The sequence below is a fragment of the Myotis lucifugus genome, unplaced genomic scaffold (genome assembly GCF_000147115.1).
Source record: "Myotis lucifugus unplaced genomic scaffold, Myoluc2.0 scaffold_93, whole genome shotgun sequence".
Taxonomy (NCBI): domain Eukaryota; kingdom Metazoa; phylum Chordata; class Mammalia; order Chiroptera; family Vespertilionidae; genus Myotis; species Myotis lucifugus.
The window spans coordinates 2,212,236-2,283,909 of NW_005871141.1; the positions used below are offsets into that span (position 1 = coordinate 2,212,236).

Below are 71,674 nucleotides of genomic sequence, written 5' to 3' on the forward strand. Positions count from 1 at the left end.
CCACCCACCCAAGCTCTAGTGGCAAAGGGGGCCAAAATTGAAAATAAAAGGCCCCCCCCCCCCCCCGCGCACCAGCTCCCGCGGTGCGGGTGGAGCAGTGAAGCCTGCAGGGCCTGGGATGCTGAGGCTGCCCGCCCTCCAGGGCCTGCGGTCTGGGCGCAGGGTGACCCGTGATGCATCACTTACCCTGGCGATGGGGTTCCGCTTGGAGTTGTCCTCTCCTTCTCGACATGCCGCCGCGAACTTGATCCATTCGCGCTTCTGTCTCCTGACAGTTTGCCACTTGGTCGTGCCCTTTTCCACGTCCAGTTCTTTCACCTGGAGCGGAAGCAGGCGCATCGCAGTGTCAGGGCAGTTTTCCTTCGCAAGGACATCCGCTCAGCACGGTGAGGAACACCCAGAAGAAGCCACGGCATTGAATTTGAGGAACAAAAAGTGTTTTTACCACCTTACCCCTCTAGGTGGGTGGAGCTTGGGCAGCCTCAGCAGCAACTTCTTTCTGGAATCGTCTCACTGCTAACTGTATGATTCTATGAAACACATTTTGTTGGCTAAGTGTGGAGCTCCTAATGTTCTACTGGATAATATGGCGTATGTGGTCTTTCTTCTTTCAATCTGTCCACTGATTAGCAGACATTGGTCCAAAGCATCCATGGAGACATTGGGCTTATGCCATAAGGGCCTTGATATTTGGCCTGGTCGGTCCAAAAGCATTCCTGGGGGGGTCTAAGCTGACCCATCTACCTTCCCCCACGTGCCAGTGCCAGCTGGGCTGCCAAGGCAAGAGGGTTATAATGGGCAATGCAGCCACAACATAGTAAATGGACTAATAAAACACGATAATACTTTATGTATTAATCCTGTAAACCAACAGCATAAATAAGTGTTAGGGGCTGTTGGAACCCAGGGGTGTTTCCTAAGCTTGGACAGGACCACATATCGAGATCCAGTTGGCATGGACCACATATGCTCAGGGATGTTCTGGGTAGGACCACATTGTAAGGACTGCTTGGTGTGGACAGATGTGTCCGTGGCTATGGTGGGCAGGACCAAATGTTTCAGTAGGTAGGGACCTTGCCCACCTCACCCTCCATGGAGCTCTGACCAGGCTGTCTGGTCTCCAGAGGTTAAGAACTTTCGGCTGCTCCAGGTGAGTGCAGCCCTGGGAGGTTGTGCTGGTGAGTGTACTTGACTCAAAGAGAGGAAGGGTGCTGCTTTTCTGTTGGTAAGGACGCCGCTCTGGCTATGTATCCAGATAGATTGTTGCAGATCAGAAGAATGTTTTAACTGAAATCATGGTAACCACCATAATCCCATGGACCCCTATATGGATTCTCAGTGCTGTCTGTGTGTTTTCATAGTCTCTGCTTGCTATGTGTTTTTATGGTCTTAATTGCTGTCATTGGAGGGTGTTTAAGAGTTTGATACTATTAAAGACTTTAGCAATGTTACTACATGCATGAACATTTTTGTGTATATGTATAAACATGTACACACACATATATATTTTTGTAACTCTTTATGTACTTGTTGAGACATAGATAATTGTATGTTTGTTTTAGCTAAGCCTTCATTTAATTACTACTTTGGGGGGAGGAGCTGCTCCATGCGAATGGAGCTTATACTTTCAGGAACCAAAGCACTTACATTTTTCTCCATTTTGGTGAACTTCCTAAAATGTACCACCTATTGTCTATTTTGTCAACAGAGATCACACAGTTATTATATTTTCTCCCATTATTTGATATTATCAGAATGAAAATGTAACCGCTATAATAAAGTCCTCCCAGAGAAGATAGCTTTACTTTCCCAGTCCCATTCTAAATGGTCCTGGGTTCTATGGTTTTATTTAGTTGTGGTTACAGATACTTTTGCTTTTGTATTTTTTCCTCATTGATGGACCATACAATTATGCTGATGTAATTGTCTAAAACTCCTCTTCCCATTCTAATGTGTTACTTTGCTTCTTTTGCTTTGCCTTAGGTTGGGAAACATAAATAAACTACTAGTATAGTTTGATCAGTAGGAGTTACTATGATGCTGACCTGTCACAAACCTTGCCTGAAAGCATGGACATTTAAAATTATGGCTTTCAAATATCGCTGTTTTCACATATTCTGATTTTTGATATATTATGCATTACATGACTCAGTTTCTCTTTCCATTATAAATTGAGTAGGTAGTTTTAATAATTATACATTACCTCAACAATAAATTCACTGTTTACTTCCAACACCACCTGTTATAGAAGATACAGCATTAGCATAAATTTGCATAGTTTAAAGGAAGTCAAGTCATGAAATTATTGACAATGTTCTCTGATTAATTCATTTCTTAAACACACATTTTGCTAGTGATATGGGATAAACATGGGTAATACAATATTAACAGTACAGGTTTTCCCCACAAAGGCTTTTAAACTTTTAAGGAAGCAAACACATAACTACAGGAAAGTTAGGGTATGTGCCTCAGCAGGGCACCCAGGGGCTCAGTGGAAGGAAAAGCAGACAACCCAGGTTACCCAGTGAGTTCCAGGGAGGCCGCAGAGGAGAGAGGGGGTGTGAAAGGAGTCTGCACGATGAAGCTACTTTGATGAGAGAAATTGATGGGGACAGTTTTTCAGCCAGAATAAAACACGAACACAGGTGTAAGGGGATCCTCTAAGTTTCCCAGGATGCTCCAGGAATGGGAAGTAATATCAGCTGGAAAGAAGAGGAAATAGCAAGGAGACGCGGGAGACAAGGTTAGGAATGTCAGGTTGGAGGCAGATCATGAAGTGCTTTATATACCAAACTAGGGAGTGTGGGCTTCATTGAATAAAATACGGGGTTTGACAATAACACCGTTTTAAAAACACATCATTGATATGAAGGGATGGTTACGAGGGAAAAGTACTTGAAGTCCAGACACTTAAGAATGAGCAGTTGCTGGGTAAGACACAGTTAGAACATGAACATAGCACTGACTGGAAAGGAGAGAGAATGGAGACATTGTCAAGGAGCCAATAGGACTTGTAGATTGTGGTACAAGGGGAGGATGTAAGTTAAGTTGGCTTATTGGGACAATGGGGTACTTTAATAATAACAGAGAATTCAACAGGAGAGGGTCACTGCAGGAAGATGATGCCGAAGTTTTCATTAATTAATTAGTTAATTTTATTGCTTCTAAAATTTGGGATAGACATAAAAGATGAAGAAGTGGAAATTTATCTAAACAGGAGTGCTATTTAAAGTTGCAGGAGGCGAGGGTATTCCATTAAAAAGTTTAAGAGGATCAATAAAGTAGGCAGAGAACAGACTCTTACAGGAAATGCTTATATTAGTGCAGGGGACAGAAGAAAGAAGTCTACAGCAGAGAATAGAGAGGTCGAGGGACCAGGTTTGTGGGTGCAGAGCAGATTTTGTCCACACAAAAAGGTCAGAAATGACAGTGGCGGTGGTTGTAGTGGCTGTGGTTGTGGTGGCTGTGGTTGTGGTTGTGGTTGTGGATATGGTGGAGGGTTGGTCAGCAGGCTGAATTCAGAAAGAAGAGATGCAGATGGCGAAGAAGTAGCCAGAAAAGAGGCAGGATAGTGGCAGGCAGGGATAAGAAGTTAGCTGAAGAGGAACTATTTAATGGTTCATGTCCCGTAGCAAGGTCAAGGAGATTGGGAACTGAGACGTCCTGGGAGTTTGCGCAGGCAGTCAGTGCAAACTTGTGCAAGTGGCATCAGTCAGATTGCAGGAGTCAAGGAACAAGCTATTGAGAAAGTGGAAATAGCAACGATACATGACATTTTCAAGTTAGGAGTTAAAAGACGTGAGAGAGATGATGCAATTTGAGGAGTTAATGAAATCAAGACATTTTTTAGGTTGGGGAACCATGACCAAATATACCAGTGATGGCGAACCTATGACACGCGTGTCAGAGGTGACACACGAACTCATTTTTTTGGTTGATTTTTCTTTGTTAAATGACATTTAAATATATAAAATAAATATCAAAAATATAAGTCTTTGTTTTACTATGGTTGCAAATATCAAAAAATTTCTCTATGTGACACGGCACCAGAGTTAAGTTAGGGTTTTTCAAAACGCTGACACGCTGAGCTCAAAAGGTTCGCCATCCCTGAAATATACAGTCCACAGGGAGAGGAAAAGGGGTTTGTGGAGAAAGAATGGTAGATGGAGTTGAGGGAAGGGGTGGGGAAGAGGAGGCGGAAATCAAGGAGCTACAAGTGTAATCTAAGAGCATGGGAGTGGTTAATCACAGTGCAGGGCAGCGGGTGGTGAGCACACAGTACAGGTAGTGCTTGTGGAGCTGGGCACCTGCAGCCCGTATGGTTTTGTTAACCGGTGTCATCCAATACAGTCAATAAAAAGGAAACAATAACAGTGCAAGGAGGAGCCCTGGTCATGAAGACAATCTCTTCCTCTGAAACAGAAGCCGGAAGGACACTATGAAGAGAGAAGAGCATTGTGAGGTGTAAGAGCAGGATAACTTTTACATGGCTTTTCCGAATCGGAGTGAGCAGGGATGGGGAAGGCGGGGGAGGGGGGGCGGGCAGAGGAGACTCTCAAAAGAGAAGTGACAGGAAACCAACAAAATGCCACGAATCAGAGAGGAGCAGTAGGCTCACCCAGCATTCCTGACTGAGGGAACACTTGGGCACAGAAAATTAGAAATAGAGAAAATAATCTATTATCCCGTAGCGGACGGCCAGTTTGAGGACCAGTTGGCTTGGGAAGTCTGTCCTGCTCCTTTTCTAGTGGAGCTCGGGGACCTGCTGTGCGAGGAGAGGAATGTGAGGGCTGTCCCGGGTTGGAGGTTGCTGTCAAGGTAGAGTGGGGACTGGGGAGGTGATGAGCTACTACTGCGAACTCCAGAGAGCCAGGGAGCAGAGTAAAACCAGGCAACTCCAGTGAACTGAGATGAGGGAGACCCTGGACCAGGTGGATTGGGTGCAAAGCAGATTTCACAGATGTGGGGGGGGGGGGATAAGAGAGGGTGAAGGTAATGGGTGGGGATTTGGAAGGACAGCTGAGCCCAGAACAAGGGGGAAAATCAGCGATGAGAAATGTGGCATTAGGGCCCAGTGTTTGAACTTCACTCTTTTTCTCCCTCATGTGTAAATTTATTAGACATTAGTAAAATAGCTACACCAGGAAAAGAAATTCAGTGTTTAATAGGAGATGGTCTTATTTGGTGGCATAAGGTGTTTTATTTCATAATAAATATTGCCTTTGGGGTTTAGATATTCTTTTGGTTAGAAAAGTAGATAATTCTGGAAAGTATAAGGAAAAGTAAAAATCACATAGAATCTGACCACTTGGAGATCATCATTGTTAATATTTGGAGAAATTTAGAATTTGTCCTTTTCAAAAACACATACTTAGACAAATTATAATTTTTTAACCCCAAATAAATGATATTATCCTCACAATTTAGTAATCTTTTCTACTCAGTTATTATCATGGTAAAATTTCATGTCAAGGAGTACATGTAGACATCATACATTTAAAAAATATTTTTGTTATCTTCTCCTGAGGACATGTTTTTCCATTGCTTTTCAGAGAGAGTGGAAGGGAGGGAGGGGGGTATAGATGGATAGACAGACAGACACATTTGGGAGAGGAGAACCCGCTCGATCCTTCACCAGAATGACTTATGCGAAGAATATACATGTGGAAGCTACGTATCTAGTAAGTGATTCCTTTAAAACTACTGTACACGTGTACCTTGGAAGTGCTTATGTATGTCAGGGCTATCTGTGCTCCAGTTTGAAGACTATTGTCGTAGTTCTTTTAAATTGGTGTATGTTTTAAAGTCAGATAATCTATATCTTAAAGTGGATATACAGCCCTAACTTATAGATTAGCTTTATTAAAAGCAACGAGCTATAGACATGACTACTTTAGACTTGGGAGCAGAAGAACTGAGTATGAGTCTTGACTCTGTTTGGCAGATGTGACCTTGGATCAGTCCCCTACCCGCTCTCTGATTCAGGTTCTGATCTAAGGAGAGTAAACATGTGAAAGTACTAGGTCTATAAAGAGGAAAGAAGAGACGGAAGAGTTTTCCTCCGTGCATCAGAGGGTGTACTCACAGCACACCCTAACATAGAAGAGTACCAGTCAGTCACTGGCCCAGCACTTCTAGAGGGAGGCCGGGGGCGGGGGGGGGGGGTGGTGGTGGCGGTGAATGGAGAAATGGGTGAGAAGGGCGCAGGGGAATATCGTCAATGATAGTGTGATAGCTGCCCGGTGACAGGCGGTTACTAGACTCAGTGTGGTGAGCACATCATCAATTACATAAACGCTAAATCACTACGTTGCACAATGAAACGAATATAATATTGTATGCCAACTAGACTTTAATAAAAATAATAATTAAATGCTTCTGCCTTGAAGGGAAAAAAAGAAAAAAGAAAGAAATTAACCACATCAAACAGATTAGTGCTCAGTTTGAAAGAATAAAGGAAGTGCTTTGAGTTCATTTGACCTTCCTCCTGTCCTCTCTACAGAACCCCTGTGAACAGAAGGATAGCAACATCCAGCCAGCCCTGAGATTCCGAGTCTAAGCTCTGTCCCCTCCATTGCTGTTCCTGGTGTTTCTCAGGGAGGTGGTGGGGGCAGGGGCGAGAAGGGGGGTGATTGCAGTGCTCTGCCAGGGTTTGCCTCGCAGACAGACGTGGTGCCTGAGGGAGCCGTGCGCTACATACGTTCTGGCATTTCTGCGTTCTGCTTAGCCGGCCCTACCGATGAGGGGCCAGCAGCCCAGCCCTCCACACCGCCTCCCTTTCTGGCAGGTCTCCCTGAAGAAACTGGGCTGGTTTTATTCTCGGGCCCATGAAACCAGGAGCCCTGTCAGGAGGCTCCACTCCCCGGGAACCGCTGGGAACGGGTGTGCGAAGAAACTTGGTGACATCATCTTCCGAAGTTGCACCGCATTAGCTGCACGAACCTCCGTGAAGCTGCAGAATAGCGACGGGTTCCTGGGTAAATGCAGGCATCCCTTGCCTTTCAAAGGCACCTTTTAGAGCTTCTGCCGGTCCGTACCATCCGAGGATGGGGCTTGGTCTGAGAGCTCGGCTACAACACAGCGCAGGACACGGGGCTGACCCCGTCACCGGGGTGGAGACAGGAAAGAGGCAGAGGCACTGCAGGGAGGGAGCAGATCAGCCCCGAGAGATGCTGGTACCCTGAGTGGTCACAGCCTCTGTGGCCTCGCTGGGGAGAGGGTTCCCTGTCTTCCTTTCCCTGTGGATGTCCTTACAATGAATTGCATGAACTAAAGTAACTGCAGTAGGACTTTTCCTGGCAAAGAAAAGTGCCCACAAAGCTAACGTGTATGTATCCGTGCTCATCTCCGAGAATATGATGAAGACTAGGACGGAGTACCTGCCCAGAAAGGAATCACACGGTAAAAGAGGGAGGACAGCAGATAAACAAGAAAAGATATGGGATGTCATAGACATTGCAGAAGAAGCGCGTGCAGGGCGCAGCGTTGGCCCAAAGTAGTCACCTCTGGGACCATGGAGAGCTCTGGACGTGCGGCCCTGGGCTGTCTGCATCAGCCAGGCTTTGAAAATGTCTTTGTTTGTAACACGGGGCTGCTTCTAAATACCTTCAGGAGTGTTACACGCGTGAAACAACCTTGCTAGCTATAAAACGCCTTGCGAGTGCGGGTGGTGAGATGGGAATGCGGTGGGAGGCCGGATCCAGAGGTGTTTCCACCGCCTGCAGGGAGGGAGGAGAACCAACTCTTTTGGCGTCTCAATTTCAAGCCCTCAAGCTCACTTGGAAGTTCACTACCCACATTGAGTTGCTATAAGCATGTAGGTGGGAAATGTGGTGAAGTGCCTTGGCAAGAAAGGTAAATTGGAAACAGAATCCATTCATTCACTCATTCATTCAAAAGATTTCATTGATAAAATGTTATGTGATGGGCACTGTCCTTTGTGTGCAAGATAATTTCTGACCTGTTATGGTGTATATACATTCTAGGGAGAATAATAGCCAATATGCTATAGCCATCCAACTTTTGGCAAATTGCTGAAGATTTTCTGGGCCTATCTTTTTTAATACCTCCTCCTAGAGCAGTGGTTCTCAACCTTCTGGCCCTTTAAATATGGTTCCTCATGTTGTGACCCAACCATAAAATTATTTTCGTTGCTACTTCATAACTGTAATGTTGCTACTGTTATGAATCGTCATGTAAATATCTGATATGCAGGATGGTTTTAGGTGACGCCTGTGAAAGGGTCGTTCGACCGCCAAAGGGGTCGCGACCCACAGGTTGAGAACCACTGTCCTAGAGAGAGATGATGATTTTATATGAGATATGTGGAATCTAAGTCATTACATGTGCTTATTGCAGTATTAGGAGACATACTATTCTCTTACCTCCTGAGTGTATCTCACGTAGCAGCTACTGAACAGGCCTATTTCCATCTCTGTGCCACCTTTTTGAAGTCAGTTTTCACCATCCTTTGCACACCCAGTACCTTATTAATAAGCAGTTTTCCCCTGAATAATACTTGTAAAAGTAATTGAGTAAAGCAATCACCATCCTCATGGGGCTCTGGTAGACATGCCAAGTTCAGGCCTAATTATACCACTTTTGTTTATAATGGAAGGTAGAGCCAGGAGTGGCATTTTAGTTGGTAAGTGTGTAATTTTCGGTGTGGAAGGGAGGGCAGACGTTTCCCAGGCCGGGGATCCTGGGAAGTTTCACCAGCCACTCCCTTCACACTCCCTGTCACAGCTGCTCTCCTGAGTGAGGGATCCCACCTCGGTCCCGCCTGGGGAAGGGAGGGGAACACAGCTGCAGCCCAGGCTCACTGCTTTGTAAGGAGCTCCTCCCTGGAGACTCAGGACTAGAAAGGAGTCGGGGACTATCTACTTATCAGCAAGAAGTCCTCTCAGAAAGCAACCCCCTAAAAAGAGGAAAGGAAGGACGCATCTAGAGTCTCAGAGCAGCATCTTCCTGCTACAGTTCTAGAAACATGTTATTGGCAACACTGCATTGAAGTTCTAGGGCCTGAGACGATAATAACTCTGAGTATCTCTTGGCATACAGAGCTTCTTTTAGTCCATCATGCACTCTGCAGAGACCTGAAGGCCACACTGTAAGTCTGTCCACTTGGTTCAGATATATGTTGTAATTCCTTAGTCACACCAACAAAGAAACACCAGAGGTGAGATTTGCTTCTATATAACCCTTGGTGCAATGAGGTCATCAGTAATGTCTGTAACCAGCAGTCTTGGAACCGGTCATTTCATGCTATCTAATGCATTCTGTTTCGTACAACCAAAAAACCACATCAGATAAGATTGTTTGTCATCAGCCTCCACTTCTAGAAATTTGACTGAAAGTAAAATAAATAAATACAAATTTCTGTTTCACCTGTCAGAATCACAGTGTTTTATCTGAGAACTAACCTGATAAGTGGCTAGGTTAGTTCTAAATATGTTGATCAATTTTGATGCCTGTTGTCAGCTTATAGAAGATAACATCTACTAGTATATATGTAGCCACCTACCTTCTTTACTTTCCAAGAATCAGAACATTTAATTGAAAGCTTAACATCTTATGCATAGCATGAATGATCACCATTTGTGCACAAAACATCTTATCTGATAAAAGCTACGTGGCTGTTTGTATGACCTTATCCACGCAATAAAATACAAGCCTCGCATAGCTAATAAGTGATTCCTCCCTAGTAAACTTACACACTCCATAGCGTTGCCTAAATCTTTAAGTTCTCCAATCAAAGTTATGAAAATAATGTTTGCGAGTCAGACCTGAACTTCTATCTACACAGCTATTCAATGGAGACCATTGGAGAGTCTCAGAGTTTCCGTCTGGGAAGAAACTTAGCGACAGGATGTCTGACCACACATTCTCCCCCGGGGCACAGGGAGGCCCCGAGGAGCTGGTGCCTTAGCCAAGGTTATGCAACCCCTTGAGGAGAATCCGTGGCTTCAATCTGGGCTTCTGCGTCTGGGTGTAGTGTTGACTGCACCTCACCATCCCAGTGTGTTACAGCCGACGGACATGAAGAGCGCCTTAGGAAGAAGGTGCTGAAGGGCTCAATGAGAGAATGAGATGCCTATTGTAGCTTAGAGATGGGGTAGCTTTTATAGGTGAAGTCAGTCAAAAGCTTGTTTAAAGTGCTCTCTGTGGTTCAGACACAGATGACACAGACCCGTCCGTCTCTGAGAGGCTGCCACACCCTCCCTGGGCTAAGCTGCAATGATGCCCCAGAGAACCTTTGATTTAGTTAATGAAAAAGGGGCGGAGTTGAAGTTCAGGAAATGAAAGACAAGCAGGAATGCCCCTTTTCTACAGCACCCATGACAGTGCATTGATTCCCCTTACACATTCTTGCACTTGTCCCAATCTTGACACATGCTAGAAATCTCTACGTCCTAATTGCAAAAGTTATTAGTTGATATCTTAAGAGATCTATTAGAAATACAAAAAGAGCTTAAGTCTATTACAATTACCATGAGATATGAAACACAAATACTTCAATATCTGTGGAGAGAAATGAAGTATCAAAACACTAAAAATGTGAAGGAAAATAAGTCCATACTACCAAAAAGAGATTCTAAGAATCTGAAATATAATACTCTTTCAAGATCAAGGAAAAGAAAATTAACTCTTCAGTTAAGTAATATTGTCATAGGATATACCTGGGCAGAAAGGACTAGGAGGCAAAATTTAGTGCCCGGAAGTTGCCTAAAAAATCTTGATGCATACAATCAGTTTTCCTTACAGGAAACAAAAGGTTTATCCGAGTCAAAGATGGAGGTACCCCATAGAAGTGCTGTAAGAGGTCTATGCTAATAATTCTTCATTTCTATGAAAGATGGAATCAGATTCTTTCTGCTTCCTTTAGCAATGCAAGGAAAGGATGATCCTCATAACAGGGCAGTGCACTTCTATCTGTACTGTTTCAGTTTATCATTATTTTGCATAATGATCTTGTTTAATAATATGTCTTCCAAGTTCAGAGAATGGAATGTTCTACCACTGTTCCTTCCAAGCTTGGGCTGTGCACTGCTTTTGAAGTTCATAGACATGGACTCCAGCAGAATGGTACCTGCTGGACCAACTGGACACGGTGTATTCCCACATCTGTCTGGCTTCAGCTCTCCTCTGCCTTTTAGAACTGATGCTCAGAGGTGTCCTGTATAATGCCTTCCTAATAGTAGGGTGGGAATCATTTTACAAACTCATGTCGTAGCACCACCGCCAACATTCCTGGGACACTGAGGTGCAGCCCACTATACGTTATTTGCCTTTATATACTTTGAAAAAAATATGTGCAATTTTCTAATAATTCACTTCTCTTATCTTCCCACTTATTTTTCTTAACTGTTATTTTAAATAAGGAATATGTTTCATTCACCCTTTTGTCTCCAGCACCTACCACAGTATCCAACACAAAATCAGTGGTTAATAAATAGCTATTTATTAAGTAATAGACAAGAGATAAATACATGGTTTACCTTAAAAATGCAAAGAAGGAAAAAGGAAACACATTTCTTGTATCATGTTAATTTGTGCCAAAAATTGATAAATTTATGGATGGGGTGAAAACCACAGGAATTTCTTCCTTGGTATATACAAGAAGTGAACTTGGAGATGGACAAGTCAGGTTGAATTGTTCTGTCATTTGCCCATCAATTGACTGGAATCTAATTTAACCTAGTTTAATTGGTCCTTTAAATAGAATTTCCTAATTGAATTGGCAATAGTTTGGGAATCGGCCAACCTTATCTTTGTTCCTCTAAGAGCTGGCACTAGGAGCTGCCTTACTTCTTTTAAGGGGAGGACACCCGGAAGCATGATGCCTGAGGAGAAAGCACCCCATGCCTTGGCACCCAGAGGTTGGAGGGAAGTAAGATACAAAATGTCACATTTACTCTAAAGAAATAGATGATCTAACTGTTTCCTTCCTGGACTACAGAAATGCTTTAATAATCCAGAAGGGGTTTCTTGAGGGCTTGGTTTTCTCCTTTTTTTCCCCATTTCTGATCAGAAAAAAATTTCATATGACTTAAATATTTCATAATTAGTTGCAATGTAATTTTGACCTAGCTACCATTCTTCCACCTTGAAGGAAACACACAGGGAAATAACTGTTTAAAAGAGATGGGCTGGATTCACTTTGCTTCCCTTCAAATTTAGAACCCATTTGCACCAGGGATTTTGACAGTCGTCTGTCTGATTGAAGTGTCAGAACTATGCTTAATAAAATATACTTAATAAAATAGGTACATTACTTGATTTCTGATTGTAAATTTTAGATTTGTTCTAGCCTTTAATCTGAGTTAGAGGTTGCCTCTGCCTCTGTTTAAGGCGAATTCAGCCAGATTCTCGCCCTGCTTCTCTATCGCATTTAGCCCCTCAAGCTTGGCGAGACCTGAAATCACCAGAGGCGGGAACTGTCTTTGCAGGCAGGGTTTCCAAATGGATGAAATCCCATGTAGAACGTCCAGGGGACGGAGCAGACAAGGCGTCAGGCTGCCTTTCCTTCCCGGGCCTCACATTCCACTTACCAGGAAAATGATCCAGAGGCGAATGTTCCTGAAGAGGAGCCAATCCATGCCTTCGGGTTGCTCTGCACACAAACCCCAGCGAGATACGAGTTTAGTCCTAGTCCTCGGGCTGCTGGATTCAGCCCGCAGCAAGACGTGCCTGGAGATGCCCTTTAGGAAGGCATGGGTGCTGCCGCTGCTCTCCCGGGCAGAGGAGTGGAGATGTTCTAGAATGACTCTGTCTCTCCACCCCAAACTCCGCGGCTGGTCTGGAAGGCTGGCATTGTTTGGGCTCCGGGTAAGCACATGGACACACCTTGATTCTTATTGCAATGAAACCCTTTGTTGGACACCAAAGGAAAAAATCTTACAGTGTGAAGACAAGATTTACGGGGAAGATACCCAATGAATAATAAATTACTCACAACATGAAAAATAATTAAAATGCTAGGGCCTATCATCATGCTGAATAAAATTAGTAGGCTGCCTCTTACTGCCAACATTGTAAAAGCAAAATTACACACACTGACAACACACACACATGTCCACTACCAAACCAACTTCAAGGAATGCGTCTGAGCGCAGGGCCCTGTGAAGGGCACTCGGCCTGAAGTGTGGGGCGGGGAGAAAGATAGGAGAGCGAAGCGCTCACCTCTTCATTCAGGCGATTCCTCTTCCCTCCTCAAGAAGTCTTCTCCTTACACTGCATTCTTTCATTTTAAAGTTGTTCTGAAAAAATAAGGTTAAGACAAAGAAAGGCTGCCTTCACTAGTATGTTTGTTTTAGCACCTTTTCCCTGAATACACAGTCGAACCCTTATGATATAACATTAAATTGCTTTAAGATAACCACAGTACAGAGTTTGCTCACTCCTGTGGCATCGCCACTGGTAGAAAAGTACACCCATGGGAACACTTGTTAAACCCACATGAATATTTATTAAGAAGAGACTGAAGTCAGAAACCTGAGATTTTCAGGGAAAAATACCAGAGCAGCATCTGGGTATTTCTGAAAACCATTTTCCCTTCTCACTTCCTCTTTGTTCATGTGGGTTGAGAATAGAGTATAGTTTCCTCATGAAAAAAATATTACAGGCTCGCAGCAACCTCAATCAGCATAAAAAGAGATGTAGTCAAATGGTCTGCAATCATTAATATGGGTGGGTCGGGCGTTTCAAAGGGAGACTGTACCCTGTCTTCACTACCCCGTCATGCAATTCAGAACAAGGCGGGCTCTATTTCTAGTGATGGAATGTCTTCCAAACAGCACTTAGTGTCTTGAGAACCTCAGCTTAACATTTTTGGGAGAATAGGAAAGAGTCAAGGCAATTAGAGGGCTGGAAAGTATCTTAAAATAAAGGGAAATGGATTATATGTTGTGATATTTATGAGAAGGAAATTATATATAAGCAATGGGAAACAATGAATTGTTGCAAAAAGGTAGTATTTGAATATACTATCTGCCCAAGCCGAATCTTGTATATTTGGGGATATCTGCCTAATTCAAAAATATCTCTGCTGACCAGATAGAGCTTGTGCGTGGTATCATGTTTTGTTTTTGAATTGATTTCAGAGAGGAAGAGAGAGGGAGAGAGAGAAACATCAATGGTGAGAGATAATCATTGATTGGTTGCCTCCTGCACACCCCACACTGGGGGTCGAGCCTGCAACCTGGGCATGTGCCTTGACCGGGAATTGAACCCTGACCTTCTGGTTCATAGGTCGATGCTCAACCACTGAGCCATGCCAGCCAGGCCACATTTTAAATATATCTCTAGGTGGTTCTCTAGATTATCTAGAATGCTAACAGACATGCAACATTCACTGGATGGTTTAGCAACCCACCATTCCATTATATCCAAGATAGGTCTTTAAACCAAGAGTTATGGAAAGCTATGCTTGAGTAAATTAATCATTAAAAAATTTCGTAACTGTTTTATATCCAACTGAGCTTTCCTCATTTTTCTTTTCATGACTTTTTATCCAGAGGTTTGAATGTGACAATTGTCTCTACCATAGAAACCTTTTCTTTTATATCTAGGTCAGAACAGCATGAAATTGAGATCTATCCTCCATCAGTGGTGCCAGTGAGCTTCGGGCTTTGGGGTGCAGCGGCATTTCCAGTTGTTTCTCTGTATGTGGAAGTACAAATGGTGCTGCTGCTTGAGATTGTTTCCAAGACACCGGGTGGTGTGACGTGGTCCTCTCCTGTCCAGCCTAGCGGAGGCCTTCTTATTGGCTGTAATTGCACTGGGGCCTTTGCTTTTATTTTTCTATAAATCCCTTGACTTATTTTAAAATAAAGAAGGACTGTAGGAATTTCCACTGGGTGGGTGAGTGGGGGGTATTCCTTGGCTAACTGTGTATATTTCTGTCGCTAGAAAGATACCACAAACAGCTATGGAGATGGTTTGGATCTTGTGGAGATTTAATGAGCAATACTGCTTAAGATTTGAATTATAGAAACACTGGAGAATACAACGTGTCTCAAATAAAAGGCTTAAAAGATACGTGGCTGATACCCTCTTTCTATGTGCCACCCAGTTTATCGTGACTCATGTACATACAATTCTTTTTGGTGTCTGCATCTAAAGGGGAATATGAAAAGTTGGCAGGGAATCTATAGAAGTTTTGAGAATATGAGAAGATGGTAGAGAATATATAGAAGCTTCAGTGTTTCTAGTACTATGTTCTGGGCCATCAAGCAGGTGTAAGTGTGGGAGTCACTGCAGAACAGTAGAGAATGGGAGAATCCAACATGGGATTCTTCAGTGGATTTATGTCTAGAAACAATAGGCCATTCAGAGCCTCAGAGGGAAGTAAGGGATCTGGGAGAAGTCAGTGGCTCTAATGATGGTTTTGTTTCCATACCTACTTCCAAGCAGGCTCAGAGACAACTTACAGTAGTGTATTATAATACTAAGAGACATTGGACAGAAAGTTGACCATTGTTTAGCCAGCTAAAGAAAGTTATTTTTGTTTTATTTCAGTTAATGTTGAATTAGAATCATTTAATTTGCCTGAGAGAATTAATGAAACAGGTCTAAATCCCTATGTGTTATTGTTTTTCGCAAGGGGAAACTTATGTTCTTCATTTGCTGTAACAGATGGAGATATTTCCACCCTTTGTGTTTGTACTGTGATTGGTTGATTTCTCTTGAAATATAAAATTGTCAATCTACCTGCGTTGCTATTCATAGGATGAGTTTCAAAGGAAAGAAACAACAAGCAGAAGAACTAGGTACCTGATCATTTAGGTGATTCCTTCAGAGTTCTCCATTTATAACTCCTAATTTCAATGGTCCCTCGAATTCAAATATGGAGATTACCATCATGAGCAGATGCAGAGTCTGCAGTAACTGAGAAGTTGCCACTTGAAGCTCGGGCACTCATTTATATCTACTCCTTGAGAGAGTTGGTGGAAAAATAGAACCCCCCCCCCAAGGATTTCAATTTGTTTTTTTTTAAATATATTTTTATTTATTTCAGAGAGGAAGGGAGAGGGAGAGAGAGATAGAAACATCCTGCATGCCCCCTATTGGGGATCGAACCCACAACCTAGGCATGTGTCCTTGACCGGAATTGAACAGGGGACCCTTCAGTCCACAGGCTGACGCTCTATCCACTGAGCCAAACCCGTTAGGGCAGGATTTCAATTTAAACCCTCTTCAAGGCAAAGCTTGATCATGGTCCTGAGCTTAGATAGATAAATAGCAGCTACTTCTGTTTCTCTTGTGGGGCTCCAGCCTTCACATATGCTAATGTTTGAACATAGCCTAGAGATTATTTAATTCAATCTCTCCTCTCTAACTTCTCTCCTATACACTTTAGAGGTTTATTAGTGCTGATGATAGGGAAAGTATACTACCTCCTGCTTCATAGTCAATTTATATAAATACTAAGCCATTTTCTAATATTGGCTAGATATGTGAAGGCAAAATAGAAAAGAATTGATGGCTAAATGTTATCTTTTTTAAAAACACACACCTATTTTATGGTTTATCAAATTATTGAGCTTAATAGCTGGCTCTGCAAGCAGAATTTTGTCCTATTGCTTATGTTTCCCTACTTGTGTTTGCTACCAAACCAGTAGCATTTCATCTGCTCATGGGAAAGTGCATGTCGACTTTCAAGGATGCTCTTGGAATTTCATTATTGTTCTTGTGCTTCTGTGATGTGGTCTCATCCTGCTTCCACCGTAGTGGGACATTTTCATTCTCTACATCATATCCATCTAAAACATAGTAAGTGCCCTAACGCTTATATTTTTAAAGGAATCCCATACAAGACAGCTCATTCAACACGTTGCAGTACAAATTCTTCTTGAAAAACAGAAATGTGATCTCTACAGGCCAAATAGTATGAACAAAATGTTAGGGCAAATTTTCCATCTAATTATGATGGTTTAGGACTAGCGATGGATATTATTGAAATACCCAAGGACATATTAGAGGAGAGGAAATTTAAAATATATTTATGGACCTAAACTATGTTTGTCAAATGCAGGAGGCAAGTAGGTTCTGTAGTTGACTCAAGCAAAAGGATTTCCATCGGCATGGGCCTCGGGAGATGGACAGCAGGTAAACACAGCTTGTCTCGGCTTTGACCTAGAGCAGCTGCTGTGCAAACATGCCTGACTGTTCACCTTAAGGTAATGGCACTGAAGGTAAACAACCTGTCTCCTCATTAAAGCCAATTTATGTGTAGAGATAAGGGTGCCAGCACACAAGGTTATTTAGTGGGTGTTAGAAATCATGGAGGTTAAATGTCAGTTTCCTCCAGAGTTCTGTTAATATAAGGATGGTAATTTACACCCGGAAATCATACACCCTGACAGAGGTGCCTTGTTGATTCTCTGTGACTGTATGTCCTCACTGTGGGATGTCATTCAAGTAAGTACAAAAAGAATTACCTGGCTTCTAGCTTTGTTTTTTTTGTTTTTTTTTAAATATATTTTTATTGATAGAGAGGAAGGGAGAGGGAGAGATAGAGATAGAAACATCAATGATGAGAACCATTGATTGGCTGCTTCCTGCACGCCCCACACTGGGGATCAAGTCCGCAACCTGGGCATGTGCCCTGACCGGTATTTGAACTGTGACCTCCTGGTTCATAGGTCAGTGCTCAACCACTGAGCCACACCAGCCGGGCTGTTGTAATTAAAGTGTATTACTGCAGACTTATTACTTACTTGCTGTATACTTATCCCCCCTGTGTCACTGATGTCTTTATTATTGATTTATAAACATTGTTGGTATGTAAGAGAAATTAATCTCTGCCATATATATGGCAGCTATTTTCTACTTAAAAAATATATTTTTGCAAATGACTCCTGCTCATGACGCCAGTGGCAACAGTGCCACAGGGTGATAATCACTCAGGTGTCAGCCTGGCTACTTCGCTGGTCTTGGCAGTGCCCCTCTTTGGCAAAGTCGTGATGTGGATAGAGGGTACCTTTGATGCTCTGAATGGGCTGGGCTGGGCTGAAGTTGTTTGGGATGAAATTCAGGAACGAGAAACTCAAAAGCTAGGCAGTGCTTCTTGAAATATATTTCTTGGTTCAATTGCACCAAATATCATATGGTCCAGTATGCAGGAAAGGCGGGTTCTTGACCCCAGATTTGCTGAGTCAGCATCTGGGGGTGGACCCTTGAATTAGTTCATTTTTAACATGCTTTCTGGGTAATTCTGAGATTGCAGACTGAAGTTTAAGAACTACCGAGGCAGGAAAATTAACCTGGGCCTACGGGTCGCTCAGGGAAAAATGGCAACAGGTAAATGTGGACTTTTAAAAAATATGATAAGTTTAGCATCTCTTCATGGAAGAGGGGGCTTAGCCATTTTTGCTTCTTTTTTAAAGAAATATGTTTTTATTGATTTCAGAGAGGAAGGGAGAGGTAGAGAGAGAGATGGAAACATCAATGATGAGAGAGAGTCATTGATTGGCTTCCTCCTATATGCCGCAGACTGATGCTCTATCCACTGAGCCAAACCAGCTAGGGCCATTTCTGCTTCTTTTTATGTGAAACACTTACTCCCTTTTCCCCACTGTGTCACACTTTATTGGTTTATAAACACTGTGCACATGTAAGAGAAATTAACTTTGGTCATATATGTGACAACTATTTTCTACTTAAAAAATCTTCTTTGCAATAGAGATTGATTTTGTTTTTATATAGAACAGGCTATTATAAACAGTCCTGCTATTTATCAGTTCCTTATTGCTGTGTTAACAAATTCTTACAAACTAGTGACTGAAAACACAAGTTCATTATCTTACAGTTCTGAAGGTCCAAAGTCCAAGTGAGCCCAGCCTGCATTCTTGCTCACCAACACTGACCCCAAAAGTATTGTCAGACTTTACATTTTAGCCAATTGGTGGGATAGGTACTTGTATCTCATTTTCATTTCCCGGATTATTTGGGGTTCAATATTTTTGCATAAATTTCTTGATCATTTGGAACTTTTCTTTTGTTAAATGCATATTGAAGTTGTTTTTTCTATTGTTATTTAGATTGTTCTCTTTTAAAATAGTTTGTAGTTCTTTACATCATACATATCTATGTGTTGGGTACATGTATTGCAAATATTTTCACTCATTCGGTGGCTTGTCTTCCTTTTAAAATGATAGTTTGTAATGAATAGAATTGCTCATTTTTGAAGTAATCAGTTTATTATTTATTTATTTTATGGTTAGTGCTCTGGTGTCTTATTTAAGAAAGCTTTCACACACAAGCTTTAACTTGTGTCAAAGTTATCTAAAGATAATTTCTGTAAATGGCATGGGATCAATTTCATCTTTATTTTTCATATGTGGATCTTACTGTCCTGATACATTCATTTGAAAAGAGTATGCTTTTCACTGCTTTCTGCACTACCAATAAAAATAAATCTGAATAAGACAGTGTGCATAACTGTGGGTGTCTCTTTTTGTCTCTCTTTTTCCTTTGGTCTGTTCTTATGTGAGTTCTAAGCTGTTCTAACTGCATAGCTTTACAGTAAGTCTTGACATCTCATAGAACAAGTTCTCCCGCTTTGTTCACTTCTAGAGCGCTCTGGCTATTAGGCCAGTAGCATTTCCTGTATGTTTTAGAATCACCTGATTCACAAGCAAACTGAGACTATGATTAGGACTGCACACTTTGAGTCATGTATTGGAACATATAAACAAGGAGCATTCTTTTATTTAATATTTTAAGTAATTAATTTTAGGTTTTATTTAATAAAGTTTTATTATTTTTTCACTGCTAAGGTCTTACAGAGACCTTTTTGAGGCTTATTCTTTAGTACTAGTACAAGATATATTTTTTAAAATTGTAGTTTCTGACATTTATTTTATTTCATATAGAAATACAATTGATTTTGGCTCTTGATTTTTGTATTCAGCAATTTTGCTAAACTCATATGGATATTGAATAATATATTAAAATTAAAAAAATGTTTATTATCTTTTAAAATTTTTTAAATTTAAATTTATTGGGGTGACATTGGTTAATAAAATTATGTAGGTTTCAAGTGTATAATAGAATGCACCATCTTTATATTGCATTTGTGCTCACCACCCAAAGTCACCATATATTTGACCCCCTTTACCCTTTTCTACCTACCCCTCTTTCCCTCTGGTAACCACCATATTGTTGTCTGTAACTATGAGTTTTTGTTTGTCCTGTTAGTTCATCTGGCTACACTCTTATTTTTAATTTGATTGATATTAAAATTCAAGATTCTTTTGGATTTTAACTACATCATTATTTAATTTGACAATAAAGATAGTTTTGTTTTTTTCTTTCCAATCCCTATAATCCTTCCCCTCTACTTTTGAATCATTGGTAAAATGTTAAATGCGATGTTGATAGTGAGCATCATTATTTTATTTCTCTATTTCATAGAGAGAGTTTTTAATGTTGTACCATTAAATATGATGTTTCCTTTCTGGATTTTATAGTTTGTATAAAGTTAAGAAGTCTACTCATAATTTATTAAGAATATTTATCATGAACATATATTTTACTTATACATTGAGAAGAGGCATCATTGTGCCAAAGAACAATTCAGAAAAGGAAGTTTTATCAGGAATGGTGGGAATTTGACAAGCAATATGATGTAATCTGGGGGCTCAGTTCTCACACAGACTGTCAATGCAAGGATGGATTTTAGAAAAATTGAGTAGTGAACATTAATTCAAAATTTGTTATTTAATTAGTTCCATATCCAACTAATGACAAAAAAAATTTTTGGTGTATCTTTATAATAAGCTAGGTGCAAGCACATGTCTTAAGAGATTGAGTGAATTGTCATGATGGCTAGAAATAAGTTATTAAAATATTGGGGTTATGCCTATAAAAATGATGTCTTTAGTAATTGACTCCTAGCCCTTCTTTCTGAAAGTAAATAGACATCAAAACCAATTATCTATTAAGGTCACTCCTAAGTGTGTAACAGTAAAGCTCAGTCATGTATCAGAGGAGAGTGATTATATGTCTAAACACTCTGAGGGTAGACGCATCTAATTAACACCAATGTCACAATATCATAAAGGTACATTATTAATTACAAGGAGGACCTGAAGACTTTCCCATTTCATACCATTGGGTTTTATTACCCAACCTATCAATATTTTAGCTTATGTCCATTCTGTTTACAGCACAATGTTCAAGAAAGACCTGTCAAATCAGAAACTTCTGAGGTTTCTTGTTGCATATTTCTCCAGACCATGGGGCAGAGGATACCAGTGGTTGTAACAGACCCTGCGGTGCCCTCTCCATATTTTGCCCTTTTCCCTTATCATTTCTGTGCCCACACACCCAAATTCTAACTGCCGGTGCTTGTGTTTCTCTGTTCAGTGGTGCCACAGCCACTTTGCCCGTCTGTACAGCAGGCACAGCAGATTCTGTCCCCAGAGGCAGCACTTAACTATTAACTGGTGGTAGCTTTGCCTAAATACACAATTTCCCTTATTTGTGGGATGCTTTAACTCTGCAGCGTCTGAGTTTAACTGCACGGGTTCCCAGGGTTTTCTCCAGGAGGGCTGAGGCTCAGTTGCCCATGGTGGTAACTGGCTGATAGCTCACATGTCATGGGCTGCTTTCTCTTTCCTGTCTCATCTCCCCAGGCCCCACCAGTAATTCCTTCACTTACCCTCCCCCTCTAGATGGCCCTCAAATTCTCTTTCAGGGCCTACCTCTGGGTGAACCCAATCTAAGATGTGATCCAAAGAAACCGACAAACCCACATCAGTAATTTATCAAGCAGAAACTGGCATTTATTTTTAAAGTGATATCTACTAATTTGATTGCAGAGAAATAGTTTTCTTTGAAAATGTGACACATTACATTCTGGGTCCAACCAGATATGAACCTCAGTAAGAATCGGATCTTGACATTTTGAGCAGTTCTGGAAAATGAGTCAGGGCTGTCCTAGGTTTTGTGGGAGGGAAGATGACTGAAATACACCAAGTTTGTCATAATTAAGCTTTGTAAAATTGAGAAAAGCAAGTCCCAGGGGCAGCTGAAATTTGTCTTATTTGAACTCAATCACCAAGCACATGCCCAGAAACTGGTATGATTTTTGAACTTTTTAACTCATCTAATATTCTCCGTTTGTAGTTATTATACTTGAGTTTTTCCAAGACATTTTATAATGAGATTTGAGTTTAATTGATTGCTCAGGGCCCTTTTTCCAATTTCTTTTTAAAATGTTGCTTTACTAAACTGCCTAAGGTTTTTGTTTTATTTTTGTTACTTACTGGCTGCCAACCTGTTGCCGAAAAACCAGGGAGTAGGAGTCCCTCCTGAGTAAAGCTAACTATAGGTTACAACAACCACTCACTCACCTGGGTTATTTCAGAAGCTTCCTAACTAATCGTGATTCTGTGATTTCCTTCCAAGAGTTTCAGCACTGCAGGGAGAGTGGCATTTTAAAAATACAAATCTGAGCAGAGCACCTGTCTGCCCAAGCTTTCTGTTGCATGTAGAGTAAGTCAGGGTTCTTCCCGTGGCCTGCTAGGTCACACGGTCTCACCCCTTGTTACCTTTCAGGCTTCATTTCTAACTGCTTTCTTTCACTCTCTCCAGCCACGTGGGTCTCCTGCTTCTTCCTTGAACACCCCAAGTGTGTGCCCGCCCAGAATTTTTCCTGATGTAGAACACCCCTCCCATCCTGCGCTCCCTAGCCTACGTTGCCCTGCTTTATTTTCTCTTGACCACTTACTGCCATCTAACTTGCTATATATTTTCTTGTTTACTGTCAAACCTTGGGCCCCCCCATATCCTGAATACAAGCTCCACGACAAGATGGATTGTTTTGTTCACTGTCATATCATCACTGTTTGGCACAACTGTTAGGCATTCATCTGCTTTTGAATAATTAAATGATGAATGAATGAACAAGTTGGTCAAGGACAGAATTTCTGAGGAAATGATACTTAAATTGCTACCTAAAGATGAAAGGAGGCAACCATATGAAAACGAGGAGGAAAATGTTCCATGCAGAGTGCATACCAGTTGCAAAGAAAGGTCAAAGCAGTTCCTCAGTCTATTTCTTCTCACCTCCATCACAGCTTATCCTAGTTCAAGCCACCATCTTTCATGCCGGACCAGGCAGGCCCCTATGGGCTATTCTTGGATGTGCAAAGAAAATCCATTGCAATTCTTAAAATAGAGAGTTTATTTAATGTAATTTATATTTCCAAAGGCCACCTGCCTCATATGTAGAAAATTATTTGAAGATAAATGGAAGTAAAGAGACTACTTAAGAGCGAGTTCTGGTAGTGTGGTGGCAGATGGGGATGGAGATTATTAGATGGACTGAGATATATGTTGGTTATAGAATCAATAGGACCTAATGGATCAAATGTAAGGTCTGAAGAAAAGGGATGAAATCCAGGAGAAGTGCTTAGTTTCTGGCTTGAGCAATGGGTCAATGAGGTCATATTCACTGGGATGAGGGCATTTGGGTGGTAAAATGATAAGTTAAATTTTGAACATCTTAAACAGGGGCTTGGATGAGGTCTCATAGAAACAGTGTAGAATGTTGAGAGGAGAGGTCTTGGAACCAAACTTTAGGGGAATATCACCATTTAAAAGGTGAGTAGGTGGGGAACAAAAAATTAGAGAATGACCAATACAGCATAAGTAATATCCTGAAAGGATAGTGTTATATATAAAAGCCAAGAAAGAAGTGTTTCAAGGAAGAGATAATTTCAGATTCTTCCTGGAACTTATGAAAGACAAGGACAGAAAAGTGGGCCTTGTGTTTGGTAATGTATAGGTCTTGGACAAACTTGACAAGGGCCATTCTGATGGACTGATGGGTGAGGGTGGAAGTCTGATGGGACATGAGAAAGAAAAGAAAGCAACTGTGCAGGAGTCTTAAGAAGTTTGGTGAAACAAGTAAATTAAAAGTGAGGTATTTGGTACAAGGAGGGGTGGTGATGAAAATGCTGCAGGAGAGAGAGAGAGAGAGAGAGAGGGAGAGAGAGAGAGAGAGAGAGAGAGGGAGAGAGAGAAAGAGGAGAGAGAGAGAGAGAGAGAGAGAGAGAGAGAGAGACTACTAGGGAAGGAGCAAAGTCCTGGAGCACAAATGGGGATTGTCTTTTTATATGAGTAGGACACTAACTCCATTGTAATAGGCGGGGAAAATGGGTGTGCATACAGGTGGATGTGTAGGTTTCGCAGAGGAAGATGAGTGGATTTGAGATTGATGACTTGTTTTCTCAGTAAACAATAGGATTAGATCACCAACTAGGAATGAGAAGGAAAGAGGAGGTGTGGGAGGTTTGAGGACAAAGAAGGTATGGAATAGTAATGCAGTCTAATGAGAGGGGACGCCTGTCAAAGAATCAGGATTGTAAAGCTGCAGGAGATGTTACTCTGTGATTGAGATCCTGTGCTTAAAATGAAAAAGTCAACTCACTTAAATCATCTGTTTAGTTGTTTGTGTGCAGACAGAGCTGGAGGGTGAGAGATTTGGGATATGTAAGTGGGATAGCAGGGCCAGGAGGCCCAAGGTAGTCACCAAGAGGTGACTAGAGTAGGACTCCGAAAGCCTGATTAGATAAGGAGGGACGTGAAGCTAACAGCCAGTGAGAAAGTGGTGGGAGTCCAGAAAAAACTCATGGGAGTTTTGATGAAGGGGAGGAATTGCAACAATTCCTTAATGACTTAAGCACATGAGCTGGGATGATAAGGAGGAAGTAAAACTAAAACGGAGGCAGCCAAGGTGCTGCCATGCTGGGTTATGCTAAGGAAGGGGGTGGCTGAGGGGGAGTGGGGAGGATGGGGGTCTGGGGACTAAGAATTGGGTGTCAAGTGCCTCACCTATGTGGTCATTGAGGTTACTGTGAACACCCTCAGAATCGGAGAAGTCTGTGGCCAGGCTTCCGTGGCCAGAATATGAGTCTTCAGTAAAAGTGGGGACATTATTAAGACAGAGGTCAGTACATGGCACGTGGAGAACAAAGGGAGGGCGTACAAGCAGATCCCATGTGTCTGAAAAGGCTGAGGTTTTGTGCAAGCTGGAGGCGATAATGGTCCAGAAAGTGGCCAGAGAGCAAAGAGGAGATGTGCCCCAACACAGATGAAGGGGTCTGACTTCAAACGCAAATAAAAAGAAACGCCATTCTAAAAGCAATGAAATGCTAGTGTACACAACAATAAAAAATTAGAGTAGCAAAGGAAGAAAGAAAGGAAAAAGCATAAAGATGCTAAAAGTACAAGCTGTTTGTCATGGACTTATTCGTGCGGGGCTGTGGAGGCTGTGCTCTGACATGACTAAGCAGCGCTCCGGAGAGGAGCACCTCAGTAAACATGAGCTCGGAAAAGGCAAGAAACGGTGAAAATAAATGTTAACAGTGTGAAACGTTAAAAAATTCTTCACTTGTCTGGGCTGAAAATAACAACTAGCTTTGCTAACCTCTCATTATTCCCCAGCCCCCTGACAATCCAGAAAGGATAATAAAAACAGTGTTAATCATTTTATTGCTGTAAACATAACTCTTTGGAAACTACAAACCAACTTAAAAGAGCCAACAGATGACCAAGCAAGGAACTGGTACCCAAATAATTCACAAACGTTTATGTTGAAACTGGAAGGCAAGCACCTTGTTTTAAGCAATATTAAGGATCACCACTAGAGTTTTAAAATATTTGTAAAATAGCAAAAGAAAAACTAGTTAGACTAAGTACAGCTTAATGGTGAAGTGTGTAGTAATTCTAATATAACTACGTGGAGAGACTGTAGGTAAATGATAGATGACTGTGTTAAACGTATTTGATGGCTAACAGGTTGATTCACTCATACTTCTGTGCTAACACAAATTGAATAACCTGGAACTGGGAGACAGATTCTGTTTCCTGGGTGCTAGTCATCTAGTTGGACTGTGTACTCTGTGCAATGTGAAGCAGGTCTTAGAAATACTAAAAATCCCAAAAAGGTTGGAACTTATTAAATGGGCATGAGAAAATGAGGCAGTACTTTTAAAAGTTTATTGGGGTTTCAAATGTCTTTCCCAAATAGCTATGGCCATTTTAGCCAATGATCATTACACCTTTAACCTCCTACTAAATTGGCTGACATTCAAATGTTGATGTAAATCCAGAAATGAATTGTGTACATAATTAAAAACATCGAGTCAGAGTGAATATGTAATTTTTGAAGCTCTATAATTAAAATTCTGTCAGAACATTACTTGAATGAAGATTATGAGACTAAGAACTTTATACATGAATATAAAACCTGTTCTGATGAAGACCAATACATAGCCCTAAATACAGACTTTTTTTTCTATAAATGTTTCAGGGCAAATACAGTTAGATCAAGTAACCTAGAGGTTAATGATATGTAGCAGATATATTTGGAATTCAATGTCAGAATAGCTCAGGATGGTATTTTGGTTGATATTAAATAATCAAATAAATACTTATAATGCACTAATTTTTGTCCCCAAGGACTGTCTCTGTAGAAGTCAGATACTTTGTAAACCTTAAACGCTGTTTTGAACTATGTATACATAATATTTAAATCATTATTTCTTCTTTTTTGTTAAGACAAATTGATCTGAGATCCAGCTTGCGATGTGGATTTGAATGATGATTATTCCCTTATAAAATAAAGTCTACTTCTTAGGTCTATGGGACAACCTAAGGTCTATGATTCAGAATAAAGCACCTAAAAGGAAGACTGGAATTCTCCCCCAAAGGCTGTTCATTGAAAATAACATGCCTTCCAAGGACTGTTAGAATGGTTGAGGTCTTAAAAGGCAATTTTAAAAATTTAGGAATAAAAAGAATATCAATGTGTAATCCTAAAAAAGAACCCCCCCCAAAATAAAACCCCCAAAACAATTGAATTTGAAAGTATCTTCCTAGAAAGATTGATGAAGGATACTGCTATTTTTCTTGTATTTCCATGGTTTTATGTAACTGATGGATCTTAATATCAACAGTTATTAAAGATGGTCACTCTGGCATTTGTTAGAAACCTAAAAAACATACCTGAAGATACCAAGAGTCTCAAGAAAACACTTTTTTATGACATGTCATATCAAAGGAACAAGTAAACTACTTGTGACCACTCCCTTTAATTTATTAACTAATAATTGATTAATAATTATTTTTTTCTTCAAACTCCTGGGTCCAAGTATACTCAAGTATATTTGAATAAATGCCCTTTGACTTTATTTCTGGAAAAATGATCCATCATTAATGGAACCCCCAAATGGGAGAAAGAAATAAAAGAAAGACTCCCAGTGAATGACTTTATTTACACCTCTGCATTTGGCATGCTACAGAACATAACAATTTTACCAGTACATAGTCAACAGAGTTCAAATAAGATGTATATTGTGGCTTTGAAAATATTGACATCATCTGCTATAGCATAGAGCAGAACAGCTATAGGTAAAATAATTCATTCCCCAACCCCTTTTGACAAGTGTTGGAAGTTGAATATTCTTTGATCTGTAAAACCTTGGGAAACTTGAATAACGGGGGTAATAATCCTTACAAGATGTTGTCATATCCAGTTTTACTTTAATGAACTCATATTCTCACTGGATTTAGAAATGAAAAAAAAAGTTCCTTTACCATGCAATAGTAAATTTACTTCTGGCTAATAATGCTTTGATTCTATTTACAGACTTTTAACCAGGTAATACTGTATAGCAAACACACAGAAATGTACATTACTAAAATTTGAAGCTAGAAAAATATGCCATAGGATATAATTTGGAATCTATAAATTGGAGCATGTATAAACCAAGACCATATTGACAAATCAAATCAGAAATGTAAAGTTTATGCTTGTGCGAAGTCAGTTGGCAGTGGGATAGAATAATGCAATGGGATTGTCTAGTACAATTTCATTTGTGTTAACACAATATCATCGACTCTGTTAAAAGTTCCTACTTGATCCCTTCAAAATAGCAGCAGAGGGCTGTTCAAAAAAGTAGTAAATTCAATTCAAACTAACAGTGCAGTATTACTTGACTGAACAATTCTAACTTACCCCAGCAAACATTTTACATGTTCTAAACACTTTTTAAGGATAACCTTTAAAAAATTCCCCCAAAGCTTAACCATGCAGCCCAGCTTAAGTAAACCATTTTAACTGAGGAGCTGTATAGTAGAGAGCTGAATATAAATGAACAACACTTAACTAAACACACAATCTGAGAATACAGCGCAGTTCCCGCCTGCTTCCTGGGAAGGTGACCTGCCACTAGAGAGGACAACCGTGCCTCGTGTTCCCTGCTTCAATCTGAGAAGCACACTTGGCAGTTTTCCTTTCTTAAGTCAGAGCTGCAGCAGGAAAGGGAGACATGGGTGTGAAATCCTGCAACCTCCCCAGTAGGCGGTATCAGTCACTATTGCATCTACACTAAACACAAACTAGAAGCAGGAAAGTCTTGACAGAAGAATTCTAGCTGCAGCCCCATCTCAAGATTCAGACTCAGAGCAAATGGGTCAGTTTACCCCAAATGGACCTCGCCCTGTGGCCACTCTCTATGGAACTTCCCTCCCAGAAAACAGTCCCTAATCTGCGGGTTGTCGGAGTGCTTGGTGGCTTGTGGACTTGGCTATGGTGCCAGATTCTTGTTTCTTTAATGGTTAACCGTGGTCTGACTATGTGGTTGGATTTTTATTTATATTATCTATGAAATTGACAGGGCATTTGGCACAAATTTCGAACTCTTCCCACATACATGAACACATAGTGCATGTTTAGTTCTTTTTAAATATTGCAGGAAGTGCATAGCAAATCAAAAAATAGCAAGAGATTGATGCCAACTGCCATGTGAAGGCCGGCGCTTTTACCTGGCTGAGTTTTCTTTCTTCCACATGCTGGAGATGCACTGCAGGCCACACAGCAGCAGAGAATGCTGTCTCGTGACTCCATTGGGACTAATACAAGAAGAGAGTGAACCCGTGCTAAGGAGACCTCTTGCCCAACAACCCGTTTCCATCTGTTTTCCTCCTTGTGGTTGGAGGGAACTGTGCTCCACACTTTCCTTAGCACCTGGTTACTCATCACAAATCCCACTGTCAGCTTTTTGGGGTGGGAATTGGAGCTAACTCCCAATCCCTGAGGAAAAGTGTGCTGGGACCCTGGCTACTTAGTATATTGCACGGAACTGTACTTGGTGATTCGACTTCGGGCTGTGCTCGGGGAAGTGGATCCGAGGGTCTGGCTAAAGTGATGGTCAGAGGAGCTCCTCATATGGCCGATGGTGGCTGTCCCCCCCATGCTGCTACTCAGGCCTCCGCCTCCTCCCAGGCTGCTCAGCCCGATGCCACCACCACCTATTCCAGCTTCACTGCCAACCAGGCCACTGCCCACTGTGCCACTGCCACCAATGATCCCGCTGGGCCACTAAATCCAGTTACGCCAGAGCCAGACACAACCCTCTCGGTCACAATCACGTTGTGGGCGTTGGACAGGTCGGGGTGCACACTCAGGCCGCCCATCATGCCAGAAGTTGGCCGGATTACCCTTTCTGTCACTACCACGTTGGAAGACTCTCTGGGATCAGGGATGGTCAAAGTGGCGGGTAGACTTGAACCTGGAGCTATTATCCTTTCTGTCACTATGACGTTTGACCCCTCTCTTAGGTCAGGCATCTCTAGCATCCCATGCAAGTCGGCACCAGAGATGGGGCCGACCACCCTCTCTGTCACCACCACGTTGGAGGCGTGCCGATTGTCATGGATGTGGACAGAGGGCTTCAGAGTGCCAGAGGTGGCGTAGGACTCAGTCACAGTGACATTACCATAGCTCATGGGGTCAGGGATGGACATGGGATGCTGAACAGCAGGCCCAGAGGGGTAGGCACTCTCAGAGATGACCGTAGTCGTGCCATAGCATGGGGAGGTGGGTGGGCGTCCGCTAGCAACGGGCTCTGTTCCCTGCTGAGGGAAAATCGGTTCAGTGCTCTCAGGCCAAGGGAGATCAAAATCTGGATAGGATTCGACATTTTTCCCCAGGCTGATATCTGCCAGCTTCTTAAATTTAGGCCCCAGTGTATCCAAGAAACTGTCATCAAAGTCTTCTCCAATGAAGCTACAACAGCCCACAGAGCCAGCGGGGGAACCCACACCTTCAATATCATATATGAGCAGACAGTCATTGGACGGGCGCCCTTCGTCTTCATCGGCATAAGCATATGCTTTCTAAATTTGCAGAGGGGAGAGAAAACGAAGTCATGAGTACATATTTAACAACAGTAGAAGTCTTTATCTTAAGTTTTTCTTACATTACCAAAGAAAAATAGGAAAAACAAAATTCTAACATCTACTAGAGGTGTTCTAAAAATCATATAACTGCATGAAAGAATCTCCTTAGAAGTTATTTTAACTGTAATTCCAATAATATATTTTGATTTTTAAAATTTATTTAGGTGGACTTTATAATGGTGTACTTTGGACACAGAAGCACACACACAAAAAAATCACATGAATTATTTTGTAACCAAGTTAGGAGGAGGTACTTAAAAATGCTGAATTTGGAGTACACAAAATTGTGCTTCTTTTAGGTTTATTTGTACAAGTGCGATTGGTAGGAAAGAGCAGTTGGAGACGTGAAAACAGGGGTCCATCTGTGAATAAGCTTATTTGCCATGTGAAGGGATTTAGACTTCATGCCATAGGCAAAACACAGCTGGGGGCCAGTGGCTGTTCCTGAGTGGGGGAGCAGCAGGCCTCGGTGAGAGGGTTAGCTATAGTGTTAGCAGCGCCATCATGCGTGGAGGCTGAGAACCTGGCAAGGAGATGCCGGCCAAAGCCCCCGGGGAACAGTGGGAGCCTGGGGTACAGCAGTGGGTGCTAGACGGGGAGGAAGGCCTGGGACAGAGCCCTTACCTGGCAGAAGTAACTTTCCATAAAGTCCATGTTCAGACCTTCTCTACATTCCCTCATAGAATTTCTTCTTAATGTTCCAGAATATTCTTGGCAGATCTCAGGTGCTCCTGATGATTTAACTCCATCCTCTAGTTCAAATCCTGTCATTCTTTCTTCTCCTTCTATCTCTTGCATTTCTCTGCCACCATACTCATTTGTATAAACCCCTGAAAGTGAAGGTTTAAATTTACTTTATGTAGTGTGCTGCAGACTAAAAATCAGTACCTTACTTTTATGTATGGTTCTTCATTTAAGTATGCGTTTGTGAGCAAAGGAAAAGGTAAAAAAGAAAATGATACTTAAATACAGGAACTATAAATATATTCAGTTCAAAATAATAGTATCAATTAACTTGGTAACTGGGTAATTATTATTAATTATTTGTTGGTAATTATATGTTGAGCTAGAAGCAAGGGGCTGCATAGTGGTTACAAAAACCTATGCTTGACATTTTTATTTAAAATTTTTTTCAAGTACAGTTTACGTTCAATATTATTTTGTATTAGTTTCTGCTGTACAACATATTGATTAGATTTACAGTGCTCCCCCTGATATTTCCAGTACCCAACTGGCACCATACATTAAGAGGACTTTGATTTTAAATTAACAAAAATTGGGGGAAAATTACCTAAATTCTAAAAGTGAAATGGTATAAGAACACCCCAATGTACTATATTAGAAGCAGAGGGCCCCAGGAGAAGCCCAAGGACCACGCTTTCAGAGAAGAAGCCATGGCGACGGCGAGGGGAAAGGTCTGCCTGGGAGGCTTGAATTTGCACGTGGATGTGAGGGTGAATGGAAGCCTCACAGTATTCTCAGCAGGGGAGGTAAAGCCATGGCCTGGATTGTGGAGGTGCCGTGGACAGGGGCAGTGCTGACATGATAGATGCCATGCTTTCCTATTTTAAATATCGTGATTTTAGGGACAGTGCGTTTCCAGACGGCTGTTACTTTGGTGCCTTTCACTGTGCTTTGTGGAGGTCTGTGTAAATATTTACAGACTTAATGAGAGACTCAATGTATAAATAAAGTCTTAGAACTGATTGGATATCAGTGAGCAGGAAGATATAAAAGTTTCTACTTTTGACGTGGGAGGGGGGCGATGTTGGTGTTGTTACAACAATGGAGGCATGAGGAGGATATATGGTTTTAAATACTAGCACGTCCATGCTTTGCATAAGGTCCAGTTCTACAAGTTATAAATATTCCTATACTTCTTCCATTTTAAAGAGTCAACGTGGAAAAGTCATGATTACAAATTTGAGAAAGGCTGAGAGAAAAATAAGAGAATATGTATTCACCTTGAAAAAAAGAAAAGATGGCACAATTCTTTTCAAAGATACGAGGTTTCTAAAAGTCAGTTGTTCTTTTTATTGGAGTCACAGTTATTCGCGTACTGTGAAATGCTCATTCTCCCTGGGTTCTGCCTGGGAACTGGTCTAGACCTCTGTGGTAGGGCCGGCTGGACTGATAGTCTCCCCCATGTGCCTGGACAAACTCCACCACGTGCACACGCCTCAGAGGAGAGCGTTAAAAGATGTTGATAGTGTCTCATCCACTTACTTTCAGTCTGAGAAACTGGACAAATCTTTTCCAGTCAACCTTTCGGCTGATGCTGAGAATGGATGCAGTTTTTAGTTTTGTCATGATGACAGCTGAAGCCAGCATGATTCTGAACCATTCATGAATTGTGGAGGTGGAATCTAGTCTCAATAAATGAGCACAGATCTATTTTAATAGAGTTGTTCTTTCATTCTAATTAGCATTTTTGGGGGTACATAAGATTTGCTTTACTAGACAAAAAATAAACCACAAAAACCCATGCCCAAAATAGACTTGTGGTTACAACTCAGTTATTCTTTTCTACTTATAGACATCCTAATCAGGCCATTTCCTAAGTACTCTCTGATGATTGAAGAAGAGGTAAAAAATTCAACACATAAGAATAACAATTACTGTGGGTTTTCCCTTTTCATCTAATATGTAAATTAGTCATTTTAAAAGGAAAAATAGAAACAATTTTAAAGACAAATATAATAATCGAGAAACAGTGAGGTACGCAAAGAGAGAACACAATTCCTTCTGAGTCATTTGAGTTGTTAACATAAAAGGAAATTGTACCTGAAGTGTCAACACATTGGATTATATTCCCTCCGGGTGGAATTTGTGGTACAGGAATGGTGGTGATAATCTAAAAGACAAGAAACATCTTCTCATTTGTAACGACTCTTTTCTTTCTCTAGTTACACATTGGGTTAGTTCTCAAATTATCTCCGATGCTCTGAAAGAATGTTACTGAGGAAACTTTTGAAATCCATGTGAAACAGGAACTGCATTCAGAAAGCCTTCCCTGGTTATGTCCATCTAATTTGCAGGTACCTCTGCTTTCTCTCCATTGCCCCCGTGGCTAGCATGCAGAAGACTGAGTTTAGGTGACTACCACAGGTCATTTCTTACAGATTGGCACTTACCCCAGGCTCAGGCCCAGGTCCTTCCATTGCCCACGGATGAATTACCCCTTCTGAACATTCAGGAACAGGCTCGAAGCCGGCTCCGCCACCAGGGGCGCCTCCACAGTCACAGCAGATCAACAAGAATGGGACCACTGGGGGTGACAGGAGAGGAATATTGGAATGAGCAGAGGGGCCACAAAAGAAAAACTTGCTTTTTGTGATTAAATTTGAATCCCTAATATAACCCCATTTGATCCTAAAATTATTATAAAGGTTATAGAAAATAAACTGTATAATGGTGAGATACTACAATCAATGTGAGCTTCAGTATACTAGATTGCAATAAATTTTAATTTGTTATTTCAGATTCAGGTTACAAATAGTATCGTACTATGAACACAGATGATTCTTCTCCCTGTTACTCAGGAAAAAAGGGAAAGAGAGAAAAAAAGAAAGCTGGTAGGCCAGTCCACATGTTTGGTGTTTTGTGTTCCCTCTTCCATGTCTTTATTTTTCTCCTTTCACACATGCCTGCCTTTTTATTTCAACAGTAACATCTTGTTCATGCTTCAAGCAATTGTCCTCTTTGAGGCTCTTATTTGCCCTTCAATATCTTTTCTTGAAATTATTCAGGCACAAATAGAGAACCTTATGCTGCTTCACACTGTCTTTTACTCTCAATCAATTAGAAGTTTCTAGCCCAGAGCTCCTTACGTAATATGATCTTAAATAGCGGTTTGGAATGAATGGGTGGATGAAGAAAAGGATGTGTAAATGTTCTAAACAATAAGGAAGGAGGGAAAGAAAAAAGGAAGAGGGCAGGTGGGTAGGGGAATGGAGTAAGGATAGTGATGAGAGAGAGGGAAATGCTGGGCCAGCCCGGGTTCCAGAGACACGAGGGAAAGTCCGTGCACTCTTCTCGGACCTGCCTGCACCTTCCCACCCGCCACCGGGAGGACAGTGTGTTGTGTCCCGAATGTGTTCATAGGAACAGGCGTTAATGAAAAGCTCCACACACAGGCATTCCCTGTAGGCCAGTGGTTCTCAACCTTCCTAAGGCCGCGACCCTTTAATACAGTTCCTCATGTTGTGGTGACCCCCAACCATAAAATTATTTTCATTGCTACTTCATCACTGTAATTTTGCTACTGTTATGAATCGTCATGTAAATATCTGATATGCAGGATGTATTTTCATTGTAACAAATTGAACATAATTAAAGCATAGTGATTAATCACAAAAACAATATGTAATTATATATGTGTTTTCCGATGGTCTTAGGCGATCCCTGTGAAAGGGTCGTTCGACCCCCAAAGGGGTCGCGACCCACAGGTTGAGAACCGCTGCTGTAGGCTTTCCTGGCCATTCCAATCAATTGTTTCTCATTGTTTTCTCTGCTCCAATAGCAGTGGGACCTGCCTATTATGGGGCTTCCCATCACATTGAGATTGAATGTGAAAGAAGTTTTTATCTTCCACTGCCAAGCAATTGGCTTTTTAAAAATCTCATAAATCCAGCACTAGACGTAGAAGTATCTTGATAATTGAACACAATAAGAATTGTTAAAATACATTTTATCAAAAGATCAGAAAATGTCTCCCAATTTTTTTTTGGGGGGGGTGGAGGGCACCTGCGGATTGGTTGTTAAAGTACTTACATCCTAGGACCAAGAATCCCATGACGAGCAGTCCAATGCCAGCGGGACCAAAATGTACATTATCTGGAAACATGGGCACGCCTAAGGGTTCTTTATAGTCATCTGTTACACCTCCATCGACATTGCCATTGCCATTGTTGCTTTCTGTGTTGACAGTGACTTCACCAGTAGTAAGTTCACCTGTACCACCACCAGTACCAGTTCCACCTTCACTGTCGGTGTTATATTTTGGAGTGGTTTCAGAAGTTTTCCAGCCAGAACCTTGAAGATCAATATTAATTGTACCAGTACAAGTTCTTTGAAGACCATCTGTAACAGGGTTCAAAATGGAAGAAATCATTCATAAATTTAGTGTAGTCATTGTTGGGCATTATGAACTATTTCCTTTTTGCATCAATAGTTATTTCAATGTCTTTATCCTATTCATTCAGTAACTTCCCCAGTTCTCCCTTGTCCGTGACTCCTTTTGTAAATCAAACTGTTATGACGGTTAGTGCTCCTGAAAACTGTCTCCTGTAGAGAGAAGCGTAGACAGTAAACACCACCTTGTGTCTGCATTGGCCAGTGTTGCATTATAAGCTCTGGGGAGGCATTCCTAGACTACTGTTTGTTTGTTTTTTTGTTTTGTTTTTCACATTTCTTATATGAGAGCTAGATTTTTTTTTGGTAGTTTTATTGTCTTTCTTCTTCAATTATGTTTGTGCTTTTCCTTTTATGGGCTGACAAAATGAACAGATTGGGAGCAGGTTAGTAAATCATTTCTACAAAAATTTCTTAGTGTGAAAGCAGCATATTCCCAAACTCACAGCCACCAACCACTCACGGGAGAGGGAACTGGTGCTGTTGGAGGTGGGGAAATTTTCATTTCAGTAAGAAGGTGAAATACGTTTGTTTCACAAGCAGATATTCCAGTGTGCTTTCTTCTTGTCCTTCAAAGTTTCAGTAAGTTACTGTGTTCCTTGACTAAACACAGGGGTAGGGAGATTTGTTATTTGTTTCAACTTAATTGCTCAACCCTTGCCGTTTATTTCATCTAACCAACCAACCAACCAGTATTTCAAAACAATAGACTAATTTTTGAGTGCATTTGATACAAAAGGTGGTGCATCAGAATCCAGCAGCATTTTCATCGGCAGGTGCCTGGGGCTGAACTAGAGCTGTAGTGATGACTACAAATGGGCACAGGGTCGCTCTGTGGTGATGAGTATGTTTTCTGTCTCCTTTGTGGCAGTGTATGTATGAATACATCTGTCAATGCCTGTTACCGATATTGCTTTTGATATTTATTATAGATAATGCTATAAGGAACATCAGTGTGCATTCAGCCTTTTATATTTAGGGATTTTCCTAAGGTTATTGAAAACTGGGTAAAAATAAAGGAATGATTTTGTTTGACATTATTGTTCTTATCTCAATTACATAAATGTAAGCTCTGTTGTCAGACTTTGTCCATTGATGTAACCCTAGAACCCAGTACAATGGCTGACATTTGGTTAGGATTCAATATATAGATTCTGAGTAAATGAATAAAAAAGTCCCTGGAAGTATGTAACAGAGACAAGTTTAAATCCAATCTATGATATCAAATCCCATAATGTTATTGGCTTTGGTCTTATTTTTATCATTTTCATCACCTGTGATATTTATCCCCCTTTTTGATGAGAAAAGGCATGCTTTCTGTTTGCGATAAGCCTAACAATGTTGTAAGCAAAGTTTCAATTTTCCTTTCATGTCTCCAGTGAAGCTTGATGCTGGATGTAAAACTGGAGTAAACTAGCAATTACTTAAGGTCATTTCAGCACTGAATCAAAATAAGCTTTATCTTTAAATGGAATCACATTTCTGTTTGCAATATATATGTTTTAAAACTACTCTTATTTTGATTAATTGTGGAAAAAAACATTATAATTTGGTAAAAATTCTGAATTGTTGAATGACTTTAAAGGAATGCTATTTATTATTTTTTAAACTGCAAAGCAAGTGGAAATAGTCAACCCATTTTTAGGAAAATTGAATGAGGAAGAAAGAAGGAGAGGGAGGGAGAAAGAGCAATGGAAGTAGCAAGCTTTGCTTAGAAGAATAGTCTCGAGGCGCTCTCCTCCTTTAGGGACCAGCCTAAATTAATTTTGTTGGTTTTGAAAAGTAATATAAGCATGCTACCTCCAAATTGCTCAAACAAAGTTGTGCATCAACTTCCAAAGATTATATAAAGTTAAGTTAGCTTGGCGTCTGGCCTAACTATTTGAATATAATTTTATAATACATATAATTTAAAATTGCAATTATTTACATTAATAAAGAACTAACATTTATTGAAAGTCTAAGTCAGGGGTGGGCAACCCCTGGCACGTGTGCCAAACATGGCACGCCAGTAACTTTTGCTGTCACGCGAAACCCTCTCTTATAATCTTCCATTTACAATTTTTTTCTTAATATCGACTTTTTTATTTTTCAGATAAATTCAGTGTAGGTGCATCTTAGATAAATAAATAATTTTACATAACATGCATACGTTAAAAAAATAAATGTATTTTTCATCATCATATACTGTGTTTTAGTCGCTCGAATGAATTTTGTTATTTCTTCAAGGTTCTTCACATACGTACACCTTAAGAGATAACAAGTAGGCGTAACATGTTCTCAAAAAATTAGGGTTGGCACGCAGAAGAATTTTGAGTCAGAGATTTGCTGGTTTTGGCACGCACTCACAAAAAGGTTGCCCACCCCTGGTCTAAGTGCTTTACATGTAGTAACTCCTTAAATCCATATTGTTATTGTTCCATTTTGCAGGAGAAAAGACGGAAGGATAAATGGGTTAAATGACTTCTCTAAAATCCCATATCTAGTAAGTGATGGCACAAGATACCAATCCAGAGCTCATGGTCTTATCCACTAAGTTATACTGCTTTTCCTATCATTAAAGATTCGCCAAAACTGGTTTGGCTCAGTGGATAGAGCGTCGGCCTGCGGACTGAAGGGTCCCAGGTTCGATTCCGGTCAAGGGCATGTACCTGGGTTGCGGGCACATCCCCAGTGGGAGATGTGCAGGAGGCAGCTGATCGATGTTTCTCTCATCGATGTTTCTAACTCTCTATCTCTCTCCCTTCCTCTCTGTAAAAAATCAATAAAATATATTTAAAAAAAAAAGATTCGATTCTGTAATAGCCAATATGATAACTTTTGTTGAAAAAAGCATTACTTTGAAATACAATTAATTAAAATATATATTGAAATTTTAGAAGGAAAAATGTTAAATTGATCTCTTACCGTCTATAGATAGAATTGTTCCTTGGTATTTTCCATTAAGCATATTATATTGTTCCATGGTAACTTGATTTCTCAAAGTAATAATGCCCGTTTTTGAGTCAACAGAGAGCAGGTCAGCTGGATTATTTCCCATTACGTATCTGTATTTGAAAGATAATAGTATAAATTAATGTCAGCTATCTAAAAAGCAGAGAGAAAGAGAGATTTTATTTATAAGACATGTCTCTAGTCGGTAGTTAGAATCCCTGAATACAGTTTTCAGTTATTAGATACACTTTCTCCGTTTTTCAGGGCAGTCCCAGCTGTTTGAAGACATTTGGAAACAGACAAAGCTCTCAATTTAAGAAAAAAGAATGATTGAGCAGCTATTTCCGATGGAATGTCTCTTATGCCACTTGGTTGGCAGAATGATCCTTTGATGCTTGCGGTCTCATTTTCATTTGGTTTAGGAAGCATCGGAACTACTCTGGGAGACCCAAATCCTAGGACTTCCTGAGCTCATTAGCAATTCTAAATTATTCTCTTACCAAAGAACGTATGTCTTCATTAGCTTGGCCACCATCCCCTCCCTATTTCTACTCCCCTTCTCCACATACACAATAACTAATCAGGACTTCTTTTGAATTCCAAACTGCGTAAGTCCTTTCCTGATGCTTCTGTCCTATTTTCTATTGTCTTCCTCTCCTCATCTTTCACTTCCATGTCTTTTTTTTTCTCATTTACATTTGACAAAAGAAATACTGGTTAGCAAGTCTCTGTCTTAGGTGTGGTGCTAAACTCAGAATAGAACTTTGAGAGGACACAGGGGTGGGTGTTGGGGTTGAGGGGTGGGAGGTGACCTGTCCTCGGTGAACTACATCTGCGGGGTGAGAGTTATCAGTAGTGGTGGACAGTGCGGTAAGAGCTGTAACACAAACACTCACCTAGTGTGAGAAGAATGCGGAGAAAGCACTTTAAAATCTAATTTGTGAGATCTTTCCCCCATTGTTAGTCTTGGTCACAGCACATGTTTAAAACATATGTGCACATATACACAGATTTTTTTTTATGATCAAGTAGAAATATTTGGATATACAGAGTTTTAAAAAATTATACAGCATGATTTTTCTTTAAGTCACTTTTCATGCCAAAGTTAATATTGGCCAATACTAAGTGCTTATTATAGTGAAGAAAATAACTAAATCTAACTGGATTCAATCTGGGCAAATTTGCAATGGGAAAATTAGTCCATAAAATTCCGGAGTAAATTATCTTGGGATGTGGTAATCAGCTAATTGGTCCATAAAATATATAAACATAGGAGTGTCAAAGTTTAAAGATACAATATTTTCACATTTTGCATCTTTATACTTTTACATCTTACATGTTGCACAATTTTTTATTTTTTTGTAAGTTAAGCACTCTAAATTAAGTGTTAATTCAGTAGCTAGTACTTTTTATGATTAAATGATGGTTTCAAAATAATGAAAAAATATTTAAATTCATACTTAAAATGTCAAAAAAGAGCATATGTACTTCATTCAATATGTGATGGAAATTCGTTGGAAAATGTCAGTCTTACCTAACTTTTGTTGAAGGTCCTCCAGCGTCCAGGTCAGTAGCTATAAAATCTCCCACTCTATAATTCTGTCCCATGTTACTAGTTACTACGAATGTCTTTGAACCTGGACGGAACACTGAGCCTTCAATTACATTTAGCACAGTCACGGAGATTGCTGTCGCTGTGAGCTTATATTGAGACATAATTGATTGATGAAATTCAGCTTTATTTCTAACACCGATACTGAGTTGCAGATTCTTCATGGCTTCATAATCCAAGGGCTAGTAAATACAGAATGAATAGTTTTACTACAAAAAGAAAAGAATTCTAGAAGAAAAAGAAATCCTTTGATAATAGGCAAATAAATGTTTATGCCTAGAAAGATGATATTAATTAAATATAAATACATACAATGTATTCTTTATCTTTTTTTAAATTAAATCTTTATTGTTCAGATTATTACATTGGTTCCTCTTTTTCCCACCATAACTCCCCTCCACCCAGTTCCCACCCCACCCTCCGCCCTCACCCCCACCCACTGTCCTCATCCATAGGTGCACAATTATTGTCCAATCTCTTCCCGCACCCCCCACACCCCTCCGCCCCCCCCAGGAATAGTCAGTCCATTCCCTTTCTATGTCCCTGATTCTATTATAATCACCAATTTATCTTTAATCTAATACAAACACATACAATATATATGGTGAGAAAAAATCCAATCTTGTATCCTTTGTTGAAAAAAATTGAAAATGTATGACACGAGTCCTCATTGTCCACCAAATTAAAAATTTAAAAATAATATAGATGGTCAAATCCTTGCATTTTGTAGTGCAAAGACAGTTTATGTTAGCCTGTATCATTTTGTGTTTTTCAGAAATTAGTTCTGTTTATACAAAGTATGGGCCTGATACATTGTAGGTTCCATCATTTGACTGGTTTTATCCATAGAGAACTATTTAGAAGAATTTTACTTCTACAAAGCTGACTTCTTTTATTAAGTCAGGTACTAGAATGTAGCATGTAAATAATAAAGAGAAATTCTTATTTTTTTCAACATATTCTAGAATAAATTATTTCACCTTTTGGAAATAATTAAGTAGTCATTTTCACTAAAAAAGATGATGTTAATATCCATTACTCCTAAAATCCACAAACAGTGCATTATGCCAAATATATTGTTCTAAATTTTCACATAAGAGTCTTTAGGTGACCATGGAGTCACACATTGTACTCTTCACTTAGGTAAATTTTTAGTCTTTGCTCTAATGTTGGCTGTACTTGCAATTTCAAGATTGGCTATAAAATCATGTATACTTATACATTACACACAAATACACAGACTTATTACATATAGTATATAATCATAAAAAGATTTAACATATGATGTTATATCTGGGAGAAAAATAAGAATGATTCCCATTTTATAGATAGAGGTATGGAGGACAGATAGATTAATTTTCTGAAATAATAGAGTAGTTTAGTGTGAAATAGTTTAGGATTTTTTCCCAGCATGGAATCCTAGGGAGTATAGTGAAAGAATATGGACTTAGTAGCTAGAGATGTAGGTTTGTATGCCAGCCGTACCACACACCGTTAAGTGAGGTTGAGCAGGTTACATACTGTCTCTGCAATATGGGCATATAACTGATTGCAGGGATGCTGTGAGGAATAGGCTAAAGCCTCTGCACATGGCGGAAGCTATAGACATGGTGACACTTTACGATGACTATGAAACAAATGATCACACACTCCCAGAAGGACAGACTGTAGGAGTCTATTTCTGAGGAATATTCTGAAGGAAGGAAATAGTGGAAAAGGAATTACATTTTCCTATGAAGAATCCATATTGCACATATCACATATAGTTTATGCACCACTATTGCAATATTTTAAATTGATTTTAGAGAGAGAGAGAGAGAGAGAGAGAGAGAGGAAGGGAGAGAGAGAGAAACATCGATTTGTTGTTCCACTTATTTATGCATTCATTGGTAGATTCTCCTATGTGCCCTGACCCGGGATCAAACCCGCAACCTTGGCATACTGGGAAGACACTCTAACCAACTGAGCCACCTGACCAGGAGGCTATTGCACAAAAATAGACTTGCTGGGGCTTTAGCACAGGGTGAAAATTTTACTACCCGCTCCCTGGGAGCCAGGCATCTCCCTGCTTCACATCTCAGAGGAAATTTTACTGCAGTTGATTTGGTGGCTCGTTAATGTCAGGGGGACACAGGGAAACTCGAGGGACTTGGACCAAATCTTTAGTGTATTTATGTCCATAATAAATCTCGGTCAGCAGCCACAAGGAGGTGGGAACGTGATTCTACAATTACAGTAATTTACTGTTAATTTCATAAAAACACAATGGAGGAATAAAGAACATTCGATTTATATAGTGAATATTCTTAGTGCGTAATAATTGCCGCGGACACATTTTTTTTGTAAAGGCCATGTTAAATCTGATTTAAAAATATTTTTAAACATCTAAAACAAAGCCCTAAGGCATAATCATATTTTGTTGTAAGCATAAAGTTAATTTCTTGCTTAAAAATTCTTTCAATTCATATGATCTGCGGGCGAGTATTGTATTGATAGAGTTTCGAGTTAAAATTCAATGCCTGTTTTCATGAAATTATATAAGCAGAAAACCTCGCCATGTAAAAGTTCTATATTATATACCATTTTAAAACAGTAATTTTTTATCTTTTCACCCACTCGAGTTTACGTAATCTTAACATTTAAATTTAAGATTAACATTTGGAGAAAGACCAAGAGAACAAAATATGGAGGATAATTATACCATACCTTAATAATCCTTAAAGTCCCCACATTGGTTCTTTCATTCATTGCTATGTCAAACCAGTTCCCCTCATTTCCAGAGATGAAGAAAATGACAGCCATCCAGTTAGCGGAGAACTCCTCGTCCAAGTCAATGACTCTGAGTTGAAGCAAATTTGAGTTCAGAGAGTTTTCTTCGATCTCTATTTGATACTGAAACGAGAAGCAAGAAGCCTTAGCACACACTGTGAGGGAGAGAATGACACTAGACTTACCCTGAGTGTCTATAGTTACTCATGACTTAGGAAGGGGATCTATGTTTAATGTCTCTCTTTTCGTTGTTCAAATATGTGGCCCCTGTGCATTACATACATAAGCACAGACAAAGGGCATGTCTGCCTTGGGGTTGTATGTGACTAAGGAAAACATGGACGTCTGTAAAGAGGATTGTCCAAACACATTTTGGCATGTGATGAACTGAAAGTCATTCCTTTCGAAGACAAGTACTTACCGAAGACCCTTCCAGGTATGGGATGTTGTCATTGACATCGAGGATTTTAATGCTGCATTCGCAGTCCGCTGACATGCCATCTGCCCCGCCGTCTCGGTCTGAGCCTCTTACAGCAAGAGAATATTGGCTGTATTGCTACAAATACACATGACAGACAACATCACAGTTGACATTGTCCTTATTCTGACTCATGCAGAGTTCTTTTAAAATGCTGGCTCATGGTTTACACAAATCTATGGTGGTGATAAGGGTACCACCAATCATTGAAAATGCATATATCTCACATGAATCAATATGAAAGACACCACGTCGAGTCCCAAAATGCTTCTTCAGCCTCATGGAAAAGAAGCAACATTCTTTAAAAGCCTCATTCCTTGTATTTTTGCTCAGAATTTGAAAACGTTTATAAAGGGCAAATTGGGTCGAAACGCCCAGGAGGGAAGAGTTGAAAGTTTACCAAGAATTTTGGCATGACAATTCCATACCTTTCATAACCAGCCCCTGAGTGTGCAAGAATAAAGAGGCCCAGATGGTTTGCATTTCTGGGGGCGGCAGGTTGTGGCAGTGGAATTATGGATGTTCTAGCTCAGTTGTTCTCAACCTTCTGGTCCTTTAAATACAGTTCCTCATGTTGTGACCCAACCATAAAATTATTTTCGTTGCTACTTCATAACTGTAATGTTGCTACTGTTATGAATTGTCATGTAAATATCTGGTATGCTGGATGGTCTTAGGCGACCCCTGTGAAAGGGTCGTTCGACTGCCAAAGTGGTCGCAACCCACAGGTTGAGAACCGCTGTGATCTAGCTCCTTGATTCTACTCAATGGTGCTTACATTTCCAGAAGCCGGTAAAAGCTATGACTCCTTTTCCAGACACAAGCATATTTGCATTCTCATTTAAAACTGTGATTCGATCTTGGAGGCTTCATAGAGACATCTTGAGGTCTCTCCATGGACGCCTTGTTAAGAATATCTAGAGTTTTCTCCTTTACTGTTGAGAGCTCTCCACTGCTAAAATGCTATATACATGAAAGGAGTTTCATTGGGTTCTTTAAGAAAGTTTAAGAAAGAGCTAAGTAGTCAATTTCTTCTGATGGTAACTTTCAAACAAGTATAAAAAGAGAGGTAGCTAACCTAGAAACCGATGGCATTTAGATAATCAAAGAGTGTAGAAATATCCTGATTTATCCTAAATTCCAGGTCGTCAATAGGAGTTTGTCATTATTAAATAACTATAATTATTAAAATAAAATTTAATTGAGTATTAATTAGAAAATAACACTTTCTCATGCATATACTTATAGTACATGCAGGTTAGCTATGTTCTATTTTAAAATAATGAAAAGTTGATATTTTTACATTCAGTTATGGGACCACATGGCATGATGGAAACCATGTAATGCTGATTCTAATTTGGTAACACTCACTAATTGTTTTCTTATTCATAAATGAAAAGATTGATCTGGAAGTTATGTAATTTCTATCTATCATTCTGTTCCTGCGATTCATTTCCCAAAGTAATCAATGGGTTGTCAGCAGCTGCAGCATAGGAAGAAAAAGATTTCTGTTGTCAAATGAGCTTAGGATGCACCGGGTTAAAGAGAGAGAAACGAGTTTCTGAGCCTGTGAACACTCTTGGAGCCTCAACCACGTTTGCATGCACTGTGACTCACCAAGACGGGGGCTAGAAGAGCCAGTGTCTTTTACATTTATTTCACTAGGGAACTCACTTTTTTCATAAAATGGAGCTTTTGCCTCTACTTCTATGCATATTTTTATGTACTCTTAGAATGTAGTTTTCTCAATTTAAGGTAAATCCTAAGTAAGATTAAATGAAAGACAAGAATATAAAATGTATGTGAGGAATCCCCGTATTTTCATTTTAAAGATATTTTTTATGTCACTGCCATTATGTGAAAAGGTTATGTAACTGAAGTTTTTAAATCTAGTTTCCTTTTTTTTCTTACTTAAGTACTCTTGCTTTTAGATTCAGTTCCTATGAATTAACAACCCATTCGAAGAAAAAGAAATTACCTCTCTGTCTAGAAAATTATTCATTGTCCGAATTTCTCCAGTGTATCTGTTGATAATAAACATGGGTGAATCAGAAGGTTCCTGGCTAATGATCTTAAAGGCGATTTTTGAGTTCAAATTATTGGGTTCGTCTGCATCAGTAGCATTGAGTCTCATCACCAGCGTATCTAGAAATCAAGGAGAAAGGATGGCAAATGGACAGTTTGTATGTATTTTTCTTATTGTTTATAATTACTTTTCTAAGAAGAGGTTAGGTTAGTTGGTTCATATAATGTGCACACTACCATTTTTGTTTTCTACTTCTTCGACATAATCATATCTCAGCTTCTTTCTTTACCTTTACATTGAGAAAAAAATCACATTTGACCAAGAACCTAGATATTACTGGTAGTTAGAAAACAATGAAATGTTTTATTCTGCCTTTCCATTTCTTATTCTAGTATAATGATTTCTTTTTACGGCTTTTGTGGTGAAACAAGATGATATTAAGGCCATTCTAACTGTTTCTCAACTATACAGCACTTTCTAGTGAAGGAAGGGGAAGAAGCAGTATGAATGACAGTGGATGGGATTGCCCTTCAGAGCAGTGGGCTGGGAGGCTCCATTCTCTTCCCAGGGCCCCTGCCCCACTGTGCTAAGTCCTTCTGGAATGTTCCCTTAGGAGTCTACTACAGAGCTGGTATGAGAGTCACAAGAGAAAATTCCTCTCATGGTTTTGGAGCTGCTTGTTGCGTGTGAGCAACCGAAGCTGCTTTCACAGTGGAAGGGAAAACCTTTAGGGAGACTTCCTCATGCCTGTCTTCTGCTTGCTTTTCTAGAATTACCTCTTACATTGGTGATGTGGTACATTGACATAATTTAGCTTCTAGCGGACTGGCTGTTAAGAATGGTCTGGAAGCCCGTATATTCTTGTTTACTTCAGAAAGTTGACTACTTACTTGCATTAGAGTTTTCTTCTATTTGTCCTAGGAAACTAGACATAGAAAATACTGGCGGGTTGTCATTTATATCCAAAACTCTGACTCGGAGCTCCAGGGGCCTCTCTAAATCTTGGCCCTGTAAGTTCAGAGCCCGGCAGTAGATCTAGAAGAAAAAAAAGAGGAATAATTATATGATGCGACAAATATTGAGTTTTTACTTTGTTTGGACGCTCTACTAGGCGCTGTATAAGTAAAAGAAAAATAAGACTTTATTTCCTACTGGAGTGTGAGCACAAGCAGTACTTATAATCAACAAGGGAGGCACACATGTACTCAAAATACCACTTAAGAAAAGGTAACATGATCAGTTACAAAAGGATGAGCAACAATAGTATGACATCATAGGGGATGTAATGACTGAGATCCATCTTAAAAGAGGTTTTCAAGCTGGAGATTGGCAGGGTGTTCCCAGCAAAAGGATTCATTACGAGAAGAAGCAAAGGGATGAAAATGCCTTGTTTGAAATTAGGAATAGGGGCTATGCGGGGGAGGCAGGGGTTGAGACTGTGGTAAAGGAGAGTCACGTGGGGGCTACCAAGAAATACAGCATTCATAAGCTCGGTGGGGCTGTATGGGTGTTTGTGCTATTGTTATTACTACCAGACGTATACATAAATTAATGTATGCGATTTTACCTATTTTGGTATATTTCATTTAAAAACCCATTATGCTTTAACCAAAGCTAATAGGCTGGCATGCTAATTTAGAGAGTTTTTGGGAAAACATTGTGGGAAATAAGGCAGGAATATATATTTGGAATAGAAGACTAAGGAATTAAAACAGTCTTAGGAATACAGTCAAGCAGTTACAGTGAAAGCGGCAAATATAGATGACTACTTGAAGGTATTTTTGGATATAGATTGATAGTGTTTTAATAGAAGAGGTTACAAGATCTAGACAGGTTGTCCTTCTTTATTTTTTAAACCAGTTTTCTTTATTGATTTTAGAGAGATAGAGGAAGGAAGGAAGAGAAAGAGAGACCTGACTAGGATGGAACCTGAAATCCTTGGTATATATCGGCATGATGCCTAGCCAACTAAGCTACCCAGCCAGCACCCATTTCTTTATTTTTAATTTTAAGTATTAACAAGTGTTGACCATGATGGGAGCAACTCACAGGACAGCAGAAGAGACATGAAAAAACAAAGTTGGTACAAGAAGGTTCTTGAACTAGGTAATTATGGGACAGTGGGAACTCTAGAGATATTTTGGAGAAAACAGAAAATGCATCTTGCTTTTGGAACATTTCTGAGCAGAGATGTTCAGAGAGAATTAATTGTAGGAGTTTGTGGTGAAGAACCTCAGATTTTTATAATGAAGTTGGTCATGAGGTTAGCTGCTTAAAATTAAGGGTTCGAAGAGTAAGCACTTACGCTTTGTCACAGCTAATAGAAAATAGAGTAAGATTCGGGTAAGGAGGAACTGAGGTCTTCCCAAGGCACATTGTGTGCTCCGGGGAGCTTGAGCAATTTGCATTTATACTCAAGTATGCTCACTCAGGAAAGGCTCCCGTGGAACCTACAGGATCACCCCTAGGCACCAGAGCTAGAGGAGACCAACATTCTCAACTAATTAAAGACAAAGAAGTAAACGTGGAGTACTTTCCCTTCTGGCAAATGCTCTCGCTTGCCAGGGGGTCATAGTTGCTCATGAATTAAGAGACAACCAAAAAGTGCCTAATACTGAGACTCTTGAATCAAATCAAGTATGATCTGAGCTCAAGATATTCTCCAAATAATTTAGGCTGAACATATATATTGACACGGCACCCACTTACGATGAAAAACGGGGTGACTTCTCGGTCAACTATGGATGTTATGTTAATTTCACCAGTTTTTTGGTTAATAACGAAGATTCCAAACGGTGGTTGATCAATTCCTACTCCAGAGATGCGGTAGGTAACTTGCTGGTTTGCAGCACAATCTGAATGAATCTGCAGAAAGAGCACAAGTGAAATTATTACAGGATGCAAAAAAAAAAAAATCTGCTATGTTTCATATATAATAGCTGTCTTTTTTGAGAGTTATTGAATGTCCTAATATCCCAGTTATTTGGGGGGAAATTCTGGAAGTAGAGAATTATTTTCCTAGATAGTGGAATAGTTACAGTGCTAGTATTTTTCAGTGGTAACTGATAATGTAATAGAAGAAATTCAATTGTATTTTTACCAAATAATAAAAAGTAAAATATCACCCTAATATATCTAAGTCTATGCAATCATCATTCATGAATGCATTCATTCATTCAACATTTATAGTTTGATGGTATTATTTTCAGGCTCTGTGCTGGTATTGGTCTAGAGTAGGGAACTCCTTGCCCTCTTGAGGAGCTGGCCAATGTTGTCATTATATAACCTTGATCTTCCATTTCAAATGTGAAGATTGAGGTGGACCTAGGTAGGTAACAAAAGATACCTGACTACATGTAAAAGCTCTTAATTCTGAAATTGGGGAGGTAGTATTAGCAGAAAAGTAAAGAGACCACCCCAAAGAAATGGTTGCAGAAACCAGGACTCTGTTCATTGAAATAAAATATTGTATGGGGAGTGTCTCGGTGTGTATCTAAGTGAAAGTGTTATGTTTGTCTGTGTAGGGATATATATTTGTACATGAGTGAATCTGTGTGTGGGTTTGTGTTTCTGAATGTGCCTCTGTGTGTGTGTGTGTGTGTGTGTGTGTGTGTGTGTGTAAAGACATGTAAGGGAAAGTGAAAGGAGAAAGATTTTTTGAAAAAAAGTACATTGTGAATGTTCATAAACAAGCCAAAAGTAGGAATTTAATTCGAACAGATTGTGAGGTAGAAGAGCACATGTTGGAATTGTTCCTGTAAATATGATGAGTGGTAACGAACTGTATTTTTAAAATCCAGAGTCTGGGGTAACACATGATTGTGCGTGTTAATTTCACCAGTAAGGCGAGTCCGTATTTAACCGTTTACATGAGTGCCTACATTTCCTAATTTATCTCTTTAATGGCTTCAACTTTCATGATCTGAATGACTGTTATTCTGTTGTATATCATGACTTCTCAGTCAGATATGTTCTTAAACTATGTAAAGGGCAGGTTCTTTTGAAACTTTAACGTCATCCATTTTGATTGTCGAGTTGCTATTTTGGGGGTTGAGACTTACTTTGGCGATTGGGTTCCTCTTTGAGTTGTCTTCACCTTCACGGCAGGCTGCAGCGAACTTGATCCACTCGCGCTTGTGCCTCCTGATGGAGTGCCACTTGATGGTGCCATTCTTAGCGTTATAATCTCTGACCTTGAACGGGCAGGGGAAAGTAATGGTACCTTATTAACTTTTATTCAGAATTCACGTTCCACTAAAGAATCTGTGGGAGGGCTCATTGTAATGTCAGAAAGGGTGCTTCTTTGGGAAGATTGATAATTTTGATTACTCTGTTAATTTTAGCATAACATAAACTTTATTTATAAGGATGATTTTTTTTGTGTGGGTGGTGGGATGAGGCACAGGGATATGTTGTTACTCCCAAGTCATTTTCTTTGTTTTTAATTTGAAAAAGTAAATTTGCTATATGTTACCTGGATTCGAAATTCACTGTTAACTTCCACCAACACCTATAAAAAAATAAGATAAACACAATAGTTAATTTTTAACTAAATGCTTTACAGTTTATGTTATCAAATCATTAAAAATTCAAATTTGTTGAGACATATGTAATACTCTTTGTAATACTTTAATCAATAAAACAATAAATAAATAAATAAATAAATAAATTCAAATTATTATTTTAATTAATAAATAAATTAAAATTATTTCCTGTCTGGATAGCAGGTGGATCAGCTTATCTCTCAGGTCTGATAATGATCTTAAGGATTCTTTTCCTTTTGATTTTTACTTTTCAATTTTGCTCTTCTTTTTTTAGTTACTTTTATTTTTAATCTTTTTTTTTTTAAATTCTATCCTATGCAGATACTTGTAATCATATGAGCTAGGACATTTGAAGCTATAAGCCAGTGGGAATGAAGGTTGGAAATTTGGGTTCTCTTCTTGTGCCTGAAGAGCTGGAGATGTTCAACAATAAGTTATGATACTGAAAGTTTTGACTACAGTTTTAGCATCTGAGTGGTCACAGGTGGAAATAGGAAAAAAATGTTTTGGGGTGAAGACAGAATACGAAGCAGGAAGTATACAGAGAGCTTCCAAAATAGTTGCTTCCTCACATTCCAATTCTAAATGGATTCTTTTCTATTATTCTTGAAAATCTTAAGATGGTAAGTTTTGTACTTGCTTGGAAAAATGAGACTATAAAGTTCCAAAATAAAAGCAAATAATTTTCTCTGTGTAAAAAATGAGCTCATGTTTGATGTTTTACTGTTCGCACTGGACACAATAGATGATGTGAGTGCGTCCTTCCATGGAAGGAGAGGAATTTCAGGAGTGTGGGGCAAATTGCTGGGCAGGCGGCTTCCATCCGTCTTTCCTCCTGCATCAGTGTGAGGGAGTCAAGCAGAGGCTGCAGGTCCAGCTCAGTCTGGCTTTGATCTTTACGAATGATTTGTAGAGTTAAAACAGGGTCATTTAACTTATTTTTCCCTAAACACCAAAGACATTTCTAAAAACACAAATACTTATGTAATACATTTAATATATCAACACTAGAGGCCCGGGGCACAAAACTTTGTGCACTTGGGGGGGGGGTGGCGGGGGGTCCCTCAGCCTGGCCTGTGCCCTCTCACAGTCTGGGACACCTTGAGGGATGTCCACCCGCTGGCTTAGGCCTGCTCCCTGGGGGATCGGGCCTAAGCTGGCAGACATCTCTCTGGCAGCCCGGGAGCCCTCAAGGGATGTCCACTTGCCAGTGGGGAGCAGACCTAAGCTGCAGTCGGACATCCTTAGCGCTGCTGAGGAGGTGGGAGAAGCTCCCGCCACCACTGCTGTGCTGGCAGCCATCAGGCTGGCTTGTGGCTGAGCAGAGCTCCTCCCATGTGGGAGTGCACTGACCACCAGAGGGCAGCTCCTGCATTGAGCGTCTGCCCCCTGGTGGTCAGTGTGTGTCATAGTGACCAGTCATTCCCAGTCGTTCTGCTGTTAGGGTCAATTTGCATATTACCCTTTTATTATATAGGATAGAGGCCTGGTGCATGAGTGGGGGCTGGGTGGTTTGCCCTGAAGGGTGTCCCGGATATGAGTGGGGGTCCCTACTGGGGTGCCTAGCCAGCCTGGGTGAGGGGCTGATGGCTGTTTGCAGGCTGGTCACACCCCCTTTAGGGTGGGGGTCCCCACTGGGGTGCCTGGCCAGTCTGGGTGAGGGGCTGATGGCCATTTTCAGGCTGGCCAAGCCCCCCGGCAACAGAAGCTTCCAGCCTCTCCTTTTTTCCATTTTTTTTTTATTCTGGGATTTATTTACCTTCTGCAATTGAAACTTTGTTGCCTTCAGTGGAGCTCAGAGCCGGCCAGGAAGCTTGGCTTCCTCCATCACTGGAGCAACCAAGCCTCCTGCTCGCTCCAGCTCTGTGGCTGCCAGCTGCCATCTTGGTTGGGTTAATTTGCATATTGTCGCTCTGATTGGCTGGTGGGCGTGGCTTAAGGTGCAGTGAAGGTATGGTCAATTTGCATGTTTGTCTTTTATTAGATTAGATACTTAAGACATTGTAAATAGCTATCTAAAAATTAGGTGTGAATTTGAAGGCTAGTTTGCATTTATTAAGTTTTAAATTGCACTTAGAATTAGTAAATGCAGTGTGAATCTTTAGTTCGTATTTCTGCCTAAAGAAGACATTTTTAATTTCTCCTTGAACTTTTGTTAGACTTGCAAAGTATGAAAATTGTTACTTCAAACAGGCTTTATCTGTGTTACTAATAAAATAAAATTATGGTTTGTATTTTAAAAAATACTGACACATAATAGTAATTTCAAAATAGAGTAAATTACTTTTTATAGTGAATTTTAATTTCACCATTAAGCTAAAAATAAAATTTTAGGGTTTATGTACATTTTTAAAAATCACCATAATTGATAATTCAAGAAACTTTATATTATGGTGACTATGAGTAGTTTAAAATGATAATATTTTTATTATAGGAGTTACATACTCATGGTATATATTTAATGTTAGTCATGATCATTATCACCATTACAATTCCCTAAATGATAACTAAATACTAGACAATGTGTTTAGAGAAACCCATGCATTTCATCTTCACAAGTACATGTGGTCAATACTATAATTATCTTTACTTTACAGATGAGGAAATTGAGGTTTCCATATTAATTTATGGCTAAATACAATCCAATACAATTCAGTCTAAATTTGTGCTTGAGGTGTGGGTTTTACAATTAAGTGCAAGATAGCCTATTTTACATAAATTACTAAATAAAATATACTATAGATGACTGACATTACAATTCTGAGAATTCAAATAAAAATCCTGATTTTAATCTCATATTATCCTTGTGATTAAGAATCTAATCTCATATGATATATAATAATAATAACAATAATAATAGTAATACTGGGGTGTGTGTGTATGTAAGAAAAGGAAATGGCCCACATGGTTGGAGAAGGACCTGAAATGGTATTGTAGAATCCGACTTGGGTGCGGAAATGAACCCATGTTAATGCAGCTGTGTGCTTCTTGCTACCGTGAACTCATGAGCACTTGGTCCTCTCGTTTGTGGGTGTTGGGTGGGGGTGCGAGGCTCCCTTATTTGTCTGCCATTTCTTCATAGCTGCAGATTGGGTATTCACCTGTTATCTGGCTGGCACTTCCTCACCGCATGAAGTGTCAGGGTCACTGTTTGCTTTGGAGAACTAGCCCGATGACGATGACTAACCTGACTTTACGAAGCTGGGTCATTATTTTTCCCATGAGAGGCAACTTGGGCAGAAGACCAAGCAGGTTTCACCATACAGTCAGGCTCTTAATTAGATTGGTAATTAAAAAACTGCCAGGTCTGCTTAAAAATATGTTGTGTGGACATAACCAGATTGCCTTTTGCTCAGGCTAAAATAATCTCTGAAACAAAGTCACTCTTTGACTTTGAAAGGCAAAATAATGAGGTAAAAAGAGCATTTGGTACAGTCAGAAACCTTTCAATGCACTTCCTAAATTCTCTGAGCTGCAGTTTTCTCATTCATAAAATGACAGGAGTTGCCTGGATTATAAACAGTTACCTTTCGAATTCTAACACCAATTCCCTGTGTGCAATAGGAAAACATTGAAGTTTCTTGATCATGGGAAATGGAGGATAAAATTCTGAATTTAAAAGATGACCGACAGCAATTGAGGGAGGCACTGGGAAGAGGCAGCGATTACAGGCCAGGAGCAGTTGAGTTTCTGCATCAAGTCAGTCCAGGGATGAGGAGCAGCAGTGGCAGTGGGAAGAGACTGGGAGAGATCAAAGGAGAGATACTGCTTGATTGAAATGCAAGGGGTTTGAGAAAAGGTGGGATGTGGGCGTGAAGAGAGGGAAGAATCTCAGGCGGTGTCAGTTGTAAACCTGGAGATCAGGAACGAGGCAGAAGCAGGATTTGGCAGGTTAGAACAAACCTAGATGCTAGAGATATGCCCAGTGAAAATGTTCAGCGATTGAAATATGTGTCAGCACCATGAACAATAGTTCGGGCCTGATACACAGATTTGAGAGACACCTGCTCAGGTAAGATGGTTTAAATCGGGGGAGAGTTTGCGATCCCTCAAGTAGAGAATACAGCAAAGCAACAGCCTGTGGCTGAGGATGAAACCAGGGGAATTCCTATATTTATGTAACTGGGAACAATGACAACAAACAAGAAACAGCAAGAGGTAGAAAAGAAGTGGCCAGCGAAATAGGAGGAAAATGTAGTGCAATGCCATGGTTGTCAAAGGAAGGGAGAACTGAAAGATACATATAGTGTGAACATGTGTCCGATGATATAAAAAAAAGGCGAGCAGAGTGAATCCTGAGAAAATCCTGAGGTTTTCTGTGACCTTCAAGAGTTCTGTGACCTTTAGGAGAATGTCTTCAGTTGGATGGAGCAAGCTCTCCCTGACTGACAAGGTAGAGAAGAGGACATAAGGGTGCCACCTTTTTTTGGAGAAATTTGGTGGTCTAAGGAAATAGAGGCAATAGCAGAATTAGACGGTGTCCATGGAGCTATTTGGGGAGAGGGAGATGCGGATTTTTGAAGGTTGAGAAAGGGGAGAGTAGGAGATTTTGAGCTGAAGCAGGAAAGGTTGAGAAAGTACTGGCTGGAGGTATTGTGGTGACCAGGAGGGGATCGGCAGAAAGAAAGGGCTCTGAAGACAGAGGGTGGGAAGAGTGAAGAGATGGAGATTAAAATCAATGGATTAGGAGAGGGGAATTGAAGGGCGTCATACTGGAGGATCCAGACCCTGGCCCTCGAGTAAGGGCAAGGTTATTTTTCTGGTGATCGGGGAGTAGTTTGGATTCTGAAATAACTTGGGAATACGTTCTGAGGAGGCTGTGAGGGAGATTCACTTAGAGATGAATACAGGGTTGTCAAGCTTACTGAGCACATCTCAGCTCTCTTACCCCCTGGATATGGGCCTTGGGGTAAGTCACTTAGCCATTCTGTGCCTCAGTTTCCTCATTTGTATATGAGACTAAAGCCTTTTTTTTTAATCCCAAAATTCTAAGAGCAATAAAGAAGTCACTTGAAGTGAATCCTCAATGACTCTTCCCTTCATCTCTAATTTAGAAGCCAATCCACATATAAACAAAACAAACAACCCCCCCCACACACACACACACAAAACACCAGCAACCACAGAATACAAAATTGATGCTAATTTCAATGATTCTCTAATTCAGCGGTTCTCAACCTGTGGGTCGAGACCCTTTGGGGGTTGAACGACCCTTTCACGGGGTTGCCTAAGACCATCGGAAAACACATATATAATTACATATTGTTTTTGTGATTAATCACTATGCTTTAATTATGTTCAATTTGTAACAATGAAATTGGGGGTCACCACAACATGAGGAACTGTATTAAAGGGTCTCGGCATTAGGAAGGTTGAGAACCACTGCTCTAATTATACTCATTTTTGGTTCTTTTCTTTTAATATTGACTTTTACATTTCTTTGTATGTAACAAAATCGCCTCGAAAGTAGTAATTTATAATTTTTTCAAGGAAAACTTCTTCCATTTCATAATTGTGAGGTGGTCTTCCAGTTACTTGACAGTTTTTGTTAAGCATCAAGTCTAATGTATTTAACTCTTATCAATAAAGCTAAAATATAATAATTTGCTTCTTTAAAAAAAGTCCTCTTGATTTATTTCATTTGTTCATTGGTTCATTATTTGACAAATATATATGAATGTGTATTATGTGGATCCAAGGCTTTATTAAGACCTTTTAAGGAGCTTAAGCCCTAAGTAAGCCTTAGAGGAAATGTAAAATAAATGTAATAATACACCATTTAAAAAGTGCTAGGGAACCTCAACTTGATGATTTCCATGTTTAATACCTTGACACATTTCTGGAGTGCATGAGGGAAGGGAAATATAAACTATCCCCAAATTCCCTTCTGATGCCTCTACGTGGTGAGATTAGACACCCATCCTGCAATCTTGCATTGGCGCAGAGCACTGTGAAAGGTACAAAAGTGAGTCAGCCAGAAGCTGCCCTCAACCGGCTTACAGTCAAGTAGTGTTAGGAGCAGCAGGCAGCCATTCATTAGTGGGATGTGGCTTTACATTGGACAAGTGTGAAACAAGAAGCTCTATTCTCACAGACCAGGGAGGGCAGGATCTGCAGCCAATGGCATCTAAACCACAGGAAAGGAATTTGCATGCCAAGTCAGCAGGGGTGGCTGCCCAGCGTTCTGAAGGGAGTTCCCTCAGGATGGAGCTGCCAGGCCCAGCGTGCCTCCTGTGGCACTCAGGCAGTGCCTCTCAGGACACGGGAGGTCAGCCACGGCGTCCTTAGGGAATGCACAGTGAAGAAAGAGTTACCAGAAATCACGTGCTTTGGGGATGGACAACAGGGCTGTTTTCTAGACTCAGGAGCCTTGGGAAATAGGTGTCTCCTGGCCCTGAGGGGCCCAGCCTTCAGCTTCATCAAGGCAGCATTGTCCCGGGCCTTGGGTTCTTCTGTTGCCTAACCCAGGCATGGCGACATGTTTGACTGTGTGGCAACGAAAACCAATTAAATGGTGAGACATTTGCCCGCCCCCTTTTCCTAAGGCGAAAGGAGATGCTGGTCCTAAATGTGTCTGAAACCTACAGTGGGGAGCGCCGGGTAAATGGCAATGATCTTGTTAAATTCAGTTTGTAGATTTTACTAAACAGGCGAGCAGAAAAAAAAATTTCTACTGGAATACTAATATCTATAATATACATCAGCCGTGGGCAAACTACGGCCCGCGGGCCGGGATCCGGCCCGTTTGAAATGAATAAAACTAAAAAAAAGACCATACCCTTTTATGTAATGATGTTTACTTTGAATTTATATTAGTTCACACAAACACTCCATCCATGCTTTTGTTCCGGCCCTCCGGTCCAATTTAAGAACCCATTGTGGCCCTCGAGTCAAAAAGTTTGCCCACCCCTGATATACATCATTGTAATATGTGCTCAAGAAAGCATGGGAATCCCCTGTTTCGCTTGTCTTCTGTTTAGTCTGTAGTAGTTTGCTAGCTCTTCCCTTGTGCTACGCATTAGTAATCATAGTTATGGGGACTTAAGATATCCAGTTCAAACAAGATGATGAACTATGTAATAAAGCATATGCAGGGGTGGGCAGAAGTAGGCTTACAGCTGTGATACAAATAAATAATACAATAATGAATAAATAATAATTCAAGAATAAGCTGTTTCACGTACTCACAACTGCAAACCTACTTTTGCCCACCCCTCTATTATTTTTTTGTGTATTTTCATGTGAGTGCTGAGAAATACTCAGATAAATGCCTGCTTAAATACTAAATACTTTCAGTTAAGTTGAAAGAGTGGATTTAGTTTATCAGGTGGTTGCAGGTTTTTGGTTTTTTTTAGAGGAAATATTAACCATGGAAAGCGAAGAAGCTAGGCTAGTGTGATGTACCAAAGAAACGGGGTCATTCTTGGCACTAAAGAATGGTTTATTTGCGTTCGTTGCTGCAGAAGTTGGCCTTTATAGAAGAAGACACCTTGAAAGTGTACTGATTGAACCTGGCAAAGTTAAAAGTAATCATTTAGAAATCATTAGAACTATAAAAATTCTACTGGTTCTAGTTTGCTTTCCCACAGTGACAATGCCATACCTCATACCATTGTCACAACCTTCTGAGAGACTTCTTATATTGGTGCATAGGTAACATTGTTCTCTGGCCTAGAATACCCCTCCACACACTGATATCACGGAAACAAAAAGGAAAGAAGAATAAATACAGAATCAATAACATTTATTTGGCTCGCTGTGTTATAACAGGTGTAAGCTATTGTCTGTCCCAGAGACTTGTCTAAATAATGGAATCACCCTGTGGCAATGTTGGTTACTGTAAGAGCAGGTTGGTTCTTCATTTTCATTCTCCAGAGCTAACCCCCTAACTTCAACAAGGTCTATCCCTTCCGGTGTATTGAGCAGACTGCACGCATGCTTGCAAACAGATGGCTGCTCTCACATGGACTTGCATTAAAGATACCACCAGTCCAAATGTCTTAAGGGCTTTCAGAATCATCCAACTAGGCTCCCTATGGCAGGCTTTCACTTATCAATTTCGAGCAGAGGAAGGTGTAAAGACTTTACATAATTTCCCCCCTCCCTCCCTCCCTCCCTCCCTCCCTCCCTCCCTCCCTCCCTCCCTTCCTTCCTGCCTTCCTTCCTTCCTATTTTTTTGGGGAACTTAAAGATTCACGGTGAGGCTAGCAGAAAGCTAAGGGGAAGAGTTGGCTATGGTGGTGGTTAATCTTCAGAAGAAGAGTATTTCAAAGCAAACATAGACTGCATAACTCCAAAGGACATTTATCTAAATTACCTGGTAAAACCAGTAGCAAAAAGGAATTGCAATTTTTACAAACCTTAGAAAGTGACACGTTTTATAAAAATGTTATAATAATGTAAAAGTGAAACATTTAATTCAGTAAGTTCTTTGAAAAATAATTTTCTTAAGGCATATGAGAAACTTGATTGATTCCAGAGTAAAATATGGCAAAAACCAAACAAATAAACAAATAATCTGCACAAAAGAAACCTATCAAGACTCAAAAAATAAAATACAAATGTCCAGAAACCTCTACAAATAATGAAAGTTCAATAAGGATACGTCTGGATAAAATGATACATTATACTGAAGAATGACTAATTGGAAAGGGACTGTTTATAGAAATTTTATAGGATGTAATTAATTAAAAATAATCATAAAATAATGAAATAACGTGTCTTACAGATTCAATGGAAGTTATTCCATGAATAAACCTTGAACCAACTGTAACTATCATAGGACTTAATAGATCAAATTGATATAAAGGAAAAATAAAGTATTATATCATTTCACAATGTACAAATGCTCCTGTGTTCAAATGATGTACCTCATAACACTCATTAGTCCCTGCCACATCCCAGGTTATGACATCACCTGGACCTAGAGATCCATGAAAACATCCATGGAAGAGCTCATGCTTAAAGGGCAACTTGACATAAAATCATAGAAAAAAAAGGGCAACTTGTACTAAATGAGCAGCTTATTGATGCTCATTTACAACAAAATCCACTGGTTGTGACATATCTTAATAAACTGAACTAAAACTAAGCAGCATACTTTGAATCAGAGATCTAACTTGTTATTATGAAACCCAACAATCCAGTTTTAAAATTAAGCAAGTAGAAACAAATGTGAACCGCAGCACCACACGCATCCTGCCAAATTGGACTGCGATTTAAGCAGCACTTGCCTCTGTGAGTTACATTAACCTTTTACTGTTAGAGAGTCTGCGATTCAAAAATGTTCACATCAGTGAAATCGGGGCAACACATTGGCGCTGTACTTAGGGTTGTCTTTAACAAGAGAAAACTAATAACGTGTAAAGAGCACAGTGATAAAACATTTCATTACATTTGTCTGATCATCAATGTACAGCTTGTATATCATAGTCATTAGTGATTAGTAAGAACGAGTATTGTGATAATTATACTTATTTCTTAATTATAGCCCTTCCTTCCCCTACTCTGTCATTTCTAAATCTCCCATAATGTCATTTTTTAAAGTAAAAAGATTGTTTGAAATAAATTCAGAGTGGGGTCTCGATATTAGAGATATGGATCCCAGGTACATATAAAGCCGATGAGGTTAATTAGATAGTGAGGCCAGTCACAGACAGCTATGATTTTAATGTATATGGATTCCATTTCTATGTTTTAAAATTTATAGTGAATCTACCAGCAAAGATACCAAAAGAATGAAAAAAAATGTTTACGTTAAAAATCAGGACACACCTGTGCTATGACTTTGACAGCCCAGCTGTGAGAGAGAATTTGAACAACAAAGTGCTATGGAATAGCCAGGTGACTTCCCCAAATTCCATGTTTTCTCAGAATGACTTAGCAATGACTTCCATGTCAGAGATGACATGTGATGAGTGGACACTGATGCCTTACTGTGATCTCCAGTCTTCAATTAAAGAGAGAAGCACTATTTAAAAATCTAGTCCATAAAATCACCTGGTCATTAACATAAACTTTTGACGGGTCTAGGTTAGAAATAACACCGAATAGCACTTTCTGAAAAGTTCACCCTGGTTTGCAACGCGGACCATCACCAGGGGTTTTTGGCAGAAGCCACTCACCAGAAGGGTGACCAGCGCCGCAGCGGTCCTGACGTGCCAGCCCATCCTGCCTGGCTCTCTTACATCCAGGCCGGGGAGTGTGGTGGTTCTTCTCTCTTCGTTTGCTTTCCCCCACTTGGCTGGTGTCTGATGGAAATAACTTCTCAGTAGGTGTTCCTACATGCAGGCTTTGAGGTGTTTCTGCCTTTGCTGGGAGAAGGACCGAAGGTACGTATAACCAGTCTAGATCCCCACCCTAAAACTTGGGCTGGTCTCACTAAAATGCTTGACAAGATCATCATTGCTCCCAGGTAAAAGCTCAGGGACACACCCTCCTCCCAGCTGTGAGGCAGCTCGCGGGAGGACAGGGACGGTTCGCTCCTTTACTGACTGGTTCCAGTGGCAGGCATTTAACAGAGTCAGAAATATGGAGAATTATGGCATTGACGGGGGCTTCCCCCGCTCTGCTCTGCTCACAGGTTGCTGAGCTTCCTCCCATATTAAAAAGGCAAGTGTGGTCTGGATGCAAGCCCATAGTATTCAAAGGGGACTGTGTGGCCCATGCTCATAGCCAGACGCGCAGGCACAGTAGAAAACCATAGACTTTCCATTTCAGTGGATGCGAGGGAACGTTCAGTCATTTTCAAAGTCCTCCAAGGGGCAAACAGTTTGCTAATGTGAAGAGTGAAGATTTTTTAAAGCATTAGTTCACACAAGCAGAACTCTGATACTTACAATTCCGAGGTCCTCTGCCTTTAGGTGGCCAGCCTCAGTCCAGGGCAGCCTCTGCTCTTCTCTCTAAAGGATTCTCTTCTCTCCCCAGCACGTTTTTTCTCTCTGAAGTTTTGCCTTTTTCAGGTGGGGTAAGAAATAGTATGATATCATGGTCAGAGGAAAAGAAAGCAATAAAAACCTCTAACTGAAGTCCTGTGGGTAATTTTTAAGTGAGGATCAGTGCCTGGCATACCAGTGGGAGCTCAGAAAGCTGCTCGTCAGGTGAGGTGGGTGAAAAGTCAGTGCGGTTCCCAAGCTCAGAGCCAAGGACGGGGAGCGAGCCAATTAGCACATGGGGAGCGCACTGCAGAGCAGCTGCCCACACAGGCACACGGGAACCCAGCAGCCTGCGGTTCGTGGGGATAAATTGCGACTCTCAAGGCAGCGCCTGTTCCTGGGAGATGCGCTGCGCCTCGCCATGTCCAGGGTGCGCATTGTGAGTGGCAGGGAGGCTATGCGAGTTGAAGGGGAGTCTGGGACAAGGGACCGATTGGATGGGATAAAGTTGGTTCTGATCAAAAGGATGCTAGCAATGGCCTCGAAAGGAAGGCTAGTCAGAGCTTCTACTGAACACTGTCATTTCACTGCCGATGTGTGACAAAGGTGACAGCAGAGGTTTGAAATGTCATGCCATACATCGTAGAGGGTAGAGGGAAGGAGATAGGCGGCCCATGCTTACTTACCGTGAATATGAATGCTTATAATAAGAATTGGTTGAAATAAATAATAAAATAAAAGGAAATAGGTCAGATTTCTTATTAGTTGAGGAAGACAGAAAGTGAGTGTCAAAATATAAAAAAATTAAAAAGTACAACAAAGCAGAAAGCGAGTGTCCATCTGTGACGTGTCTGAGCAGTATATTAGCAGGAGGATTGTGTGACCATGAACGGACAGCAGAGATGCACGAACTTCCTCTCGCATCTTTTCAGTGGCAAGTGAATGCTTTCTGGACCTTGAATTCCGGGCATGGCTCTCGGGTGTGCACAGGCCCTCTTCACCCAGGACCAGCCTTGGCTCCAGCCCTCACTCAAGGCCCAGCTCCAACAACCCCGAGCGCAGCCCCCGCAACCCCTTCCTGAGAGGCGTGGCGGAACCCCAAGGTCTCAGAGCAGCGGCTGTCCGGACCGTCACGTGATATTGAGCACAGATAGGAAAGGGAGATTATGAACTCCTCCTCCTTCACCCCTTCCTCTGCTGCTTTCTCTTTCCTGCTCATTTTAGTGTCCTTGGCACATCACCATCCAATAGAACTTTCTGAAATGGGGACATGTTTTCTATCTGTGCTACCCAGTCTGGTAGCCACTAACCACATATGGCTATTGAGCATTTGAAATGTGCGATGACTGAGAAACTGAACTTTTAACTTTATTTAATTTTAGTTAATTTAATTTAAATAACCACTCGTGGGTGGTGGTTACTATATGGCACAGTTCTTTGTCTTCTATCTGATTCTTTGCCTCAGCTCCTTCTGTTCTCCATACATTCAACTCCTTTTCTAACTGAGGGCACTCTGGCTTTGCCCCAGTTTCCAATCAGCACCTCGGGGTTCCCTTTTCTGTGGGTTCCTATTCCCTCAGGTGGTCCAGTTCTTTCTCCCGACTCCTTATTGATCCCATTCTCGAATGCTAACGAGTTGAGATACTTTAGAACACAGGCAACACGGAGCCCTCTCATTTCCGTGTTCACATTTCCCAGCCTCCTTAGCTGCAAGCTCACACACACTGCACATTCCTGTGCTACTCACGTTTGCTGTTTCCATCTGGTCTCCTCTCTGCGCCCTGTTTCTACTCTGAACACTGTTCATGCAGTGAGCCTCCAGCCAGTTCTCACTTCATGGAAATTTTATGAAATTTGGGGGTATTTTCTGTTTGGAACTTCCCTGGTAAACAGACGGATTTTCCTCACAGGCATCAAGATTTTCCTGGGAAGGGACTTTTCTCTCTCTCATAAGGCGCTGCAAATTCTAGAAGGACATCTCAAGCGTCTACATTTCTACGTTTGCTCACAGTTTGAGTTGTTGTCATGTCTTCATGAAAGATGAAATAGTCAGCATATTTCACTCAAGGTGATGGGTTGTAATAGTCTAGAATTTTCTAAGCCTCATTAAATTGACTGTTCTATCTCCCTCCATCTACACAGCACCCATAGCATGGGCTGATACATTTCCAAGGAATATGCTTTTATGTTATATGTGAACCTCTGATTTTATATGTGTGTCTAGTCTATACTGATTAGCTCTCAAATTGTGTAAAAATAAGTGAAACAATAATAAATCCTGGAAGTAGAGAAGAAATTGAGGTAAATACATTATAAAGAGACATTTTGGTACTTGCCGCTATATTAATGTCCCTAGGCTTGTATTGGTTCCAGATCTCGTTCACACTGTTTAAAATTAGACTGTTCCTCAGTGAATCACTTAGACATGGCTGGCGCTGGAGGCTGCTGCTTTAGATTACAGAGACTTCCCTTTCAATATACAATAATCAAATGCAATGTCTCATCCTTTATTGGATTTCTGATCTGAACAGAAAAGCTATAGGAATAATTTTAGGGATATTTAAAGAGATTTAAGTATGGGCTGTTAAGGAGTTACTATCTATTTCATTAGGTTATGTAGTAATATGTCTTTATTTTTAAAGATACATGCTTAATTATGCAGAGGCAACATTTTCTGTGTGATAATCCAGCAATAATATGACCAAATATTAACAACTGTAAAATCTAAGTGACAGTATATGGTTTTTATATTTGAAAAATTTCATAATAAAAGTAAGAATAGTGGAGTAAAGTACCGGTTGGCAAATTATAGCCATGGGCTAGCTCTGGCTCACCGCCTGTTTTTTGTTGTGTGTGTGTTTTTAACACAGCCATGCTCATTCGCTACTGTGTTATCATGGATGCTTCCCGCGGCCACAGCAGAACCAAGAAGTTACGACAGAGCATGTGGCCTGCACAGCCGGAACTAACGACTTCTCTGACCCTGAACAGAAGAAGGTTGCTGACCCCTGGGCTGGATGAGTAGATCGCAACTTGTCATACAAAATATGACTCGTTCATAAATGAATCTATTTTAGGAGAACTGATAAGATTAACCGAAAGAGTGTGAATAGAAATCGTGATGACTGAAAGTAACCACTAAAACTGAAGCAACGAATCACTGAGGAAAAGATACATTTTCATAATCAAATTGTATTTTTAGCCTTATATTTTCAGGGAGACTTTTTTCACTTAACTAGGATAAGCTGCAGCCTAACTCTTCTTCCTTTTGCACCAGATTCAAGGAAAACCTTAATTTATTTTTCTCTAGAAAAATATTTTTCTAATTTCTAAGAATAAGAGTTCAACCATGTCATCTCTTGGAGTAGTTTTCTCTATATAGAAAGAACATTTATGAGTGGGGAAAATTTCAAATGGTTTTGAGGACATTGGACTTTATCTTAATACTTAAATATTTTATGATAACACACGACTCATGAAAGAGACTAACTTATTATTGTCTGTTCTTTTAAAAAATTTAAAAAGTTATTCTAATTGAACATCCCCTGCATGTTCATGACTGTGATCGATGCTGTGGAACATTCAAACTAATGTCGAACTCTGCCCTTAACGAGGTTACGCTGTAGCTGCAAACGTTCTGAGAAAGAAGTAATACTACTCCCCGTGGAAGACTCCCTACTCACACATCTCTGTATTTGCTACCCCACCAGTGCACTCCTTTGATTGCAAGTACAAGTTCTTCCTTTTACTTATAACAAATGATCATCAGTTCAGTTGGACAGTATTTTTTCTTTGGCCTACTGTATACCTTGCACTGTGCTAGGGACTAGTTATAAAGATGCATACGCCGTGGTCCTTGACCTCGAGTGGCTCCAGGTTAGCTGAATGAGAAAAGCAGACTTCCCCCAGCTTGCCAAATGGAGGCACGCAGAGGGCTTTGGTAGCCTCAGCCAGCTTTGCTGGAGGTGACGTCAGATAAATCTTACATGGCAGGTCCATGAATAAGGTCATTTTGGTCGATGTCATTTCCTGAATGTTGTTGAGATGCTGTAGGAACTTAACTCTTGTTTACATCAACTAGCCTATGGTAAACTTGATTTTATCACATGTCATCTCACTTAAAGTCGCAGGACCTATCCATGATGCTTAGTGAGAACTAACTGTACCGTTAAAAGTTACATGATAGAATTGATTTCTAAAATACTTGATTTCTTCTTTTCTTTGTTGCTCACCTAAGTGGACTCATGTTGTACTTTCACATTTAAACCTTCTTTTGTTTCAACTTGACCTTTCTGTGTTTCTGCTGCCGTAGATCTTCTTCTGCTCCTCCTCACGTAGTGTTCCTGGGCCACACTTGTAAGTGAGCACTCACTTTCCCCTTTGGATTTGTTTTGTTTTCATTGTCCAGAGGGTGTTTCTGAAACATTGCTTTCCTTATATCATACTTCTTCTCCAGAAACCACAGTAAGTCCATACTTCCTCCAGGTCAAAATATCCTCGTCTGGCAACTCCTCATGTGATCGGCCATATCTGGTGAAAACAAATGGCAGTCACCTCTACAGTCTTAAGGTTTGTTGCCATTGCCTTTCATTTCCGAAGAGCCTGATTTTGATGATGTTAATACCAATGTGTTTTAAGGTAAGATATCGATTGAGAGAGTATTTTCCCTTTAAGGGTTGTGTGTATAGTCTATGAGCAGGTAAGATGTTTACTGCATCATTTTCAGAAGCTGTTGTTGACAGTGGTTTTAGAAATTCAATTCCACCCTACTAGGGATTGTGCTAGTTGACAGGAGAGATAAAAATATGTAATAGAAGTTTCTGTCTTTACAAAGACTATAATCTTGATTGGATCGCAAAGAGGTGATGAGTCTTGTCTCTGTTACAAGGCTTTCTGATGGATGTGCTACAGGAAAGGCCTCTATGTTTTATGGTCCCTGCTAAAAACACACACCCATATCCACACTGGAGAACGCTTCATGGAAGAGGTGGATATTGACATTTTCAGGATGACTACATTCTCAACAAATGAAAATGTAGATGGAAAAGAAGGCAGAAAGGAACATGTATTTTTCAGGCCAGAAGGGAGTCAGATTGGACCTACGTGTACGGTTTGGGAGACGTAGCAGCACCGATGAGCTAGCACATGTGGAAGGAGGACATGGATGTACTACTGAGGAAAGTAGATGACATTCTATGGCAGACAGTAAACACTGTGGGCTTTAGCGCAAGGTGCTGGCCTAGTCAAAGTCGTGTTTGAAGAATTTGTCCTGGAAACTTTGTGGTGAATGGATAGAGAAGAGACACTACACAGAGGAAGATGGATTTGGAGACCAATTGAAATTGTTTCCAGGAATATAAGGTGGTTCAAGGTTAGAAAATTCAATACATTATTTAACCATTATAACAACTAAAATTTTAAAAATAGCTTCCATGGGTGTTTTCAGAAGCTTGATATAATTTATCATCTATTTTTAAACGAAAGAATAAAATATAAAAGGATAAAATGATCACTAACTTGATTAAAATGATGTATCATAGCCCTGGCCTGTGTGGCTCAATTGGTTGAATGTTTTCCTGTGCACAGAAGGGTCACTGGTTCGATTCCTGGTCAGGGCACATGCCCAGGTTGAAGGCTCAGTCCCCTGTCAGGGTGTGTGCTGCAGGTGGCTGATGGATGCTTCTCTTTCTCTCTCTCTCTCTCTCTCTCCCTTTCTTTCTCTCTCTAAAAACAAACCAACAAAATCACCACAAAAAACAAAACCACAAAATGATATATCATTCTAATACCGTTGTAATTAACCCAGTTATGAACAACCGGAAAGGAGCAAAGGGAAGGCCAGATGTTATAGGCATTCATTTGTGGCAGCTTCCCAGGAAGCTAAGGCCTTACACTCCCCAGGGAGCCACTGCTCTATTTCCTGCAGATCCCTGAGGGAAGGGACTGGACAGAGAGAAGAACAGACTCCTGCCCAGTAAAGTTGGGGTGACTTCAAGAAGGTACTTGTCTGTCAGTCACAAATGGGAACAGGTCATTGGCCAGAGGAGGCGTGTCCACGCCCAGCGCTGGGAGATTTGGAATGTCTGACACCTAAACAAAGGAGCTTGTTCTCTTGTGCTTCTGCGCTCTGGGCGCTTGTTGCGGGGGTGCTCTCCTGCCTTCACCCACATGACTCGCAGCCATGTGCACCCCACACCGTGGATGATGGATGCAACTAGCCCGATGCTGCACCAGACCCAGCTCCATCTGGGGAAGGAAACACTGGACGCTGCCTCTGCTTCTAGCCCCACTGAATGCCCAGCTGCACGCCTTCCAGGACTGGATTAAGGGAAATGGGGCTTTGGAAACAAAGGGATGTGATTCCACACAAATAAAAATCCCTCATCCTGCCGTGCAGGTCTCAGAAAATCCTTTTTCTCAAGATATCGGAAGGGCCCTCCCCAAGCACTCAGTGGGGAGAGGGGTACCCCATCCACCGGTGACAACACAGAAATCTGCCATAGCGCTTAGTGTGAAATGGTAGATATTTTTATTAAAATCAAGAAAGAGATCCCACTATTATATTACTTAATATTTTCTGGAAGTATAACCAAATATAAATATCGGGAGATATTTAAAATTATGACTATCACAGGTCATAAATTTTTCTATATGGGAATTCCAAGAGAACCAATTTAAAAATATAGCAAATGACATAAAGTTATTAATGTGATTGAGTATCTAATTAATAAAAAATACTCAGTAATTTACAGACTTATTAGTTAGGGGCTATTGTGAAAGAAATATAAGAAAATAGTTTACAGTAGACTACTTCATAATGAAGCAGAGAAGAAAGGTGTAGAACCTACAAGATGAAAACTTTTAAGCTTTCCCAAGGGACATAAAGAAGACATAAATAAAAAGAAATACCTTATTTTTGTCCAGAAAGATATGATATGATAAAGAACCCTCCCCCCAATTATTTTTTTGAAACTTGACAAAATAATTTTATGTTCATAAGGAATAACAAATAATCAAGACTAGAAATTAAAGTTATAGTACATGAAAAATATAGTAATGAGTGAAATAAAACCTGACAAGGTTTAAACTGAATGCTACAGTAATAAACACACTTTGGAACTGGAAAATGATTTAAAGGACCAGTGAAATAGGTTAAGGATTCGTGTATGATTAAGAAAAGGTCTCTAGTGTGAAATATCGATGGGTTTTCAGATCACTGAGAAAAATGTACATAATTCAAAAGATGATGTTGAGTAAGTGGCTAGACATTTAGAACAAAATTAACATACTCCTTATGCCAGAAGAAAATCCAGAAGGAAAAAAGATTTAAATGTAAAGGAAGCTTGTCATAGAAGAAAAGAGATGAGTGAAAATTTAAATATCTTGAAATTGAGAATGTCTACCGAAATCCAGAACCTATAAAGGATTGATGAATTTTAGAAGAATGACAATCAAAACATGTGCATAAACAAGCATAACCAAAGGAAGGGAAAGGGAAGGTGGTAAGCTGGAAAAAAGATTTTTCACACGTGTAACAATGGAAGATCAACTCCTGTAATATCTAATGAGCTCTTGCAAATCTGTAAGAAAAAGTTGGCAACTGAAATACAAGTAGGCAAGGACATAAACAGATCTTTCACTCAAAGGGACAAAAAAATGGTTAGTAGGCAGCAGAAAAGATGCCCAACCTTAGTCAGAATTAGATTACAAATACAAATTAGACAACAAATACAAATATTTCACAGATCAGATTAGCATTTAATAGCACAACCATTAGCTAACACCATTGCTGTGGAAGAAGTAGGAAAAATCGTCTCCTTGACTGAAAGTGGATGTGAAAGTTGGTGCAATGTTTTGGGAAGGCAATTTGATAATAGCTAACAAAAATTTATACATACACTTTGATGCAATAATTTCTTTTTCTCAATTTAGCCCCAGGTGCATTGGGTACAGCTGATTAAAAATGCGCATTCAACGAAGGCCCTGGCCTGGTAGCTCAGTTGATTAGAGTGTCATCCCAATTCACAAAGATTTCGGGTTTGATCCCGAGTCAGGGCACATGCAAGAAGCATAAAGAAGTGGAACAATGAATCACTGTTTCCCCCTCTCCCCCCTTCTCTCTCTCTCTCAAATCATAAAAAAAATAATAAACTTGTACATATAAGGAAGTTCTTTGCATTATTGTTGCAATAGTGAAAAAAAATGGCAATAAAGCAAATGTCTATCAGAGCAGAATTTGTTAAATAGGGTATTTTGTGTAGTGAAATAAAAAAAATGAGACTGATCCCTATATACCTATATGGAAAGCAGTACAAGGTACAGTAAGTTTAAAGCTTAGATGTAGAACTGTGTACACAATCTTTATAAAAATTTATTTTGTGTGCACACATTTTTATATATGCATAGAAATGTTCAGAAATTACTTACAAAAATCTGTTTATTGGAAAAGAAATGGCTTGCTTAATTTTGTATTCTAATTGATTTCTATATTTTATCGTTAGCAGGCCTTTATTATGTAACAAAAGTAAAAATAGACTAAGCTTCATAATTGACCTTTTAGAAAGGAGTTATGTTAAGTGTCCATCTGAAGATAGGTAGGGGGACGGGATTAGAGTCATGTATGTGACAGTTGTCAGTGTGAAGTGACGATGAAATGGCAGAGCGGAGGCAATCCCTGACGAGAGCATGAAGAGGAAGACATGGGACTATCTGGAGGGACAGTCTGCATGTTTACATCTGTTTGGTCAGGGGGAAGAAAAGTCAGCAAGACTCACAGATGGAAAATGCCCTTCAAAGTGGAAGAACCAGTTCGGGCCAATGTGATTTAAATCAAAGGAAGAATGTCGAGATGAAAGCTTCCAGACAGTTCTGAAGGTGGGAGAAAGTAGGAGCACAGACATTCTCCTGATTTCTCCCCAGCTCTCCCGCTCTTACTCTTCTGTTTTTTTGCAGACATGTTCTTCTCTAAGCACCCATTCCTTGTGGGCATGATCCCGCATCCACATGCCTCTTTCATGTCTGTATTAGAATTTAAATGTTGGCAGTGGAACAGCTCCCCGGGGCTGAGGGTGTGACCATAGAAACTGCAGTTTATGAGAGTGTGAGTTGTACTCTGGGTGTTATGTACAAGCTCCTGAGAAGCTAAAAACTCCTTAAGGTATGGAAGGTATGTCTTCTTCCCCGTGCTTCCTGGCATTGCTTGGGCCCCATATATGCCCAATACATGTGTTAAGTGAAATTGAAGTAAAGGCCCATTTTCCAGAAAGTCTGCCACCTTAGTTCTTACAGCATGTTTCTAGCCTCCATGTCTCACAGTTACCTCCATAGAAACTCTTTCATCGCAACTTTTGAAACATAATTAGTATTTGTGGCATTCATTTACTCATCTCTTGATCTCAAACAGTGATATTTCCCCCTATTTTATTTAACAATAAGGATTTCAATAATAAATTTGTGGTTGCCATCTGTGAGCAGTGCATATCTTTTGGCAATTATAACAGAGTTACAACAAGAAACCTGGCAGCAGGTTTTTTTAGACATGTTTCTGGACCTTGGGAGGGTTTTCCAGCTCAAGCAACTGCAAACATCATCAAAATGCCGTGATATAATCAACGAGGTCCCATGAAATGCTGATGACTAACCTCTGGAAATGCACATCCAAGCAGTCGAGCTTGTATATTATGAGTCATAGTGTGGACTCAGAGTCGGTGAGAAGAACACCCAGGGAAATCTGCATACACTCAGATATTGATTAAGAAGTGAGTCTAAGAGAAACGCCCAATTCTATCAGGAATCTGGTGTCAGTATTATATCATCAACTTTTATTTCAGACTAATCATATCAAGGAGCAACCACAGGAACATAATAAAAATACATTCTGAGTGATTAAATTTGACGGTAATAAATACTTTGCACAATTAAAAAAATTGGAAAACTCTTTGTTCAGAAACAAAATGTTCTGAAAATGTCAATTTTTAGGCCTTATTTACCTTTTCTAAGGCCACATTTTTATAGAGTGTGTAGCCCAGGAAACAGTATTATTAGTAAGTGCTCAAAGTGGATTGGATGTAATACAGTTTGAGAACCTCTGCCATAGAAGTTTAGCTAATAAAAATTTATTCCTAAATTGTCTTGGTGCCTGTATCACAACTACTATCAATGAGTAGAGACACACTGAGCCTGAGAGCATTATGTTATTTATTTAAACTATTACTGCCAGTTTCTGGCATTTAGAGCAATGGTGAGCAACCTGAATATTTCCATTAATTACTAGCCATTGCTTGGCCTAGAGCAGTGATGGCGAACCTATGACAGGCGTGTCAGAGGTGACACGTGAACTCATTTTTTGGTTGATTTTTCTTTGTTAAATGGCATTTAAATATATAAAATAAATATCAAAAATATAAGTCTTTGTTTTACTATGGTTGCAAAGATCAAAAAATGTCTGTATGTGACACGGCCCCAGAGTTAAGTTAGGGTTTTTCAAAATGCTGACACGCCGAGCTCAAAAGGTTCGCCATCACTGGCCTAGAGGGAGAGAAGCAAACATCAGTGATGAGAGAGAATCATTGGTCAGTGGCCTCCTGCACGCCCCACACCAGGGATCGAGCCCTCAACTGGGGCATGTGCCCTGACCGGGAAACAAACCCTGACCTCCTGGTTCATAGGTTGACGCTCAGCCCCTGAGCAGCAGGAGCTGGGCAGAATCTTATACTTTAAAAATAGAAAACCCGCCCTAACTGGTTTGGCTCAGTGGATAGAGCATCGGCCTGCGGACTGAAGGGTCCCGGGTTCGATTCCGGTCAAGGGCATATACCTTGGTTGTGGGCACATCCCCAGTAGGGGGTGTGCAGGAGGCAGCTGATTGAGGTTTCTCTCTCTTTGATGTTTCTAATTCTCTATCCCTCTTCCTTCCACTCTGTAAAAAAATCAATAAAATATATATTTAAAAAAAAAATAGAAAACCTTTGAGAACCATTTAAACTGTTATAATGAATTTGCCTAAGGTAATTATTTTAAAACAAATAATGAGTAACTTATTAATAT

General features: G+C 40.2%; 2 protein-coding genes across 2 annotated transcripts in view; both read right to left on the bottom strand.

Annotated features, from left to right (window-relative positions):
• Positions 1 to 12,599, bottom strand: part of DSG4 (desmoglein 4) — a 35,932-nt gene extending 23,333 nt beyond the window's left edge. Inside the window, exons 1-3 of the mRNA XM_006091673.3 lie at positions 12,552 to 12,599; positions 2,204 to 2,239; positions 187 to 318 (exon numbers count right to left, since the gene is read on the bottom strand). Of these exons, the coding sequence (XP_006091735.2) occupies positions 187 to 318; positions 2,204 to 2,239; positions 12,552 to 12,599 (216 nt within the window). The remainder of the gene's footprint in view (positions 1 to 186; positions 319 to 2,203; positions 2,240 to 12,551) is intronic.
• Positions 12,600 to 27,270: 14,671 nt separating this feature from the next.
• DSG1 (desmoglein 1) lies at positions 27,271 to 60,077 on the bottom strand. The gene is given in 16 exon segments (XM_014458336.2): positions 27,271 to 29,394; positions 29,397 to 30,195; positions 30,883 to 31,088; positions 33,043 to 33,112; positions 33,393 to 33,526; positions 35,032 to 35,340; positions 38,299 to 38,438; positions 39,860 to 40,119; positions 42,644 to 42,829; positions 43,128 to 43,262; positions 45,163 to 45,329; positions 46,101 to 46,245; positions 47,920 to 48,075; positions 49,272 to 49,403; positions 49,685 to 49,720; positions 59,879 to 60,077. Coding segments are annotated over 16 exon segments (3,177 nt in total). The 5' UTR covers positions 59,924 to 60,077; the 3' UTR covers positions 27,271 to 29,137.
• Between the last annotated feature and the right edge of the window lie 11,597 nt (positions 60,078 to 71,674).